The sequence below is a fragment of the Rhinolophus ferrumequinum genome, chromosome 6 (genome assembly GCF_004115265.2).
Source record: "Rhinolophus ferrumequinum isolate MPI-CBG mRhiFer1 chromosome 6, mRhiFer1_v1.p, whole genome shotgun sequence".
In the NCBI taxonomy this organism is placed as follows: domain Eukaryota; kingdom Metazoa; phylum Chordata; class Mammalia; order Chiroptera; family Rhinolophidae; genus Rhinolophus; species Rhinolophus ferrumequinum.
This window is the reverse complement of record NC_046289.1, coordinates 73,922,007-73,989,567: the sequence shown is the minus strand read 5'-3', so window position 1 is coordinate 73,989,567 and position 67,561 is coordinate 73,922,007. Positions and strand designations below refer to the sequence as shown.

The window sequence follows — 67,561 nt, the reverse complement described above, 5'->3', positions numbered from 1 at the left end:
GTGTCCGGCCTGCGCTACGCCGGGCTCTGGAAGGACGGCTTCCAGGACGGCTACGGCACCGAGACCTACTCCGACGGAGGTGCGGGGCCCGGCCCACTACTGTCTGTCTACTCGTCCGCTTGCCCCTCCCGCTCCGCCTGGCCCGCGTATGCCTTCCCCCGCCACAGGCACCCCATGCCCCGCTGTTTTCCCATCCACATGCACGCGGGCGCCCATCTTTCTGTACTCTCGTCCCACCATAGCACATGCCTTCCTCATTTGTCTGCCCCCTGCTTGCTTTTCCCTTTCCAGAATCTGCCTGCCCTCACCCCTTACCCTTTTGCCTGTCCCTCACCGCCCCGTATCTACCTGACTCTCACGCAGCCGTCTGCCTGTCCCTTACACCCCTCCTCTCTGCTGATCCCACACACCTCCCCTCCACCTGCCTGTCCCTAACACCTCTGCTCTGCCCATCCCCTCACATTTCTCCTGTCGGCATGCCCCTCCTAGTCCTGTTCGCTAGTCACAGGCTCTCCTGTACACCCGTCAGCCTGTCCCTCACACCCTCTGGACTGTCTGTCCTCCACACACCCCCGCCTGCCTGTCCCTCTCTCTTTCCCTTGTCTACCTGCACTGCCAAATCCACGGGTCTCCTGCTACTTGTCTGTCTTCACTCTTCCACACCTTCCGATCCAAGCTGGCCTGTCCCCAGCTCCTAGTGCCCTTCCCCAATTTCCACACCAAGGCTTCCAGGGGCGCTTGGGGCCTGTGGTGCAAGGAGAGGCAGGTCCTGACTCTTTTTCCCCCTCCCCCCCCCCACAGGCACCTACCAGGGTCAGTGGCAGGCGGGTAAGCGCCACGGCTACGGGGTGCGCCAGAGCGTGCCCTACCATCAGGCGGCACTGCTGCGCTCGCCCCGCCGCACCTCTCTGGACTCTGGACACAGCGACCCCCCGACGCCGCCCCCGCCCTTGCCGCTGCCAGGCGACGAGGGAGGCAGCCCGGCCTCGGGCTCACGGGGCGGATTCGTGCTGGCCGGGCCCGGGGACGCTGACGGCGCGTCCTCCCGCAAGCGCACCCCGGCGGCCAGCGGCTTCTTCCGCCGCTCGCTGCTGCTCAGCGGGCTCCGGGCTGGCGGGCGCCGCAGCTCCTTGGGCAGCAAGCGGGGCTCCCTGCGCAGCGAGGTGAGCAGCGAGGTGGGCAGCACAGGACCCCTGGGCTCGGAGGCCAGCGGGCCCCCGGCCCCAGCGCCGCCCGCCCTCATCGAGGGCTCGGCCACTGAGGTGTATGCGGGCGAATGGCGCGCCGACCGGCGCAGCGGCTACGGCGTGAGCCAGCGCTCAAACGGGCTGCGCTACGAGGGCGAGTGGCTGGGCAACCGACGGCACGGCTACGGGCGCACCACCCGCCCCGACGGCTCCCGCGAGGAGGGCAAGTACAAGCGCAACAGGCTGGTGCACGGAGGGCGCGTGCGCAGCCTCCTGCCTCTGGCCCTTCGGCGGGGCAAAGTCAAGGAGAAAGTGGACAGGGCTGTCGAGGGCGCCCGTCGAGCAGTGAGTGCTGCCCGCCAGCGCCAGGAGATCGCTGCTGCCAGGTGGGCATCAGGTGCAGAGGCTAAAGCTGGGCTAATAGGAAAAGGTACCCTAGGAATAGGGAAGGGGGTTGGTGCCTAAAGAAGGACCAAGACCCAAGGCCTAGGGCCTGGTGGGGAAGAGCAGACCTAGGGCCAGGCAGTTGTAGCCCTGAGTATTTGGGGTGTTTATATCTGAGGCTACAGGTGGATGTAGGTGTAACTGTGGGTGGCTGGGTATTTGAGGGAAGCCGTGTTAGGCTGTAAGTGTCTTTTGTGGGGACATGTGTCATTGCGTGTGGGAGTAGCAATGAGTGCTGCCTTATACAGGCCCAGAAGCCTCTTAGAACTCAGACATGTCTCTAGTTTTCATCTTCTTGCAGCAGATTCAGCCTCAGGCCAGGAGCAACAGCACTGGGCAGGGAGACAGGGAGTATGCATTCCTAACCATATCCCCGCCTGCCGATAGTCTGATATCATTTCATCCTGGTGCCTTGAGGAGGTCTAGTTTGTGCAGCTGACCTATCCTCCTAAAAAGATAGTCCCTCTCAGCTTCGCCTCCCTTTATCCACCGATAAAGATTTGAGGGGAGGAGGCTTGCCTGTAAATGAAATATTTTTTCTGTAAATCAGATTACATTTCTATGCATCAGGAATCTTACCTAAAGCAGCGCTCTCCAGTAGGAATAAAATGTAAACTAAATACGTAATTTTAAAATTTTCTAGTAGCCATATGAAAAAAATAAAAAACAGATGAATGAATTTAAATATTTTATTTAAACCAATATATCCAAAATATTATCATTTCAATCTCTACTCAATATAAAATTGTAAATGAGATATTTTATATTCCTTTCTTTTAACTAAGTCTTTGAAATCTAGTATTTTACTCTTACAACACATCATTTCAATTCAGACTAGCCACATTTTAAGTGCTGAATAGCTACATATGGCTTGTGACTATTGGGATAGCCCAGATCTAAAGAAAACCAAAAATCCATTTGTAATGAGTTTCACAGGCCCCCGAATTTTTGCCACTCACACATATGAATTTTTACATGTTGGATTTTCTTTAAAAGGGAGGACACAGTTGAAGGATTTTGTTTAATTTGGGAACTGTTTCAGAAGATCAGAGGTCAAATATGTTCAAATATGCATCAGTGAGCGCGCGGGCACGCACACGCGTGCGTGTGTGTATGAACATGTCATATCCAGAATAGATGCCTGAGCCATAGAATGTCTGTCTATAGTCATATCTGAGCATCTGGATGGTTAGAGTCCAGGGCCTTAAGCCAGGGAAGGGGGAGGGCAGAGCACCAAGGAGCACTTTAGGCTAGATGGGGAGTGGACATGTGCAGGAAAAACTTCATCTCAGTAGCTGGATGATCAGGCAGTGGGAAGAGGCTGGTTGGCTCCCCAGCAACAGGCCTGGCAAACCTGATTGGCTGCCAGCTGCCATGGAAACAAGCAGAGCCTCAGCAGCAGGTGTCTCTGCCAGGTGGCCTGAGCCTGGCCTGATGCCTTTCCACAGAGTGGGTCTACTGCCTAGGATTTGATCATCCATACCCTCCCAACTCAAAACCATAGGCCCTTAGCAGTGTTGCAGTTTCTTGGCCACCAATAGAACTCTGTGTAATGCAAGACTGCGATCCTCATCCCCTGCCTTAAACCCTAAGACCAGCTCAGTTTCAGGACAGGGCTAGTCATACAGAGTCTGAAAGCCCTAAAATGGAAGAATAGCATTATCTGAGGCTCTCCCCAAGCAGGCTGTAAATGTCCTTGACCCACCAGGTTTGAGGCGAGAAGGCTGACCATATCTTCCAAGGTGCACATAGAGAAGATGGACCTAAGTCTGCAGTGGACATCACCACTCCTCTCCCCACCCCCATACTCACTGCCTTCCTAGGCCAGATTAAATAGGTCTAGTAGGTCCAGAAGGTGTTATGGGTCTTGATCCATTCAAGCCCATGGCAAGTATATCAGTCACGATTACAGATCTAATTTAATGATTACAAGGCATCTACCATTAGCAGCAGAGGGTGAAAGGGAAGGGAAAATTGAGAAAGTGTGACATCAGAGGGAGAACTGGAAAACAACAGTAGGGAAAGGATTGATGATGCTTCGAGGTTACCTGTACCTAAGGAGCAGGGCAGGATGGGAGGGGGGTTGTGGAAGGGAGACTAAGAGCTTACCCAGAAGATAAGCTCCCTCTCACAGTGTTGAGAAAGCATTCATGTTGCCGGGGAGATGGAATAGATAATAGCAGAAAGGGGGACCAACCTTTACTCCAGTTCCAGAGCTCAGAAAGGATGAGGTAGAGCGGGGAGCAGTGGCAGTCAGGAAAAGGGGAGAACAATGTGATAACCAAAAAGGCTAAGGAAAAGCAAGATGTGAAATTCTCATGTCAGGAAATCTGCAGGGAAAGGCAGGATTCCATAATAAGGGTCAGCAGCAGTGAGGGGAAGGGAGAAGATGGCTCCGAGCAAGGAGGTGGGGGTGGAGTGAAGGAGGGCAGAATTGAGGTTACAGGCAACCACCGTGGATCCCACAGAGAGCTATGTGACCCCAGAAGTATGAGAGGAGATGGTAATAACATGAAGGGCCGGCAGCAAAGAGGGAAGGCACAGCTTATAAGCACCAAGCAGGTGCGACTGCAGAGGGATGTGCTAAGAGAGTGAGGTCTCAGTTATCACTGGAAAGGGAGCAGGACAGGAAGGAAATAGCAGAGCTGAGGGCAGGGAGGAAAGGCTTGGCCCTGCAGCTTGAAGAAGGGACATGTTACTACAGGACCTAATGGTGGAAGGGTGTGAGAGGAGCAGGAGGGTGTGATGACAGCACGCACAGCCCAGGTCTAAGAAGGGAAACCAAAGGCCAGCTGCCCTGCCTGACAGGGGGAGGGAGAACTGGCGGAGGGTGAGGCTCAGCAAAGGCTGGGCTCAGATCCAGAGGACGTGATGTAGTGGGGACATGGGCCAGGGGCTGGAGCATCTGAGCGGGTCTGGTAAATCCTTGTCCCCCGCTACCCAACAGGGCAGCAGACGCCCTTTTAAAGGCAGTGGCAGCCAGCAGCGTTGCTGAGAAAGCTGTGGAGGCTGCTCGAATGGCCAAACTGATAGCCCAGGACCTGCAACCCATGTTAGAGGCCCCAGGTGAGGCATGGGCAGCCGGGGTGACGGGTGGGCCCCCTGGGAGCTGGAGGGGAAAGGGGAAGGGAATTCCCACAGGGGACTGGGGATGGGAAAGCCAGGGTGTCAGGGTCCAAGGGATGGAGGGTGGGAGCATAGGGAGTAGAACTGGGAATTGATAAATAGAACAAAAGGTTAAGGTCTTGCAATGAGAGGCTGTAAACCTGGGGATACCAGTTCCGGGAGCCACCCAATCAGGAGGATAAAGCTGCAGCTTTTGCAGCACAAGGCCAGTTAGGCCCCTCTGATTCTTAGCTATACCTGTCCCAGGCCGCAGACCCAGGCAGGACTCCGAAGGTTCCGACACAGAGCCCTTGGATGAGGATAGCCCTGGGGTGTACGAGAATGGACTGACTCCCTCAGAGGGCTCCCCTGAACTGCCCAGCAGTCCTGCCTCTTCCCGCCGACCCTGGCGACCCCCTACCTGCCGGAGCCCACTGCCTCCTGGAGGGGACCAGGGTCCCTTCTCCAGCCCCAAAGCTTGGCCTGAGGAATGGGGGGGCCCAGGTGAGCAGGCAGAGGAACTAGCTGGCTATGAGGCGGAGGATGAGGCTGGGATGCAGGGCCCAGGGCCCAGAGATGGTTCCCCACTCCTTGGAGGCTGCAGTGACAGTTCTGGAAGTCTTCGAGAGGAGGAGGGGGAAGATGAAGAGCCCTTGCCCCGGCTGAGGACCCCAGCAGCCTTGGAGCCTGAGCCCATGGCCACACCAGTCCTGAGGGGCCTGTCCTCAAGGGGTCCTGAAGCCGGGTGCCTGATGGAAGAGCTTGATGAGCCAGCTGCAACTGAGAGGCCTGCCCAGCCGGTGAGACAGACATACTCCATCTCGCTTTGCGCCCTCTAAGTATCAGCTTCTTTCTGGCCCCTCTTCTCCTCGAAGCCTTGCTTCTCATCCTTTCCAGACCTCTCTCTGATCCCCTGAAGGACTTGTTTTGGATTCAGCTTTCTCTCTGTCTGCCCAGTCTTAGACTATAACCCACCTCAAAAATTTTTTAAAACTTGAGAGCTGGAAGAAACCTTAGAGACCTTCGTGTCCAACTCCCTCATTTGACAGAAGGGGTAACTGAGGCCCAGAGCACTTAAAGTAACTTTCCCAAGGTTACACACAAATAATTAACGGTAGAGCCAGAACATCTTTCCCTGTTCTCCTTCCATCTCATTTCCAGCTCCGATTTCCTTCTCCACCCCTACCCCCACCTCCACACTTTCTCTCTTTGGTGCTCAGAAATAAAAAAGGAAAAGCTTGTTGCCTCCCTACCCTGACTCTCCCTCCCTCTCCTGGGAAGAAGGGAAATAGGAAAGAAAGCAGAAAACCAGGAAGGGTGGAGTTTCCCCAGAACTCTCTACTCTGATTGGACGCCAGGCCTTGCCCTGTTTCCTAGCAACCACATCCTCACCCCTTCATCCCTCTCTGCTGTACTGCAGTACCGGCTGCTGCTGCCAATGTATGCTAAGGCCAGGCATCTGCTGGGCCATGTGACATGGTGGTAGGAAGGGAGTAGAGGGAGGAGGGGGGAAGGGCTGTTTCTGACTTGAGGGAGCCAGAGGGAAGGTGGGGCCCTGACTGGGAGAAGAGGTGTTTTGCAATCCAAAGCAAAGGTTGGAGATGCCCCTGCTCTGGCCTCTGAGGAGAGGTGCCTGGGACCCTTCAGCTTTGCCACCTCAGCCAGGGCAGAAAGGTGGTCCTCGGCCTGGTCGTCGGGGACTGAGACTGCATTTTCCCCTGTCTCTCTAGGGAGCTGCCAATCCCTTGGTGGTGGGAGCCGTGGCCCTCCTGGACCTCAGCCTGGCGTTCCTGTTCTCCCAGCTCCTCACCTGAGGCTCCTGCCTGACCTAGTTCTGGCTTCGGGTGCTGCCTCTTCACTCCTTTTACCCGCCTTTTTCTCTTTTTCTCCTCCCGATTGTTTTTTTCTCCAATCTTTCTCTTCTCCCTTTCTTTTCTGTCTCCCTTTGTTTTTGTCTGTTGCTTTTTCTTTCCCGCTCTTCCTTTCAGATTCTCTCATTTATTCTGGATCTGTCTCTGTCTTCCTTTCCCCACCCCACCCCTTCTCCTTCTCTAGATTGTTTACATATGAAGGGCTTTTCTTGCTCAGAGTTGCTCTCTTCTCTGAGACACACAAATCTAAGTCAGACCATTGCCCCATGCCCTCCCCACCTTTTCTTTACACCTAAACTTGGATGAGGGTGGAGGGTTGGTATCCTGAGGAGTCTCCTGGAAGCTGAGTGGAAAGGAGGAAGAAAATGGAGAAGGAATGACTATATACTAGGCAAGGCACTGGCCGAGCTTCTGTGGCTCCCTAATCCAGGGACCTGGTGTCTCTGAGGCCAAGTGAAAAAGCTGGAGGAGGTACAACCACCATCTCTGACCTTGAAGGATCCTATGTCACCTCCAAGCACTGCGCTAGGTTCTTGCCTAACCCCAACTTTTGCTGAAGGAGACGTGAAGGGAAATGAAAAGTAGAAGGACTCCCTAGCATCTCCCACTTTCTTTCCTCAACAGTCAGCCCCTCGTCCAACCCATGCCGTGTATAAAGGAAAGAGCCCAATGCAGTCAAGTCTACCCACTAACCTCTCCCACCCTCTTTCTTTCCTCTAAAAATTTGGTTGGTCTGGACTCACTTGTGGCCTTTGATTAAATTTCTAAGGGCCTGAAGAAGACATTCATTCGTACTGCAGAGGATTAGAGGCACTTGAGCAAGGACCCCACGCCCCCAACTCTGGCAGTTGTATAGGTGGAGGCAATTCTGGGGAACAGAACCAGACCAGGTGACAGGAACTCACAGAGCAGCACAAGCTGTGACACGCTTAGTAGTCTCCAAGTGGGTTATACCTCTTCCCACGTCACTTCAGAATCTTGTGAAATGGGAAAGCAACAGAAGGAGGGGATCACAGGAAGCCAATCTATCACACACTTTCCAGGCAGGGCAGAGGTGGGAGTCAAACCGGGGTGAGAGGCGGGTGGAGAAGCCCTGTTTGTTTGAGGCTGTGGCTGCTCTCTGGTACTAGCTTTTCCCCTGAGGGCAGGAAACCCTAAGAAGAGGGGACTGTAAGGTCCCCAGGGGATCTTTCCTCCCTCCCCTGCATGAGGCAGAGGCAAGCTGCCTGCCAAACCCCTCTCCCTCCTCAAGGAATGGCCTTGCCTGGGAATGCCCACCACACACACCCTCTTCTTTTTTTCTAGTCAAACTGTTTACTCCTTGGCCTGCCTCCCTCCTTCCTCCCCTCTCAACCTTTACTTCTGATTTCTATTTCATGGAATTTGGGATTGAAGTTAAACTACAACAGTGCCGCCAACACCAAGTCTTGCAGGAAAAAAAAAATACAAAGAAATTTAACAAAAAAAATATATTAATAAAAAGTTCAAAAAAGGGGGGGGATTGTCATCTCCTTTGGGGTGCGATGGCTTCAAACCCAAGCTCTCTCTGAGGCTCCCTGGGTGGTGAGAATGCACCAGGAGCTCTCTTGGGGACCCCAGACCTGTTACACAGTCTCACGGCCCCTACGTAGGAGTCCTTCCCCTAAACTCCAAAGCCTGAGGCAGAGGTCAGAGGACTCAAGACGGCTCAGCAGGGCGGCCCACGAGGGGCGGGGGTCCCGCGATGGGGGCGGGGAGAGGGAAGGACCAGATCAAGCTCCAACCCCGGCCGGGCCCTGTACCAGGAAACGCCGGGGGGACAGGAACGGAGTCGAAACAAGCCAGGTGAGGCTGACGCCCTGGTGTGCGGAAGCTGGGGCCGCCTGAGATGTCAGTGTGGGGAGGAATCCCGCGAAAGAACTAGTGCAGGGCCTTGGAGGAAAGGAATGGCTGAGCTAGGGATGGGGAACCAGGTGGGGGCGGAGGGGGGCAAATAGGCGGGGCTCCGGCGCATGCTCAATAGGAAAGGGCGTGGGGTGGGGTGGGAACGCATGCGTAGTGGGACCTTCTGGGGAGGGGAGGAAGGGGCGGAATTTGGAGACCCACGTGGGGAAAGGTGAATGTGGTCTCAGTTTTTGGGGTAACTGTGGCACCCGGGCCTTCAGGGTCTTGGCACAGGGCACGCCTGGACAGAAAAGGCCAGGCACTCTGAGCAAGAGAGGGTTAAAGCCCTCTCCATTCCCGGGCTCTGCCCCTTAGGATGGTGATCCCTTCGCTGAAGCTTCAAGATCTAATCGAGGAGATTCGTGGGGCCAAGACGCAGGCCCAGGAGAGGGAAGTGATCCAGAAGGAGTGTGCCCACATCCGTGCCTCCTCCGCGATGGGACCCTCTGCATAGGCACCGCCAGCTGTGCCAAACTGCTCTATGTCCACATGTTGGGCTACCCGGCCCACTTTGGACAGGTACTGGGGCAGGGACGCCTCCCTTCGGAGTTTGACGAGAAAGCCTAGTGCAGCAGGGTCTTGGACCTGCTCACCTATTTGTGCCCCGATTTTTTAATTCTACGAAGTTCGGAGCCCTCACAACATGCACCACAGACCTCCTTCCCATTCATTACCACCCTATTGGTCATCATCTGGACTGAACCCTTTGTTCTCTAGCCGGGCCCATTCAGGGCACCCGCTCTCCTCTCTCCCATCCTCCTCAACTCCTGTTTCCTTGAAACTACCCGCTGACTCAGAATCAGAAGTCTCTCCTGTGGTTGAAGGGAGGGCGATGGGAGTTGAGGGCCGCCCCCACAGGTTAATCTGGTGTTAAGGGGGAAGATAGAAAGCGATGCCAATTCCTCTAGTTTCACCACTGCCCCTTCCCGGTCTGCCCTCTCCCCTGCAGATGGAGTGCCTGAAACTCATCGCCTCCCCCAGGTTCACAGACAAGAGGGTGGGCTACCTGGGGGCCATGCTTCTGCTGGATGAGAGGCAGGATGCTCACCTGCTCATTACCAACAGCATCAAGAAGTGAGAGGGTTCTGGAAAGCACTTGGAATCAGGGAGATGGGAGAGTGGGGAGCTGGGAAATCCCGGGGGGCTGCCTACTGTAGGTACCCGGACGGACTGGATTTCTCAGAGGCGTGACTGACCGTCCTCCCAAAACTCTGCAGTGACCTGAGCCAGGGGATGCAGGCAGTACAAGGCCTGGCCCTGTGCACGCTGAGCACCATGGGCTCTGCTGAGATGTGCCGGGACCTGGCCACTGAGGTAGAGAAACTGCTCCTGCAGCCTAGCCCCTACGTCCGCAAGAAGGTGAGATGGCAGGACTCTAGGCGCTTGGCCTTACAGAAACTGACCCCAGGTGGCAATAGGTGAGGGCTGGTCCATCCTGGAAGACCCCTGCCCTCTCTGAGCCCCCTGACCCCTGGCAGGCTGTTCTGACTGCAGTGCACATGATCCGGAAAGTCCCTGAGCTCTCCGATATCTTCCTCCCACCCTGTGCCAAACTGCTTCATGAACGCCACCACGGTAAGGTTCCCCCATCCCTGCCTCAGCTCTGGCTATGGCCAGAGATGGCACATGGGACGGGAGCCCCAGCTCACTGGAGAAAGGTAGTGTGTGCTCATACACAGTAGACTCTCCTGTGCCCCGGCCCAGCATTCACTTCCCCTGCCCTGACCCCAGGCATCCTGCTGGGTACCATCACGCTGATCATGGAACTCTGCGAACGAAGCCCTGCAGCCCTCAAGCACTTTCGAAAGGTGGGCTGGTGAAGTGGCAGGCCGTGGGCCAGGAAAAGAGGGGCAGTGGGGTTGGAATGGGGCTGCAGGTTGAGAAGATCAGGAAGAAAGCCCAGATAAGGCTGTGCCCTCCCTCCAGGTGGTACCCCAGCTGGTGAAGATCCTCCGGACCCTGGTGACGACGGGATACTCCGCAGAACATAGCATATCTGGAGTCAGCGACCCCTTCCTACAGGTGGGCTGACCCTTCCCTGCCATATCCCTAGAACAAAGAGCTTGGCAGTAAGCCCATGGCCAGTGGTCACTTCCCAGAGAACACTTAGGCTCAGTCGGTGTCTTGGGCACGGTGGCAAGGACAGGACTACCCAGGTCATCCCAGGACCAGTGCGGGGAAGGGATGCCTGAAGGTCAGAAAATCCAGTTTGGTAACAGTAAAAAAACACCTGTCCCCAAGTCCCCTAGCCTCACATACCTCTGATCCCCTCCCAGGGCCTAAGGGGCCTGTAGAGAGGAGACAGAGAGGTAAGGAGGCTCTAGGGCACCAGCCAGACCTCTTCCAATGCTCTCCTCAATGTCAGATTTTTCTCCTCAACCTGACTCCTTACCCTAAGAACCCCTCTATTTCTCAACCTTTAATCCAACCTCAGGTCCAGATACTTCGTCTGCTTCGGATTCTGGCCGGAACCACGAGGAGAGCAGTGACAGCATGAATGACTTGCTGGCCCAGGTAGGGGGTAGGGAGGGGTACTGGTTAGGTGTGTTGCTCTGATCTCACGAGCCCTCGGCATCCCCTCATGTGAGCCCTCACCATGGCGTGGCTGTAAAATTGTCTCTTTCTTCATTTCCTTCCAGACTGGGGTCTCCATGAGGACAGGGACACAGTCTATCTCAGGGTGGTGTCCCTGGCGTCTAGTGGGGGCTTAGGGAACATTGTTAGACGGTAGAGGATTAAATGGCATGGTGGAGACCTTCCAGAGACATGAGGACAGAGCCCCTTATACATGCATCTTCTCTCCCATCCACTCAGGTGGCCACTAACACAGACACCAGCCGCAACGCGGGCAGTGCGGTCCTGTTTGAGACGGTGCTCACCATCATGGACATCCGCTCTACAGCTGGCCTGCGGTATCATCCCATATGCTCTCCCCCTATGGCTCCACCCACCACCCCCAGCCAGAAAACAGGTCTGTGGCAGGCAGTCCCCACTCCCCGAATGAGCAGATTGCTCCTTCCCTGACTGTCCCCCACTTCTGCCTCCCATAGGTTCTAGCTGTCAACATTCTTGGCCGCTTCCTGCTCAACAGTGACAAGAATATTAGGTAAATTCCCAGGTGTCAGGCTGGGTTGTGCCACGGAGCCCCTTGCCCTCTGCCCTCTTCCCAGTTTCCCAATTCACTCTTATCCTTGTACCCAGAGCAGAATGGTGCAGAAAGGGGGCTGATGGCCATGGTGTGATAGGTCCTCTCCCAATCTGTCCAGGTACGTAGCCCTGACGTCACTTGCTGCGGCTGGTACAGTCTGATCACAGTGCTGTGCAGCGGCACCGGCCTACCGTGGTGGAATGTCTGCGGGAACCTGACGCTTCCCTCAGCCGGTGAGCGGGACAGAAGGCCCAGCACCTGGTGGCCAAGACCTGAACCAGCTCAGGGCAGCTGGAGTAAGGGGACTAGGAGACAGGTGCCCAGGGAAGGGGAGGGCCTGGACCACCTCGTATAGAGACATTTTTTTCTCCTGCCAGGCGGGCCCTGGAACTGAGCCTGGCTCTAGTGAACAGCTCCAACGTGCGAGCCATGACGCAAGAGCTTCAAGGTTTTCTGGAGTACTGCCCCCGTGACCTACGGGCTGACTGTGCCTCAGGAATCCTGCTGGCAGCAGAGAGGTGAGGTGACAGGTGCCCAGGAGGCAGAACGGGTAGAATCAGGGGAAGGTCAGTGCCAGGACTGAAGAGCCATATGTTCCCTAGGTTTGCCCCAACCAAGCGGTGGCACATAGATACCATCCTGCGTGTGCTGACAGCGGTGAGGCAGGGACTGGTCTGAGAGCTGGGCGGGAGTGGGCAGGGCTCACCGCACTGACTTGGCCACATTCACTACTGCAGGCGGGCTCCTATGTGAGGGATGACGCCGTGGCAAACCTGACCCAGCTGATTGGTGGAGCCCAGGAGCTACATGCTTACTCTGTGCGCCGCCTCTACAGCGCCCTGGCACAGGACATCTCCCAGGTAGTTTCCCACCACCCAAGCTCAGGGCTGTCCACCCTCCCAGCCCTTCCTGGGCCACCTGCTCCTTAGACCTGGTTCCCATCTGTTTTTCCCTTGTGATTATAGCTAGCTACTTGGTGGAGGAGACACGCAAGGACAGAGCCCTATTTTAGTGAGAACACCTGAACTTCTGTCCTGGCTCTGGTACCTACTGGCAGTGTAAACACAGATGACTAATTTAACTTTCTTTATGCCCAGCTCACTCAACTTTCTACACTGCCCACCTCCTGCAGCTGTTGTGAGGATCAAATGAGATTGATAAAAGCTTTCTGCATATATTAGGTTTTATTATTACCTGGATGCTGAGTGAATTAACTGATGCCAACCAGCACCGATAGCCCCCTTTTCATATTACTTAAGCTGGGTGGGCAGAAACCATCTACTCCTTCTCAAGGGAGGAACCCCCGCCTCTGTCCTCACTGCATCCCTTGTGGTTAGGTCATGTAGTTCTGATGCTTGGCCACCAGAGGGCAGAGGAAGCCCGGGATCCTGGACAGAGCCAGGGGAACAAACTCACATAATTTGCTCCCTGTGCCAAGGCCCTTCCCTTTCCCCAACCCTCCAAACCCAGCATCTGCACTGCCTAAAGGGATGTCACAGGGTGTAGAAGTGAGGAGGGGACCCATACACTGGCCCAGCATGTTTCTCATCCCACACAGCAACCGCTGGTACAAGTGGCAGCCTGGTGCATCGGGGAATATGGGGACCTTCTGCTAGAGGGGAGCTGTGAGGAAACTGAGCCCCTTCAGGTGAGACCTGCATGGAGGGTACACTGAGGAGGGACTTGTCAGGAGAGGCAGAGCTGACCCCAGGACCCTTATCCTGTTCTCCTGTCCCCCCAAAGGTGGAGGAAGAAGAGGTGCTGGCACTATTGGAAAGGGTGCTGCAGTCCCATATGTCCCTGCCGGCCACCCGAGGATATGCCCTCACAGCCCTCATGAAGCTCAGCACCCGGCTCCGTGGGGACAACAAGTAAAAAGTGGTCCCAGCCCCTCCCAGAGACCTTCTTCTTGGTGCCTTTAGTGAGAGATGTCCCTTCATCGTGCCCACCAGTGTCTGAGTCTCTCCAGGCACACACCCCACTCCCTCCCAATCCTTAGGTTCTTCCTTTTGAGTCCAGTGTCCTATCTCCCTGCTCTGTGGGACCTCTCCCTTCCCTGCCACAACCTGGAGTTGAAGGGCAGGGCAGATTGCCCTCTCCACTCACACCCCACCCACCCTGTGGCCCAGCCGCATCCGCCAGGTGGTGTCCATCTACGGGAGCTGCCTGGACGTGGAGCTGCAGCAGCGGGCTGTGGAGTACAACACACTCTTCCGGAAGTACGACCACATGAGGTGTGATTAGCATTGTGCCACAGCATAGACCCAAACTCCTGCTCTCTGCCCCGATGTCTTCTCCCAATGTCCCTTCCTGGGTGCAAGGGTCTCAGCCCCACTTGTGTCCTCCCCATCTATAGTCAGAGCCTTCCACCCACAGTTCTTTGAAGCTAACATGGCTTCCAACCCTCCTTCCTCATCTGAACACCAGCAACAGTGCGCCATTTTAGGAAATCAGAGGAGCACTTCCAACCCATTATAAGCCTAGGGCTCTCTGGGTTCTTACCCCTCCTCCCATATGCCTCTTGTAAAAAGCCCCAGGTCCATCCAGAGGGACACACCTGTATTCCATCCTCTCAGGGCTGCCGTCCTGGAAAAGATGCCTCTTGTGGAGCGAAGTAGCTCTCAGGTTGATGAGGAAGCAAAGGAAAGCAAAGAAGTAGTCCAGCTTTTGGAAGCAGACCCTGTCCCCACAGAGCCCCAGGTGAGGAGGCCGGAAGCCCCAGGGGGAAGAGGACTTGATCAGGCTTCTATACCCACCCTTGCCTTTCTACCTTCTCTCCCAGGCCTCAAAGCTCTTGGATCTGTTAGATCTCCTGGGTGGCACTTCTGGGGATGTCCAGCAGCGTCCCCCTCTGGATCCCTCCCCAGAAGGCACTTTAGTACACCTGCTTGACCTCCCCTGTGCTCCCCCAGCCCCAGGTAAGCCTCAGCATAGGGGAGATGTCTTAGAGAAGGGAGGGTGGACCTGTGTTCCTTCTCCTTCTTAGCCAAGGACTGAGGTCCAGGTACCCTCTTCTCTGCTGTGTGCCCCCAATCACATCCCCATATTAGTAGGTAAGAGGGTTCATTAGATCATGAATTCTCCATCCGGATACCCTTCAATGTTTCCTTTGTTCCAGATGTCTTACCCTGGCCTGCGGGCCCTGCTTCCTCCCTAGCCCATCTCATATACTTTCCTACTACCTACTCCACTGGCCCCCTCAGCTCCTCAGACGCACAACTCAAGCCCTTGGCAAAAATCATGGTCTTTTTACATGAAATATTCTTTCCCCAGCACATCAAATGACTGGCTTATTCTCACTCTTCAGGCCTTAGCTAAAATGTCAGATGCTCCCCCTTCCACTCCTATTGTAGTTAGTTCCTCCCCGTTATCCTGGCTTAGTTTATTTCCTTCTAGCACCAATTACAGTCTGGGATTATCTTGCTTTTCCTGTTTATTGATTCATTCCCCCCACTAGACTGACTGTAAGCTCCAACAGAGACCTCATCTTCTTGTCCACTTTGTCACTAGCGTCTCAAGCAGTGCTCTGCACCTAATGGGTACTCACTTAATTTTTGTTGAATGAATGAATGAATGAATGAATGAACTCATTATCTTCTGCCCATACAACGAGCTGCTTCTCTCCCTACCCTAGCTCCCATCCCAAATCTCAAAGTGTTTGAGCGTGAAGGACTACAGCTGATTCTGTCTTTTGTTCGACCCCCTGGAACCCCTGCTTTGCTCTTAATCACTGTCACTGCTACCAACATCTCAGAGGGTGATGTCACCCACTTCATCTGCCAGGCTGCTGTGCCTAAGGTTTGTAGAAGACCAGGATTCAGAGATGGCCTAGGCACTCCGGGAGAAAAGGCCACTAAGTAGAGAAGGTTGGTGGGAGAGAGAATGAGATGAGAAGGGAGGGACGTGCAGAGAAAAGCACTTGGGGAATTAGGGGGAAGTGCGTTTGAAACTATTGGGTGTGCAGGGGTTGCCTGAACCTAGCTAGTTGCCTTACATACTGTGTTCGGCCCAACTGCGTATGTATGTTCAGAGTTTCCAGCTGCAGCTACAGGCCCCCAGTGGGGACACAGTTCCAGCTCAGGGTGGCCTTCCAGTGACCCAACTCCTCAGAATCCTCAATCCTAACAAGGTGAGCTCCAGGAGCCCCCTGTGGGTAACACCTAGGGAAGGGAGCAGTCATCGGTGCTAACCCTGGTCTCCACTCTCCTATTCCTAGGCCCCCTTGCGGCTAAAGCTGCGCCTCACCTACAATCACTTTGGCCACTCGGTGCAGGAGATCTTTGAGGTGAACAACTTGCCTGAGGAGACATGGCAGTAACTCAGCCTCCACTCATAGCTGTACAGTGTCCCAAACTCCTGGGGCCCCAGCTACTTGGAGCTCACATCTGAGGACTACCAGCAGGTGGCGCTCTGGTCCTGTGGTTGCCACTACAAAAAAAAGGGGGGCCTGTCCCCCTCCCCCACAAATAATGAAAGTCCAATAAAGCCTGAGGGGGGAAAGCCATTTTTGTGTATATTTGAGGTAGAAAGCATATATGAATAACAGTAAGGGAAAAGTCTTCACAGGAAGTATGTATCTTCCCCCTGAGGTTTCGGAACCTGTTTCAACAAAGGAGGGTTCTCTTTCTACCCCTCTCTAGGCTGGGGAGCAGATTTGCCCCCCAACTTCCACAGGAGGTATTCCACCCTCTGGGCCAGAGCAGGGCACCATGGCAAAATCAAACCAGAATTTCTAGATTTCCCACAGGGACCCCCCCCATTTCCCCAACCTGCCACTATTCCCCGCACCCCAAGGCAGGGAAATCCCTGCTGCCTCGCCTCATCTCTAACTCAGCTGTAAGGCAGTTTAGGAGCTGCTGGCAGAATCAATGGCATCGACCAAGGGAGGGGGGGTGGCAAGGGATTTTCCTGTGCTTAACTACTGATCACGGCTAAGTGGAAATCCTATAAACACGAGCGGAAATCAATGGAGACTGCTTAGCGGCCAGGGGAGAGGGGCGGCCCACAGATTGCATCTGACTGATGAGGGAGAGGAGGCAGCCTGGGAGGGCTCGACGAAGGATAGCTGAGGGTAGGGTGAAGGAAGAGGCAATGCTGGTGAGAGAGGAGTCACTGTGGGCAGGGAAGCCAGGGGACGAGGCACAGTGAGCGAAGGAATGAACCCCGTTAGTCCCAGAGCTCTCTTCCCGGTTATCGAGGAAGTACCCTAGCCCAGGCTACTGTCAGCATCTTTAGTCCCCTGTGGCTTCTCTCTGGAGCTGTGCACTTCTAGTAGGCGCTGATAGTACTGAGGCCGAAAGCGCTGTAGATACACAATCAGCTTGGCAGGTACCTTCTCCTGTGCCGGCACACCTATAAGCAAAAGGAGAGAGAGGAGAGAACCAGACAGCTGTAAATGCTTCGACTCTACTCCCTGCCCACGCAGCTGGACCCCTAAAGTTGTTTCCAAGGCAGCACTGGGATTCTGAACACCATTCAATGAGCTTGTGTAACCCACCAGCCCACTTCCTGATTGGCTTGTGGAAGTGGGGCCTAAAAGGGCCACTTCAGGCAGGAGAGGGGCTGGGAAGCAAAGCATGAGCCTCTCCTCCAACAAGGAGAAATGGTGAAGAGGCACTCAGGCACCATGAAGACAGAGGGTGCCTAAATATCAACTCATTTCAGTTATTACTCCTGTCCCCCAATCAAGATTAAAGCCCATCTAGGCAGGCCAAAGCTCATTAGCTTGGTAATGAAGCACATGCAGGGATGCACAGAGGGAAACAGAGGGATGTAGAAAGAAGAGAGATGCAGCTACAGCCATGGGGTGGGATTCACATAGAATCCTAGCCCCTGTGTGGTATGGAGCCACGATAAGCCAGTGTCTTATTGTTAGTGCCTGGCAGCATGCTGGGCATATAGCAGGGAACCCAGTGTATATTTGCTGAGGAGGCGAGAACAGCATTCCAGGGCTGTAAGGCCTCAGGGCATGTACAACCCCATTCTTGCATGGATGAACTGTCTACAAGGGAGCTAAGCCTGGAAACAGGAAGAAAAAAAAAAAAACCTACCAATGCTTCTTGCCCCACTGTCTGTACCATAAATAAGACATTCTTGCCTTTTACTCAAAGCTAACAGGACAAATTAAATGAGGATTTAGGTAGTTGTAAAAACGAGGGGATAGGAGTTGGGGGAAGGATGAATTGAAGGACTGAAGCAAAGAATTGACATGGAACTGAAGGACACTTGGAGGAGTGTCTAGAGGTATGAGAACTAAATGAGACAATGGCGGATAGGTTAGGACACCTACAAGGATTAAATCCAGGTTAGAGAGCTATGACAAAAGAGGAAACAGGATTTGATAGAGCCCTAAGCAAACTGGGTCCTCTAGAAAATTGCTAAAGCAATTCTCATTACAGAAGAAACCCCATGGCCCTTCCCGCTAAGTGGCCCAGTGGGTACATCCAGAAGAGAAATGGGGGAAGCACAGAAGGGCCTGTCTCCCTCACCAAGCATGCTGCTGAGCTTGTTGATCTTCTCTAGGGCAGCTGGGACTTCAGCCTCTTCGTGCACCATGGCCTCTACCTCACCAACAGCGTAGCCAAAGTCAGCTGTATCCAGGTCCACTCTGAGCAGTGGCTCTTCTTCATTAGCTCTGGATAGCACCAGTTTCCAGGCTCTACGCTTAGTCACAAAACTAGCCACTTCCTGCAGCTTCAGTGGGCCCAACACAGCTGCCACACCTCCAGCCCCCAGGACCCCAGCCCCCAGCACCTCACAGAGCTGGGCCACAATTGCAGGCTCAGCTGTGAGTTCCACGTACTTAGTGTGGGGTCCTGAGACACCTGCTGCTCCAGGACATTTGAGCTCCCATCCACTATTCTGCCGCTGTCGCAGCCAGTGGTCAGCCCGCATGAGGCTCAGCTCAGGGGTGTCATAGTAGATGTCTTGGAAGGTGACATGATGCTCCAGGATACCCCCCAACTCTTGCAGCCGCTCCTCTGTGCCAGGCCCAGGAATGAACTTTCGCTCTACCTCAATCAAGCCCTGGGCCATACTACCTGTAATCAATCAACGAACGTTTGATGAGCTCCCAAGGATGCTCAGCTTTGCAGGGTGACAGCTAAGCAAAAAACACCCACCAGAACTTATGAGGCACACGCACTCTGTAGAGCTCTCTGTTGCTGCTACAGCCCTTTCTCCCTGCGTCTGTGATGGATGGCCCCGTCTGTCTCTGACGTTTCAAGGAATCTGCAACAATGACAGGTCTCCAGTTAGATCTCTTCCACTGCTGATGACGTCCTCAATCCAAAGGGCTCGTTCTAAAGCAGGCCAAGTGGCGGGTGTCCTTTCAACACTCCCTTTTACACCTTGCTACCCCGGAGGCCGGTGGCTCACTGCTGGGGATAACCCCACTCAACCCAGCCCTTCCCGGCCACAGCACCGGCCTGCGGAGCCTCAGGTCTCACCTCAAAGCCCAAGGGTCTCCCTCTCGCGGGATCTGGAGATGGGGAAAGGGAGCCCACGCCACGCCCGCAAGGAATGCCGGGAACGGTCCCTAGCCTAGTACCTCGGCACCGCTCTCCGCTCACCCCGCGGGTCCCAGCGCGAGCGGCCATGTTAGGCCCGATGTGGCGGTGCCACGGGCAGGCCAGGGCCCGAAAGGCCCGCTAGGTTTTAGGGGCCGCGAAAAACCACAGCGGGCCGGGAGCGAGGTCATCCCCTTGTGTTCGGCTCATCCCCAACCTTTCCCGGCTCCCGGGGGTCAGCCCGGGTCTCAGGCCTCAGGCTGAGCCTGGCACCCTGGGACCCGGGTGCATGATGGGAGATGTAGTTCCAAAAGGAGACTTTGCTTGCATCATATCACACCCCCAACCCCGCTCCCCGCGTCGCTATGGTGACAGGAAAGCTGCGATTAGTGCCAGGGAGAGTATAGCTAAAGTTGAGCTGGGGCGGTGGGGCGAATAGGGTGGAAGGATCTGAGGCTCCAACCCCGTCTCAAAATCCCTCACTCTATAAGGAGATGGGCCACTCATTGAGATACTGTCCAGTAGATATTTTATTGACTATTTATTATGGCAGCCCACTAAATGCAGGCCACCGGCAATGGGCTGAAAAAAAGCATAACTAAGACAAGTTTAGCTACTTTAGAGTATTAGAGGGGTTTTAATACATCCTGGCATGAATGTTCAGGGTAAGGGTGGGTGGGAAACTTTCTGTTGGAAAAGGAAGTGATATTTTGGATGGGAACTAAAGATGGGATTTCAACAGTTGGAGACTCAATTGGAGACAGGAACAGCATAAGCAAAGATCCAGAAGCTGAAGAGCACCTGAGCAGTGTGGAAGGAGGAGATGATGATGCTAGAAATACAGTTGAGGAGCAGGTTGGACAAGGCCTTGAGTGCCAAACTGAGGAATTTGTCACTGAGTTTCTAATGGCCCCTGAGCAGGCTTTGTCAGAAGTAGGAGAAATACTCATGGTCATTTAAAATACAGGAAGACAATGGGGTGGCCCTTTGACTGCTTTAGGAGACAAAATAGAGAAGTCTCCTCCTTCTCCTTACTCCCTCTGAGGACTATAGTTACTTGGAGGGGTCAACTGTATGTATGACCCTCTGGGTGTGGTAGCTTGCTGAGGAATAGTCGCTCTTCCCAAGTCCTGTGCTCCCTTCTATGATTGGTGAGAAGTGCCAGGTTCTCAACACTTGTCCTCTCCCCAGTATGTTTCTGAAAACACATGACCCATAGTAAGTACTATGGGGAGGACCCTTGTTTACAGACATGGCATCTTGAACTTGGGATTTCTTGGATGCATCCTATGCTCCATGCCATGACAAGCACCAATAAGCAGGAAGGAGAGGGACCCCCCCAGCCGTAACTTCTCTCACTGGACTGCTTTCATGTCATGCACTTTTCAGTTTTCTTGTCCAGAGGAAGAAGATATAATCTCTTCCCTGAATTATAAAATCCAATCCCAGTGGGGCAGAGGGAGCAGCTGAACAGAAAGGAAAGACCAGACTTCAGAGCCAGACAGATCTGGGATTGACTCCCACCTTCATTTTCTGGGTGTTTGGCTTTGGGCAGGCTACTCCTTCTCCCTAAACCTGTTTTCTGATTGGCAAAATATGGACTGCCTCACAGTTATGTGTGAGGACTCAATGACAAACTGTCACATAATAGATTCAGAGTGTTAGTTTCTCCTTCCTTTTTTCCTGTGAACCCCAGGGTTTTTTGTTTTTTCCTTTTTCTTTTTTTAAAAGAAGTAGGCTATAGTAGCTAACGTGGGCTCTGGAGCAGGCCCATCGAGGGTTGAACCCTGACTTTGTCACTGATTGGCCATGTGACCTTGGGCCAGTTAACTTGTTTATGCCCTGATTTCCTCAACTGTAAAATGGGACTAGTTGTATAAGTTAATACATGTAGAAGTGCTTGGAACTGTTCCTGTGCATTCCATAAATCTTAGCAATTGTTATTAGAATTTAGGAGAACTTATGAGCTGATAAATTGAGGATGCGCCCAAGGAGCCCGAACCTCTCCTCCCCCCATCCAACTCTGGGGACTCTGTGATCATGCAGGGGAGCAAGAGCTCTCAGACTTCAAGGTAATTGCTGTGGAATAGGAAGTTTCCAGTGCCAGTTGGAAGGGAGGGTGAATTAATAAGTCAGTAAGAAGGGAATGGGAAAAGAAAGGCCTCAGGTGGCTCTGGGAGGCTGGTAGAAGCCAGGGCTTGCTCTAGAGCTAATTTAAAACAAACCAACAAGACAAATATATGGTTTCTGCAGGCTGAAGGAAGAGAAGACAAGAAAGAGTTTAAAGTAGCCTGTCCTCTTTATAGGCACCGGCTTGAACCTGGCGCTAGAGCCAAGCAGGTGGCCCGGCCCACCGGCTGGCCTTGCCCTCGGGCCTGGGGTCGCCGCCACCGACCAGGGAGGCGGGCGGATTCCGTTCTGGTGGGCAGGCGAGAGGGGGCTGCGGTGGACGGACTACAACTCCCGGCATTCGCTGCGGCGGTCGGGCCGCTGCACCTGCTCAGTGGGGCCGCCCCGGGCGCCTGGGTATTGATTATTCCATTGTGTGGGACGCCTCGGCTCCAGCCAGTGAATGAGGCGGAGGAGTGAGGGTGAGGAGGAGGAGGAGGAGGAGGAGGGCGAGGAGGAGGAGGAGGAGGAGGAGGAGGCAGGGAGCGAGCGAGTGCCCTGGGTGAATCAATGGAAACCCCCTCACGAAGCCGGGAAAACACTTCAGCCGCAGCCAAATAGCATTGATTATTTTCCTTCACTTCCCTCACCGCCGTGAATTTATTTATTTATTTTTTCCATCTCCGTCCCCGACGCCCCGGAGTGAGCGCTGGAGGGAGGGAGGAGGAGGGGAAAAAAAAGGAATCAACACATCGGAGAAGTCTTTTCCAAGAGCCGCCCCCTCCCCTCCCCGCCTCGCGCTGCTCGGCGGCCGCGGTTCGACTCCCGTCCCTGCTTCCAGCTGAGGTGTAAGTGCATCGATTTCCGATGCTGCTGGGTTGGGTTTTTTTTTTCTCCTCTCCCTCTCTCTCTTCTTCCCTTCCGTGCTCTTTGGAAGCTTGAGACGGAGGGGAGAGGAGGCGCTCGGAGACTGCCGCTGGAGGGCACGGAGAGGGACGGGAAGGGGCTGGGGGAGGGGACACGGATGGACGGACAGACAGACCGAGAACCTGAAGAGAAGGAGGAGCAGGAGTGTGGGAGGGAGAGGGCGTGCGAGCGGGGATGGGGGAAGAGAGAGATGCAGGGGTGGAGGAGAAACGGGGAAGGGAAAGGCATCGAAGCTGGACCGGGAGCCAGCCGGGCAAACGGAGGGTAACGAAAGCCTAGACGGACCGCGCCGAGCTGTGCGGGGAACGGGGGTCCCGGGGGGAAGGGGAGGCCGGGTGAGTGCGAAGGCTCGGAGCTGTCAGTCCGGAGGGGCCTGGGTCCGCAGGGTAGGGGAGAAACCGCGGCAGGCAGGCGGGCTGATGGATGGGCTAGCGCGCTGGTGGTGAGGGTGGGTGAGAGGGGACGTGGATACCCTTAATCTTCCATCTCCGGTTTTTGCCTGAAGTTGAGTTTTTTGTTTGTTTGTGTTTTGGAAAAGTGCGAGGTGAGGGGAGGCCACTGCTCCATTCAAGGTGAAGCGTGTCTTTCCCGGTCCCCCAAGTCCCCATCCACTCTGTCTGCCCCTCTGAGTAGCCCTGTCGTTTTCTGAGCACTTGTCCGCTCTCGTCTAGCTGTGTCTGTAGCCCCACTGATCTCTGTCCATGTGTCCCTGCCTCTTGATTTCACCATTCTTCACCTCATGCGATCTCCCCACCCATCCATCCCTGGGTCTCTATGTCACTGTCTCCGTATGTGATTCTTCCCATCCAAGTGATCCTCTCTCTGTCACTATGTGTCATGCCTTGGCTGCCTGACTGTTCTGCCCGTCTAGGACTCCATGCCCTCTCCTTATGGATTTCTCTGGCCTTTTCAGGCTACTTTGGAGTTTGCTTATCAGTCATGATAGTGGTAGTCACGGGTCAGGGGCCTGGAAGAATCGAGGGATGGAGCAGACGTGTCCCCAAGGACTCCTGTGCCCTTTCAGCATGGCCAGGATAGCCTCCACTTCCACCATCGTCCAGGAAGCTTTGGAACTTCCTAGCATTGTTGACTGTCCCCTTTGCCATGTGCCTGTCTCCCTCCTCCCCAGAGGACCTCACCTCTGGTCTCCTCTGAGTCATCTGCCTTTCCAGGAGCTTCCCACCACAAACCTCTTCCTTGCTGACTTGATTTTCCTCCCTACCCTCACTACCATTGTGTATTTTTTCTGTTTCCCCATTTTGTTTCATCCCTTTCTCTCCATCCCCATCTCCCTTGCCTATTTTCCACCTTTGTTCCCATAATCTGCCATCTTCCTACTCTTTCTCCTTGGTCATCCTAAATTCCTTTTATCCCTTATCCTCTCACCCAGCATTTTAACCCCAGCCGCAGAAGGTACCAGAGAGCAAAGGGCTGAGAAAGGTTGGGAGTACGGTTTGTGAAGGCACATAAATAGGCCAAGAAATCAATGTAATGGGCTTCCAGAGGCATATAACCCCTTCATCAGTCAGGGCCATCATGTCCATGAACTGTCAACTATGATTTTGGAAGGGGACATTCTCTAGGACTGTGAGCTTGGTTGCGCCTCATCCTTCAGTTCATTCTAGTGGCTTCTTCTTCACTTTCCAGTTTATCTTCATCCTGTGCTCCGGCTAGTATCATATTTGGATTCAGCATGATTTATTTCTGAGGCAGTTTTCATTAGTATGACAGAGCTATCTTATGCAAGGGGCCAGATTCATTCAGCCTAAAGAATGAGAAAGGTGGATAAAGAGTCTGGAGAGTTTACCTTGTTTTAAGCCCATCATTGTTTTTCCAGACCTCAGGAGCTTGGAAGGGTAAAAAGAGGAAGTAGATATGGACAGAAGATGGAAGATTTCAGCAGTGAACAGAGTTATAGAAAGGAAGGAGGGGGAGAGGCTGGATGCAATAAATGCGTGGGGTAGAAAAAATGCATGCTGTGAGAAATGTGCAAAGGAAGGGAAGAAAACGCATGCGGAAGGAAGGGCAGGGGAGGAACCAAGGGTGATTAATGAAAAACAATCTAATAGTGATGCAGAAGGAAAGAGGGAGAGAAATGATAGAATATTCCTAAAGAGGAGGTCAACAGAAAAAGCAATATGAAATGAATACAATGGTAAAGTGGGTGAAGGGAGGAATTGAAGACGATGATGTGGAAAAGAGTGTGGTACAAAGAAGGTAAATGGAAGGCAGACAGAGGAGTGCTGGAGCAGATCAGAGCTGCACAGAGCTTGGTAGGGGGAAGAGGAGAGGGTGAGGTATCAAAGGAAACAAATGCCTCTGGTGTGAGAAGGACACAGCATGACGGATGCAAAGAGCACTGCAGGAGGGGTGATTTGGAAAAAAGGCAGAGCAGAAAATACCTTTGGGCGAAGCCCCAAAAGAGAGATGCCAAAGGAGAGGGGGAGAGCACATCGAGCTGTCTGGTGAAGAGAAAGGGAGAGCCTTACATTCATTCCTTTGGCCAAATCACTCATTACCCCTCCAAAGGCCTTTGCATTTCATTCCCAAGCCAGGGGAACACAAGCAGAGAAATGAAAAAGTAGAATTTCAATTTACTTTAGCTGATGAACTTGAATCTTTCTAGCCTCCTGAGAACCAAAGACCTCGAGCCTCTGATGTCATAAATTGCTGGTGTTGCCTTGGCAACCTGACAGGGTTCCTCCCTCCATGATGTCAGAGCATCTGGTGTTACCTTGAGACCCATAGAGGAACAACTTTCTGCTTGGCTGGGGAGCTGTACACTTCCAGGGCTCAGGCCTGAGTCAAATCTGTAGGATTCCTGGGTCTTGACCTTACTTCCCTGGAGCTGTTCCTAGCTCTGAATGAGGTTTGCTAGTGCCTGCAGGAGCAAGAGGCAGGGACCTGGGGAGATGGGGCATGGAGAATGGATTGGTAGGACTGAAAGGCAAGCAAAGAAGGAAGAGAACTGGAAATGGCAGTTACAGAATGTGAAAGGAGAAGGGCTTTGGAGCAGGGAGGAGACAGCAAAAATGTAAAATGAACTCGCTGGGTTTAGGAATGGAAACTGAAGCTGGAAATGCAGAAGAGCGGGGATCAGAGCTGTGTGAGAGTGTAAACTGCACAGGGATAGAGAAAGGGGAAGGGTGCTGAATGACGGCGCTGTAGAATTTGACTGTAGAGAAAGGGGAAAAAAAGGGACTCTGAGTCGGATAGACGAAGCTGTCGGGTGAGAGGTTCCCTGGTTAGTCCTGATGGCTATTTGAGCAGGGGCCGCATCTGTCTCGTTTCTTACTGGTTTTCAGCACCTAGCACAATCTGTTACACAGAAGATGCTTAGTAAATGTATGTTGATCAAATGTTGAGTTAATAGGGAGAGGCTAAGGGAAAGAGTTGTTTACCTTCCTCTCACCCCACTCCTCAGGCCTAAGTCACATAAATGGGCAAGTTGGGAAATCAGAAACTGGAGGAAAAAGCTAAGGAGAGTTAACCGAGCAACAACGAGATCTGAGAGGGCAGACTGGGTTGGGGCACGTGGAGGCAACCAGGGTGGACTCCAGGGGCTTGTCTGGGGAGTCTTTACAGAGATAATGGAAGGAAAACATGAATGAACAGTCTTAGAAGCCCAAGAGGAAGATGCGGAGGAGGGTGAAGAAAGGAGGTGGTTTCCAGAAAAGGTTGAGTATTTCCAAAGACAGTCGGCAGATTTGAATGGGGAGTAACATTCCCTACTCCACCCCATAGCCAATCATGAAACTACAGTTGAATTGGTCATACCCATATTTATACACTGGTCACAAATCAATCAATCAATAACAGACCCATCCTGAACACCCTGTCCTAACCCAGGCAATTACAAGGAAGTCAGCGTCAGCCAAGTGGCAGGAGGCAGCAGACGTGGATGTAAGGACCCTGTGAGACATCGCCTTGACGCTGAGGCCCATTGTTGAGTCTAGGGCATCTAGGAGAAGAGGGGGAGGAAAGAGATGCAGAACGCACGACAACTCAGCGAAATCTCCAGGGAGAGGCGTCGAAATACACAGAAGCCATCGAGGAGAGAGATGCACCCAGTCAGGGAGGAGAACCTGTCCTGTTCCTCTGGTGACAGGCTCTGAATGGGGTGAGGACTCTAGGACGAGCGGGAAGGGAATGAGCGAGCTGGGAGCCCTAGGGGAGAGCCTGGCTATAATAAGAAAGGCCAGGGCAGCTGGAGAAGGGGCTGGTAGGCGGGGGCCTGAAGGGAGGACTGTGGAGGCTGGATGCACTGTCAGCCGCCACCATGGACTTGGGCAGCTCATATTTTGCAGCAGGCGACAGGCTGTCGACACGGCGGTCCTTTACCTCACCGTTAGAAACTCATTTCATTGATTTTTCCATCTTTCTTCTCTGGCTTCTCAGTCATCCCACCACGCACGTTCCCATAGCCCCCTTACCTCTCTGGTGAGAGCCCCAGGGGACTGCCTGCCCACCCCTCCTCCACCCCAGGCTGATGAGACAGGGGTGAAAGATTTAGAGGTAATCCCATTGGCTCTCAGTGTCCCCCCTCATGTAGGAACTAGTCCAGAGACCAGGGCCTCCGTCTATGGTTGTTAAGGGTGCCCAGTGAAAGGGCGACAGCTGAGATCCACCTGTTCTCTTGTCACCAAGCTGTACCAGTGGCATGCAGGGTGCATACCCCTGGAAAAAGACATCTTTTTCTAATTCCTCCCAAGACAGCTCAGCACCCCTCAGAATATATTTTTCAAAGTCAAAAGCGAAACTAGGAGCTCGCCTGTGTTTGGGCAGGAATATGGGATTGCACTGAAGCGAAGGTTCCAGCACAGGACTCACTGCAGGGCCACCCACTGGAATTGTGCTTGCACTGGGGTCTGTGCAATTAGCAGAACATTAGTAGCAAGAGCTCTCTAAGGAGAGAAGAGGGTGTAGGTATGTAATGTCGGGTTCTGTGTAACGTGTTGACATGCAGTTGGTGAGGCCGGGTGGGTGTGGGGCAGAAATTGTTACTTCACGTGTGGACATTTCCCTCGTGCCTCTTCCAGTCACAACGACCAACTACCCTCAGCTTCACCCTTTGGGGCTGGGATTGGGCTAAAGGTCAAGAGTCAATTGCCCGTCATTTGGCTTCTCAGTGAAGGAGTGCAGAGGGTGCGACAAGAGTGTTCGATTGTTTCCCTGAGGAACTGAAATGCCATTTCCAGCCTCCAATTTTTCATTCCTTGTTTTGTTGGTGACCACCCCCCACCCTAGTCTCAAGCCCATTGCCCTCTAGCTCTGTCCTCCTTTGCCTCTGGTGTTGGGGAAGCTGTTTCTCTGGAGCCCACTGTGTCTCAGGTTTTGGCTATCTGAGCCTGGATTCTGCTGCTTCCCCTGACACCCCGTCTTCCCTTCTATCCAGCCACTTCAATGTTCTTTATCACTGGACTGCTCGGGCCACAAATGCCTTCCTCCCATCTCCAGCTTTTTTAGGCTATGTGGTTTCCAAAACTTAGAGGTAAATCCTGGTGCTTCAGGGAAAAGAGTGCACTTGAGGTTAGGACAAGAGAAGGCCAGGGAAGGCCAAGAAGGAGGTTCAGCATGGATGGGGCAGGGAGGAGTGGGAAAGCCCAGGCAGGCCGAGGATGGCAAGAGGGAGTCAAAGGTGAAAACCATGTACTTCCAGTCGGAAGAGAGCAGGAGAGAAGGCCATGATTTAAGTGAAAAAGGAGGAGGGCAGGAGGCTGTGAGGATTGAGAACAAACTGGAAGACAGAAACCCGGAGCCTGAGCCCTGCAGTGAAATGAAGGTCGGGAGGAGGAGGAAGACCTGTGTTTATAGGAGAGGCCTAAGGGGGCAAAGGCAGGCGGCCAAAGGCAGGCCGCTGTCTCAGCCTCCCTGTCAGTCCTGAGTTCAAGCCGTGCTGGCTTTGACCCTTGTGGGAGGAACTGAAGTGGCAAATTAATGACGATAATGAAGTCACTGCTCCTTGTTTGTCTTTGCTGGTTTCCCCTTGAGATTTGTCCTTTGGCCAGACGGGGCAACGTGGGGGAGGGGAGGGACAGCCGCAGAGAAAGGCGGGGGAGGGGCACGGAGCAGAGGATAGGGAAATGGAGAGGGGGAGGACAAACAGACCCGAGGTAGGACAAGGGGGTTGCTGAGCAAAGGGAAGAGGGACCAGGGAGACGCAGAAAGAGGAGGGAAGGGAAAAGAACAATGGGGAGCAGGAAAGGGAAGTCTGGAAGGAGGAGCAGAACGGGGGTCGGGGTGGGGAGAAGAGGTGGACGGGGAAATGGCGAGCCAGAGGGACCGAACGTGGCCAGGGCTGAAAGAGCTGCAGCTGGCGGGGGCCCGGGGGCGGGGCCTCATCTCCTTCACTAATGGCTGTGAAATGAGGTTAGCTCCATTAGAGGCGGTGAGAGTGTAACGAGATCACACTCATTAGGGCTGGGCCATCCCAGTAATTACCACCACCCCAAACATGCCCGTGCCAGCCAGCCACCTAGCACAAACAGGCACGCAGCAGCACACCCGCACAGGACACCCTGGCGGCTGAACTGAAGCCCAGGGCCCACACGGGTATAACGGAGGACTGCGGGGGCCCAGCCAGGAAGCCTGAAAGCCAGCACCTTCCTAAACCCAAAGAGGTGCTGGGACAGGGCTACACCCAGGCCCTCAGCCATACACACAATCAAAAAGCAATAAACATACACGTATAAGCCAACTCGGGAAATAAGGCATATAGTTGAATAATTATCGTTTTTATTTATCGATCATATACAAAGTGCCAATCTCAATAATGACCATCTCAATGGACAGTTCCATGAGGAACTATTCCGCATTCTAGATATGAAGAAACAGGCTTCCAGCAACCCACCCAAGCTCATTTACATAATAAGGAATAGAACTAGAGTTTGATTCCAGGTCTTCTGGCCCTAAAGGCTGTATTTTTAAATAATACCATAGCACTTGTCTGATGAAGTTCGTATGCTGTTATGGATACATATGTGTAGACTTTCAGCGTTAAGAGACATTCTCACAAATGAGTACACATAGCATCAGTTAAATAACTCCACCTTTGACGTCTATCTCCACTCACACTCACCCCCAAATTCCAAACACACAAAATGGCTGGGGCCCCTTCATAGACTGCAGTGTGGATGGCGCCCCCTGGAGTTGCACAAAGCAGTGGTCCTGTTCTGGCCCCCATCTTACACTAACAAACTGGGAAATAACCATCTAACACCTTCAATCTCAAAGATGATCATGGCAGCATACATACTCAAGGCGGCACGCGTAAGGGCAGAGTAACAAATTCAAAGGCTTCATTCAAAATGCATGCCAGCCAGAGTTCAGAAGCTTACAAATTAACCCAAGAGCAGAGTGCTAAAGCAGGCTACCCAAGTCCAATCTTGACTCTACTTCTTTTCAAGGGTGAGACCTTAAAAATTCCTTAACCCATCTAAGTCTGTTTCCATGTTTGTCATATGGGAATGAATAGCTGTATTTCATCAGATTGTGGTGGAGAATTAGGTGATGTGATGCCGGCAGAAGGCTCAGCACAGTGCGTGTAAGCATTTAAAGATGTTATTACTGTTATTAGTATTGTAATAGTATTTAAGTGGAGTCATTACCATCACAAGGGGTCATGCAGAATTAAAGAACCAGACGGATTTATTTATATACACAGTCACTTACAATGGTACCCTTCCAAATAATTCTAGAAGAATGCATGTATTTCCTGTGAAGCTCAGGGAGATCCAAGGTCTTCTACAGAGGTCCCCCAGCCAGGATCAGATAGGATCCTGATTCTGAATTCAAGGGTACAACTTTCTGTCCCTCACTCCTGAGTGCTCATGTGGAAGGTTCAGAGCTGGCTGCACGTGGTTATGGAAGCCTGAGCTCTTCAGTGCTCCACACTGCTGTCCTGACATTTGTGGCATCATTAAAGGAGAGGCATGGGCAAGAGGCTCCACTGCTCCCTGCAGCACATCTCAGCAAAGCCATGCAAATGTGGATGGATGCTCGACCCCGCTGATTGTGGCCTCAGTCCACACCGGTAGCTTCCCTTTTATCTGTCTGCTCCCCTGTCTGCTCCCTGCCCACCTCCATCTTCTTTCTCTTGGCCTCTCCTTTCTCCTCACACCTCACTCACCCAGTTCCCTCCTACCTACCTTAAGCATCTTGCAATATGTAAGACACAACCCCCTTGCTCCATCCCTCTCACTGAGGACAGACCACTTGCCCAGTCTGATGCCAAAGCTGGGCCGCTTCCATGAGATTCAATATTTACATATGCAGATCAGGATGCAGCACCCCCACTTCCCTACCTCTCCCTCTCCCTCCCTTCTTCAGCCACTTCTCTGCCTAGCTGTCTCTTTCTTTACCCTCTATGACACTCCTTTTCCTGCCTGTCTTATCTCATTTCCTACCATTCTCATTTTCTCTCTTTTGGACAAAATTTATCTTGCACAAAGTAAGCACTCCCTGAATATTTGAGGGGGGAGAAGTCTAAGAGAGATAGGTAGAATTAAAATGGAGGAATAGGAGTAACTTCCTTTGTGTTTTTTTTTAATTTTTGTTTTAAGATTTTATTGGGGAAGGGGACAGGACTTTATTGGGGAACAGTGTGTACTTCCAGGACTTTTTCCAAGTCAAGTTGTTGAACTTTCATTCTTAGTTGTGGAGGGCGCAGCTCAGCTCCAGGTCCAATTGCCGTTGCTAGTTGCAGGGGGCGCAGCCCACCATCCCTTGTGGGAGTCGAACCAGCAACCTTTGTGGTTGAGAGGATGTGCTCCAACCAACTGAGCCATCCGGGAGCTCACTGGCCCATGTGGGAATCGAACCGGCAGCCTTCGGAGTTAGGAGCATGGAGCTCTAACCACCTGAGCCACCGGGCCGGCCCCCTTTGTTTTCTTTTTAAATATAGAAAGTAAGATTTGGAGACAGAGAAATTGATAGTTTTAAATGCAGGTAGAGGCCATAATAGTTTTGATCCAGGTATTAGCTGCTTCTGCACCCAGGCCAAGTGTGATCCTGGGCAGAGCTTCCAATCTCTGCTCTGGGATAAGGGGCTGTCTGCAGGCCTAGCAATCAGGACGGCCAAATGAGAAATGAACTCTGCTGCTGGGCAGACTAAATTTAAATCCTGTCCACCAAAGAATTTGCCCTCAATGGAAAAGGACAGAGATTAGAGGATGAATCCTGGTCAAGAAAGGGTGAGGCAGAAGGAAAGTTGTCAGCCTACTTGCAAACACCTTGTTCTGCTCTCTGGGAGGAGAGAGCCAAAGAGAAGGAAAAGAACTAACCTGACTGAACACCCAGTACTTGCACCTTTCACAGGTTACCTACCGTAGTCTTCACCACAGCCAGGTAAGGAGAGTATCATTTCCATTTTCTCAGATAAGGAAACTGAGACCTGGGAAGTTACACAGCTGGTGAGTAGGGGGCCCAGGACCGACCCCGGGGCCTGTATGAATCCACAAAGCATAGGTTCTTTTGCTGCCTTAAAAAAAAAATACAGCAAATCTAGTTAGAGTTTGTTTGCTGTTTACACCTCATGCCGGGTGCACATACTCCATCTTTCCTGTTCCTCTTCCCCTCTCTTCTCCATGGCTGCCTCCTCTTAGAAGCAACAGGTTGAGTCGGAAAGGGGAAAAAGGCAAGGGCAAAGTGAGAATGGAAAAGAGCAGTGCCTGAGGCAAGCATTTCAGAGAGAGGAAAGAGACAAGATCCTCAAAATTGGCTTTCGGGGAAGGGAAAGAGGATGGATTGAACAATTGAAGTGAAAGGCAAAAATGTTTGGAAGGCTCTGATGTGGAAATCATTGTATGCAAATTTTAAGCAAACGTGTTGGTGCCCTCTGGCAGACTTTGCCAGGAAAGCCTTTGCTTCGTCGGGTTTGGAGAAAAAAAAGTGAGAGGATATTTCGTTTTTTGTTTTAAGGAGGGGAGCCCAGAGGAGAAAAAGTCAATCTGTCCCCGTCAGGCCTGTCCTCTCCTGGGTGTTCCCTCGGTGACCACTAGGGAGCAGTAGTGGTTCTTTTCCTCCCCCTCGTGGGCCAGAGGAGGAAGCGGGCTCTGCCCAAGGGGAGGCCTTGTCTTGTTAGGGGTTCCAGAAAGAGCGCTCCTCCCCAGTTTTGCCTCCCCGTCTACTGGCCAACCTGAAGCCACACCCTGGCTCCTGGGTGAGGGGCAGTCTCTCCTTCCTCAGACCTCATGTTTTTGGTCCTTGCTTTGCCCTTGCCCCTTGGGCTCCCGTAATTCTCTGGTTCTGAAGTCTCGCTGGACTCTCCCTGGCTTGCATGGTCTCAGAGCCTGCCTATTCAGCTTTCCACAGCTTCATCTTTCTGCCCATCGCATAACATCTTTCTCAGTAGCTTTCTGGGTCCTACTGTCCATCTTGGAGCCGTCGGGCTCCCTGGCTTCTTTCTGTTCTAAGTGCTGTGTATCTGCCCTCTGAACCGTAGGAATTCTTCACCAGCTATTTACGGGGTGCCTTTCTGCTCAGCTCCCACGGGAGAATATTTGCAGTTCAGTTGTTGATTAGGCAACAACTCCCTAGCTGAGCTTTGAAGAGTAGTCCTTCCATCCTTCCCTTCCCATCCTGAGGAATAACCAGAGACCCGGGTCTGGAAGGAGGAAGAGAGCCATACCAAAAACAAAAACATCTACTTCTCCACAGCTTTCTCCTCTCCTCACCCCGTGAGGGTGGGAAGCATTAGGGAAGGAGATGGAATGAAAGGGCAGCACTGGCGCTCTGGAGACAGGGAGGGCCTTTTAGGAGCTGGAAGATTCATCTCAGGGGATGACTACACCCTCGGAAGTCCCCCCCCCCGCCCCCCAGGCTGCAGGCCTGCCTCCTCCCATCCCCCTCGGTGGCAGCAGCCTTGTAATTTAAAGCTCTCTCTGTCGCCTCTAATGTGATCCTCTCGTTTTATTGACTCTCTCTGCCGTCTGTGGCGCCCCTTCACATCAATCTCCGTTCTAATCACAGCGCCGCCACTGCCTGCTCTGTCTCCCCTAAGCCTCGCCTCGTTGGGCCCCCAGTCCTTGCCTCCCCGCTGCTCTTTCCTTTTGACTGTCCCCCCACCCCTTCCACCTATCTGCCCTCTTCCTCCTTCCCTCCTCCAGACGCAGGCATGCCAGCCAGAGCTTCTGCGGGGTCGCCTTCTCCCTTTCCCCACTGCTAAGATGTGCCCTGAGGGAGACGAGAGGCCCTGAGGAAAGCCCAAAACTGAGGGAGAACAGGATTCGAGGTGGGGGGTGACTTCTAGGCCCGTCATCTGGTCCTGCATTATCTCTAGAGAGATGAAAACTGAGTTCAAGGTAGGAAGGGCAAAGAAAGGGACACAGAGATTCAGAGAGGGAAGAAGAACAGACTGAGGAGGAGGGGAATGGAGGGAAAAAAGTGAAAAAATAATGGCTGCAGTTAAGGGTTTGTAATAAATAGTGGGTGATGGGAAAAGCAGTGAGAAAAAGGAGGGGGGAAGGGGAGTTGGGGGTGCACTGAGGCAGAGATAAATTTGCAATTGAAATTCTTTCCTGAGGAGGAGGAGGGGTGGGTGGGGAGGTGGGGAAAAGATTTGCAATTTTAAACAGCTGCCGACCTACCCTCAGCCGTCTGCATCTCTGCCACAGGCTGGCCCAAAGCTAAGCTCCTTTGGTTTCTAGCTATGAATCAGCTGTGGGTTTTTTTTTTCCAATCCTGGGAAGTAACAGCTTTGGAGAGAGGATTTGGGGCTTAGGTCTTCCTAGTCCTCCTCTGAACTCCTCTGAAGTTTGATCCAGAGTCGTGAGGAGCCAGGGAGAAGGAGCTGGTCGGTGTGATGTCGGAGGGTGAGCCCTTGGGGAGACAGCACCTACCCAGTTCAGCCCTCAGCCACAGGGCCCGGAGAGGCCCCTCTTGCCTGGTCCATTCAAGGTGGGCCCCACTGTGGGGGTGACAGTGGAAGGTCAGAGCCTCACAAACCAGCATACTTAATTATCCCCACCCCCCATCACCACCAAGGATTCTGGAGAAATCCTTTCTCCCACAACTTCAGGGCTGCTGCTTTCTGCTCATCTAGGATAGACTCCCCTCCATCTAATTCCTTTACTTCCCTTTTAGTTCTCCACCCCCCTACCCCACCAATCCCCTCCACCCCTGGCCCAGGTGCTGATTTGCATGTTCATTAGCATGCTGATCCAGCCCCATTCCGAGCTCCGCAATGGTTTGGCTTCACGCCTGGCTAGCCCCCCAGGAGGAGGAGGGAATGGGAAGGGGGCGTGCTGGCTGGATGGGGCCAGACCAAGGACCCAGTCCCAATCAAGGCATCTGGAGGTGCAGGTTAGAAGTAGCCGAAAGAAGGAGAGGCCATACCCCTCATCCTTTCCCTGAAGCACTCTGGCCCGAGCGCTGAAAGTTTAATTATTCGAGATCTGCTGGTATCTCTAATAATTGGAGAGGTTATAGGCGACTTGGGACATTGGGAGAAGTATGGGATGGTGAGGCACGGGGAATTGGGGAGTTTGAAGGAGGGCGGTCAAGATAAAAATGTTGGGAGCAGTGTGGAAGGCTTGGTTCTTCTAGTAAGCTAGAGGGTGCCAGGAATTCTGATTTGTCGACCTGTGGAGGCCCATTTTGCCTGTACTGTGTCTAAAGCACAGTCTGACCGGATGGAGGAGCCCAGGCCACAATTTAGGGTATAGCTCTGCCCCACCAACCCTTTTCTAATTTCACCACCTTGGAGCTGTGTGACCATCAGCAGCTCACTCAACCTCTCTGATTCTTGACTGCCTAATCTATAAAATAAGGTTGTTGTAAGACTAAATGAGAAAATTAATGTAAAGCATTTATCACAGTGCCAGGACCAACCATGGTATATATACCTTAATAGCTATTAGTAATATTATTACTATTATTTACCTTTTTTCTCTCTGGGGAGGAGGCTAATCACATGAAAGCTGTTGTCTTTCAATTGGCCAGGGAAGCTCCCACCAATTCCACATGCTTGTGACCAGAGATGGGTCTGGAAAGCATCTGTGAGCAACATGGTGCCTACAGGCCAGTGGCAATTTCACAGTCACCTCTCTGTCAAGAGGACCTTGACTTAGGGAAATTTCCTCTTCAGGGCTTTGAAAATCTGCAGGTCTTTCCCAGAGCTCCTTCATTCAACAGACATTCCTGACGCTGTAGCAGGCATCGCTGTCAGTGCTGATGACAGAGCAATAAACAAAGCAGAGAGTTCCTGCTCTCATGGAACTTACCTTCTACGTTAGGAGGGAGAAATGAGTAAACCAGGAAACATCAGGCAGGATTAAATCTCTGCAAAAGTCACCTGTGGGGCTGTTTAGCTTCTGTGGAGAGGGAAAGCCTGTGGAAAGAGGCGGGAGATCTGAATGAGGAGCCACAGGCAGGAGTCTGGGGGGAAAGCATTCCAGGCAGTGACCAGCCGGGGCAAGGCTGTAAGGTAGGAATGGTCTTGGTGTGTTTGAGGAACGGAAAGAAGGCCAGTGCGCTGCAGCCAGCCAGGCGGGCGGAGGGCCGGTCACATAGGCCCTTTTGCGGATGGGGAAAGGAGTTTGGATTTTATTCACAGCGCAGTGAGAAATCACTGATGGGTTTAAAGCAGAACACAGTACGACTTACATTTTAAAAGACAATTCTTTATGAGGCCTGAAATTTGCTTTAAAACAATACAGGAAAAGGGGGCAGTGGGTGAGGATACAGATGAGACAAGATTGGCCGTGAGCTGGTGACTGTTGAGGGTTGTGCCTTATATTAATAGGGCTACTTTGACATGTTTGCCAGTTTTCATAATCGAGAGTTAAAGAGATGACAATGGCTTGGGCCCGGATGGTGCTGGTGGAGATGAAGATAAATGAAGGGATACGACACACGTTTGAGAGGTTGCTGTTGAATTGCACATGGGTGGGTGCAAGAGAAAACTTTTAGGTTTTCAGCCTAAGCAACCAGATAAATAGTGGTACCAAATTCTGAGATAGGAAAGAGGGGGAAGAATAAATTCAGGGGGGAAATAAAGAGTTCTGATTTTGGACGTGTTAAGTTTGAAGCCTGTTAGACACCAAGTGAAGCTTCAAGTTAGCAAATGGATACCTGAGTCTGGTGCTCAGGGTGGAGGCTGGAGCTGGAGGATCAGGAGAGTCAACTGCCTGGCTGACGTCTGCCCGACGCTGCGGCCTGACAGTGCCACTCTCTCTGTGTTTCCCCTGCAGTGTACTGGCTGTCACGCTGAAATGAACCCCCAGCATTCCTTCGTCTGCCATGGCCACCCTTAATTCATCCTCTACCGCTGGCACCACCTCCTCCCCTGGGCACAATGCCCCGTCCCCGCCACCGGACACCTCCTCCCCTGGCACCCCCTCTGATCCTGTCACCAAAGATCCCCCTGCTGCCCCCTCCACCTCTGAGAGCATGAGGCCCTCAGAACCAGGGGGGCAGTCCCTGGAGTCGGGCTGTGGCCTCGTCCCACCAAAGGAGATTGGGGAGCCCCAAGGAGAGGCCGGCTGTGGTGGCTTCCCACCAAAGGACCTGGGGGTGGAAGAGGACCAGGAGCAGGAGGAGGAAGGAGGAGAGCTCCCTCCTGTGGACCTAAGCAACCACTTATTCACAGCTGGCAGTGAGGCCTGCCTAGTAGCCAAGCTGCCAGGTGGCAGTGAACTCCTGTTACCAAAGGGCTTCCCCTGGGGCAAGGTGGGCATCAAGGAAGAGCCCAGCCTACCCCACCCGCCCCCCGCACACCTCACTGCCCTTCACATCCAACATGGCTTTGACCCAATCCAAGGCTTTAGCTCTTCTGACCAAATTCTGTCCCATGATACCTCAGCGCCATCTCCGGCCGCCTGTGAGGAAAGGGATGGAGCCTTCTGGAGCTACCAGCTGGCTCCAAACCCACCCGGAGATCCCAAAGATGGCCCCACGGGGAGTAGGGGGGGCGACCACAGGGCACTGTTCTGGCTCTGCCTCCTGTGCCGCCTGGGTTTCAGCCGGCCCCAGGCCTTTATGGGTCACACAGAGTTTCATGGGGTGAAGCTAACCCCTGTTCAACACCAGGGCCTGCTGGGCAACCCAGCCGTGATCCAGGAGGGGGACGAGGGCTGCATGGCCCTCCTAAGCTTCCTGGAACCAAAACAGCCTGCTCACCCCCCTTTAGAAATCCCCGTTGACAGCAGCACAGTGAACCTTGAGGCGAATGTAGCCCTGACTGAGGACGGCCCCCCTGAGGCAGAAGCCCAGGCCCTTGTCCTGCCCACAGAAGAAATCATGGCCCTCAGTCCTCCCTCCCCACCCACAACCCCAGCCACCTGGGACCCGAGCCCAACCCAAGCCAAAGAATTGCCAACGGCAGCAGGCGAGGCAGGGCCAGATTGGTTCCCTGAGGGGCAAGAAGAGGATGGAGGGCTCTGCCCCCCACTCAACCAAAGCTCACCCACCTCCAAGGAGGGGGGCACTCTCTCCGCCCCAGTGGGCTCCCCCGAAGACCCCAGTGACCCACCTCAGCCCTACCGCCTAGCCGACGACTACACCCCAGCCCCTGCAGCCTTCCAGGGCCTCAGCCTGTCCAGTCACATGTCTCTGCTCCACTCGCGCAACTCCTGCAAGACGCTCAAATGTCCCAAGTGCAACTGGCACTACAAGTACCAGCAGACCCTGGATGTGCACATGCGGGAGAAGCATCCCGAGAGCAACAGTCACTGCAGCTACTGCAGCGCCGGGGGGGCTCACCCCCGCCTCGCCCGTGGAGAGAGCTACAACTGTGGCTACAAGCCCTACCGCTGCGATGTCTGCAACTACTCCACCACCACCAAGGGCAATCTCAGCATCCATATGCAGTCTGACAAACACCTGGCCAACCTTCAGGGCTTCCAGGCGGGGCCCAGTGGGCAGGGAAGCTCCCCAGAGGCGTCGCTCCCACCCCCCGCAGGGGACAAGGAGCCCAAGACCAAATCCTCCTGGCAGTGCAAGGTGTGCAGCTATGAGACCAACATCTCGCGCAACCTGCGCATCCACATGACCTCTGAGAAGCACATGCAGAATGTCCTCATGCTCCACCAGGGGCTGCCGCTGGGCCTGCCACCTGGGCTGGTGGGGCCAGGCCCCCCGCCCCCAGCAGGGGCTGCCCCCGCCACCCCCCCTGAACTCTTCCAGTACTTTGGGCCCCAGGCCCTAGGGCAGCCCCAGGCTCCCTTGCCTGGCCCCGGGCTGAGGTCAGACAAGCCCCTGGAAGCCCAGCTGCTTCTCAATGGCTTCCACCACCTTGGAGCACCTGCCCGCAAGTTCCCCGCACCTGGTAAGCTCCCTCTGCCTCCTCTCAGGGCCAACGTCTCTTCCCTGCTCACTCCCCAGGCCCAGCCGCCCACTTAGGTAATCCCAGCGCCCTCAGCACTATCCTCATTTACCTGCCACCTACATTCCTACAGACCGGACAGACCCTGCTCCACTCTTTCCTCAGGCCTCTAATCTGTCTTTGTCCCCTAGCCCCTGGCAGCCTCTCCCCGGACGCCCACCTGCCTCAAAGTCAGCTCCTGAGCTCCTTGTCCGATGGCCTGCCCACCTCGCCACCCCCAGAAGACAGCCCATCCCTGAAGGTTTTCCGTTGCCTCGTGTGCCAGGCCTTCAGCACAGACAACCTGGAGCTGCTGCTGTACCACTGCAGCGTGGGCCGCAGCCTCCCCGAGGCCGAGTGGAAGGAGGTAGCCGGTGACACCCACCGCTGCAAGCTCTGCTGCTATGGCACCCAGCTCAAGGCCAACTTCCAACTCCACCTCAAGACTGACAAACATGCTCAGAAATACCAGCTGGCAGCCCACCTGAGGGAGGGGGGTGGGGCCACAGGCACCCTCTCCCCTGTGCCCCTGGGAGATGGGACTCCTTATGGGTCTGTCCCCACCCTGCACCTGCGCTGCAATATCTGTGACTTTGAGTCCAACAGCAAGGAGAAGATGCAGCTGCATGCCCGGGGCGCGGCCCATGAAGAAAACAGCCAGGTCTATAAGGTGAGAGGGGCAGGAGGGCCGCGCAGAGAGCCTCTGCATAGAGGGAAGTGGAGACAGGACGGAGATGCAGAGTGGGACAGCGATGGGGAACCCAGGGTGGCAGAACTGGAGAAAAAGGCCCACATGGCCCAGGGTCATAAATAGTTTAGAGACAGACGTGGAGAAAGAGACCAAAGGATGGTGGACTCTGAAAAAGTGAATCCAAGACTTTATTCAGCTTTTCTGGTGTTTGCAGCTGGAGGGAGCAGCCTCTGCTCAGTCCATCTTGTCACCAGAAGTTTGACAATGGAACCAGATTTCATTCAAAAACTAGGAGGGAGTCTAGGATTATTAGGAGGAAGAGGAGATGGGGCAGGAAAAGCAGCAATACTCAGATGGCCTTAGGGAAGGGAAGAGGCTGGAGGGTGGAAGGGCTGGGTGGGGCGGGAACCTGCTGCTGGTCAGGTGCCTATGGGGGAGAAGCAAAAGACCCCCGAGATCTGCAGATGTCCGTTCCTTCCGGGCCTGAGCCGCCTTTTTCCTTCTTTCCAGTTTCTGCTGGAGATGGAGGGGGCAACGGCAGGGGCAGAGCTAGGGCTGTTCCGCTGCCTGCTGTGTGCCTGGGAGACGCCCTCCCGCCTGGCTGTGCTGCAGCACCTGCGAGCACCGGCCCACCGAGATGCCCAGGCCCAGAGGCGCCTGCAGCTGCTACACAGTGGCCCGGCGGCCGAGGAAGGGCTCTCAGCTCTTCACAGCATCCTGAGCTTCAGTCATGGGCAGCTCCGGACTCCTGGTGAGGGAGGAGACTGGAGGGAAGGGGCGGGGCAGGGAGGGCAGCTGGCTGGGGAGCCGGGGGGCTGATGAGAAAGTGCTGCAAGGAAGGAGGAATGATCTGTGGGCACTCACCAGCAAGTGGGGAGGAGCTGTAAGGGGTGACAGAACTGGATCTCTGGAACAGCGGGGGCTGCGCAGTGAAGAGGTTTGGAGGGAGGAGGGACAGAGAAGGGCAGGGACTTTGCTGGTGGAGAACAGAACAGGAAGAGGTGAAGAGGAATCACCCAGTGATTCCGAATAGTGACAGTGTCCTAGTAATGTCAAGTGGGTGGGGGACAGGAGTTAGTCAGGAAGGAGAGGCAGCAAGATAGACGAGAACAGGCCAGGAATGTCAGACGCTGATGGGAGCTCTGGGCAGGGCCTGAGGCAGAAGGGAAGTGAAGCCCCTGGCAGCTCCCCGGCCCCTTCCTGTCTCCTAGGAGGGCTTCATGAGGGTCCTCCTTAGGCAGCTCAGGTTGTACCAGCAGAAACTGGGAAGAACCCACCAGGTGCCATTGATCCAGAGGGTGCAGAGGTCCCTGAAAGGGCTGCGAGGGGTGGGCAGGGGCGTCCGGGCTACACAGAGGCCAGTGGTGGGTGAGGGTGGGCACGGGCAGCAGGAGCCAGGAACAAGCAGCACTGACTGGCGCTAATTGAATTGCCAATATGCTGGCTGGAGTTAAGTGCCGGAGGGGCCCAGATCAATAGCTAACGATCCTGGCGCAGGGCTGAATGGAGTTAAGGAACTTTAACACTTTAATTAGGCCGCCACCGAAAATAAATTCCTACACATCTGTCAATTCTTACTTGAGCGGTAATCTCCTCTCCCACTTAGACCTGCCGCGTCCTGCTCACCGAAGCTGCTTTCATCCAACCTCACCTTCCTTCTTCAGCACCCCTCCCTCTACATCTCTGGGCCCCTCGCTTCCAGGATCAGTCAAGACAGGGAGCCGAGTTTGGTCCTATATCTGTCACCTACTGTTGGATTTATTTGCTCGTCTTTAAGTAACAGGGGCTGGCCTCACAGGGATGATTTCTAAGGCCCGACATCCTCTGTATTTCCTTTTGTCCTCCCTTGCCTGTTGATTCATCCATCCATTTTTCTCCTTCATTGTGTGGCTGCTTGTCCTGCTTTCCATGGCCTTTGTCTTCCCTTTCCCGACACTTCATCTTTGTAAGCTGACTCACCCCTCGTTCTACACAGGAAAGGCTCCTGTCACCCCTTTAGCTGAGCATCCCACCTCTGAGAAAGATGCCCAGACCAAGACGGAACTGGGTGAGTTGTTCATCGGGTCCGTTTCCCTCCATCCCTTGCCCTCCCCACTCGCCAGTCCTCGTATGTTCTGAGAGGCTAATGAGACGTTGCATTGATCCAGACGCCCAGCAAGGCCTCCTGTGATAGAGGAGCCAAAGTGCTTCAAAGAAAGGGCTCATCAGAGGGAAAGGAGGCAAGAGCCACAGAAGGCTAGGAGCTTCTGTTCTGAGAACCCAGCCTTGGCCATCCCGCTAACCTGGGGTCAGCTCTGCCAAGCCTTCCCTCGCTGTTCTCAGTATTGCTCTGTACTTTCCCGAGATTTCTCCCTTTCCCCAGAGCTCAGCCCTGGGGAAGCTCGGCTACAAATCAGGTCATCTTAAGGGCTGGCCGTCTGTGAAAGGAAGAAGGAGGGCTGTCAGCGTCTCTTAATCTCCTCTCCTTTCATCTTCAGCTTCTGAAGAGGCAGAGAGCAAGACTGGGCCTCCCAGAGACAGTGCGAACCAGACCACGGTCAGAACTGGGGTAACTGGGAAGAGCTGAGGGGGGGTCTAATTTTACTGAGATCTGTTCATATGCTAAAGGCTGACATTCTAATCAGCAGAGCTTTACAGACAGATTTCAGACCAAAGGTAGACCTAATTTTGTCACGCTTGCGACTTATTTCGCTCAGAACACATTTAAGAAATTCCACCTAGGTCCACTTACATATTTCAGCACCAACACGGGGCAGAGCTGGCCCACAGGGGCAGAATATAGAGGGAGATGACAGGCATTTGAGGGAAAGGTGATGAGAGAAACTGTACTGAGGACAGGAAAGATTTGGAGGTAGGCAGAGGGAAGAGGGGAGGAAAGATAAAAAAAAAAAAAAAGTAGAGAAAGGCAAAAACAACAAACTAGCGGCCGCCCAGGTCTTTATTCCTGTTAGGAGCAGAAAGACAGCTAGACATGGATGTTCGTCTCCTACAGAAAGCCCTGAGCCTGGATGGAACCGTCCTGGCACCTCCTTCCTGGGGGCAGAGGCACCAACCCAGATGATTCACACCGATGGCCAGCCCTGAAAATCTCCGTCTCCAGGACTCAGGCCTCTGCCTGACCTAGGCAGGCCCCAGGAGTAGTTCAGCTCTGTGGCCTGAACCTGTTGATTCTGAGAGGACTCCCAGCCTTTGGTACCATCCTGCGCCTCACAGCTCTCCAAACTGACTGCGATATGCAGTATTTATTACGATTGCCTTCCTGCAAACTGCTGCAGTGATGGCTTGTGTCCTCAGCTTCCTTTCTTCCTAACTCCTGTCCCAAAAGACCTACTGCAGATGTCTGCTCCTAGGCCCAGGTGCATTCAGACGAGCGTCTGGATACCTTTCCTTTACGGCCATCCCCTCCCTGGCATGTGGGCCTGGACCCCTGGCGAAGGGAGCAGGAGAGGAAGTGAGCCAGGGAGACAAATGCAGGCTGGAGGTCAGGCAGTCAGGTGACTAAGGTGGAAACAGGGGCCTCCTCGACCCCACCCCGGGCTCCACAGCCCCACCCTCCAGAGGTGTGGGCGGGAATGCACCAACAGAGCCAGGCCAGAATTTTCCAGAGCCACTGGGGGAGCTATGGCATTTGTTTATATTAAGAAAAGAGAAAAAAAAAAAAAAAGGAAGGAAAAGAAAAGTGGGAGTTGCTGAGCCTCTGAGGGAGAATGAACTGGCTTCTGGGCAAACAGGTAGGGAGGGCCCCTACTTGAGACACTTAGTTCAGGGATCTTGGGGAGGCAGAGTGGGCAGGGACGAGGGGGCCTCGGGGTCCAGGAAATGTGAGAGGGCAGGGGAGCCGTTTCAGGGAGAAGATACAGCCAGTGTGGGGGTGGGTAAGAAAAGAAAACTAAATCCAGGGGAGGTAGGTACAGGGCCACGCTGTCAGCTGGAGAACTGAGTAGGGTAGCAGAGACCAGGAAAGACAGACCAAGGGAAGCAAGGCGAGCCAGGATGGCGGGACAGGGATGAAAAAGGCAGGACAGCAGCCTGGCGTGGGCCTTTGTTCCAGCCCCTGGGGACGAGGAAGGAGCCAACTTTCAGGACTGTGGCTGGGTGCATGGGGACACCTCGCTACTGGGCTCCCTCTTCCTAAGTGGGGTGTGGGGCACTGTGCTGTGCCCAGGAGCCCAAAGGCTGAGGGACGGTGGGTCCCACCCTTCCCTGATACCCCCTCCACCACCCATGTGCCCGTAGGTATACTGCTGTCCATACTGCAGCTTCCTGAGCCCCGAGTCTGACCAGGTTAGGGCTCACGCACTCTCCCAGCATGCAGTGCAGCCCAAGTACAGGTGCCCGCTGTGCCAGGAGCAGCTGGTGGGCCGGCCTGCCCTGCACTTCCACCTGAGTCACCTTCACAACGTGGTGCCCGAGTGTGTGGAGAAGCTGCTGCTTGTGGTGAGTCCGGGCTGTGGGAGGACCCATCCCGAAGGCCCTGGCAGGGCCGGGCAGGAGGGGAGCCAGAGGCAGGGCTATTGCAAGTGTGTGCACTGGGGAAGGAAACAGCATTTCACAGATGTAAAGGTGGATTTTAGAGTTGGAGGGAACCTCAGAGTGGAGCTTATCTTGCTGCCTTGCTTGCCTGCGAGGAAGCTAAGCATTTCTTTAACTTCTATTAGATCCTGAGAAGAGCTGTTCAACAGCTGGTCCGGGCTGCGAGACAGGAGAGCTGCAGCCCAGGCGCTCTGCTCCGTGGGCAAAACAGACATTAGGTGGGAGGTCTGTCCAGAGACGGGGTGAGAGCCATGGAAAGGGGCCGGGCACAGGCAGAGGAGTAACCAGAGGACAGGGGAGGGTGGGTGGGTTGGGGGGAAGTCACTGGGATTTCTTCCATTACAGGCCACAACTGTAGAGATGCCACTGACGACCAAAGTGCTGCCCGGGCCCACTCTGAGCCCTCTGGGGGATGGCCCAGAGCCCCTGGCTCCCGGGCCGGAGCCTGTACCCAGCAGAGACCAGGCAGCAGGTATGGAAGGGGATGGCAAACCTCCCAAGGTGGCAGGAAAGGGGACCTGGGCTCCACAGACCAAGACGGTCTGAAGGCACCCGAGGCAAGGACCACTTGCCCTAGATAACGAGTGGGTGGTGTCGACCTAAACAACGTTCCCTTCTCATTGCAAACCCTTCTCTCCCCTAGAAGGCCCTCACCTGACCCCAGAAGCCAGTCCCGATCCTCTTCCTGAGCCTCCCCCGCCCTCAGCTGAGGCCCCAGACAAGCCCACAGGAAGCCCTGACCAACCCCCCTCTCCAGCCCCATCTCCAGCCCCTCGGCCTGATGCCCAAGCTGAAGAAATGGCTCCTCCACCCCCCATGGCTGAGGAGGAAGAGGGGCCTGTTGGGGAGCCCCGCCCTGCAGAGCCAGCTCCGGCTGACTCTCGCCACCCTCTGACCTATCGGAAGACCACCAACTTTGCCCTGGACAAGTTTCTGGACCCTGCCCGGCCCTATAAGTGCACTGTGTGCAAGGAGTCCTTCACGCAGAAGAATATCCTCCTGGTCCATTATAACTCCGTCTCCCACCTGCACAAGATGAAGAAGGCTGCCATTGACCCCTCGGGCCCTGCCCGGGGAGAGGCTGGCACGGCGCCTGCCAGCGCTGCTGCCACAGACAAGCCCTTTAAGTGCACCGTCTGCCGAGTCTCCTACAACCAGAGCTCCACCCTGGAGATCCACATGCGCTCGGTTCTACACCAGACTCGCTCTCGGGGGGCCAAGACTGACTCCAAGGCTGAGGGACCAGAGCGCAGCCAAGAAGAGCCCAAAGAAGGCGAGACGGAGGGGGAGGTGGGCACTGAGAAGAAGGGTCCCGACCCCAGTGGCTTCATATCTGGATTGCCCTTCCTGACCCCTCCTCCCCCTCCTTTGGACCTGCACCGATTTCCAGCCCCTCTCTTCACCCCACCCGTCCTGCCCCCCTTCCCTCTGGTGCCCGAATCCCTGCTTAAGCTCCAGCAGCAGCAGCTGCTCCTGCCCTTCTACCTCCATGACCTCAAGGTGGGGCCCAAACTGGCACTGGCTGGGCCTGCGCCCTTGCTGTCCCTGCCAGCGGCCACCCCTCCGCCCCCGCCCCCGCCCCCAAAGGCTGAGCTGGCTGAGCGGGAGTGGGAGCAGCCGGCCATGGCTGAAGAAGGAACAGAGGCAGGGCCAGCCTCACCCCCGCAACCAACGCCCAACGAGGCAGCCCGTACTGCAGCCAAAGCCCTTCTAGAAAACTTCGGCTTTGAGCTGGTGATCCAATACAATGAAGGGAAGCAGGCTGTGCCCCCTCCTCTGACCCCACCCCCACCGGAGGCCCTGGGGGGTGGGGACAAGTTGGCCTGCGGGGCCTGCGGGAAACTCTTCTCCAATATGCTCATCCTCAAGACACACGAGGAGCACGTCCACCGCCGCTTCCTGCCCTTTGAGGCCCTAAGTCGTTATGCTGCTCAGTTTCGAAAGAGCTATGATAGCCTTTACCCAGGCCCCGCAGAGCCCCCCAAACCTCCTGAGGAGTCTCTGGATTCACCTGCTCCCCAACTGGGTCCACCCTTCCTGCTGCCAGAGCCTGAGGCAGGGGGAGCCTGTCCCCCCGAGGAGCGAGGCCGGGCAGGAGGACGCTGGCCGCCTGAGGAGGAAGAGAGCTCCAGAGGGAATCTTCCTCCCCTAGTGCCTGCGGGCCGCCGCTTCTCCAGAACCAAGTTCACAGAGTTCCAGACCCAAGCCCTGCAGTCTTTCTTTGAAACGAGTGCCTACCCCAAGGATGGAGAGGTGGAGCGGCTCGCGAGTCTCTTGGGCCTGGCTAGCCGTGTGGTGGTGGTGTGGTTCCAGAATGCCCGCCAGAAAGCGCGCAAAAATGCCAGCGAGGGGGGGTCTGTGCCAACCACAGGAGGCACTGGGGGAGTGTCCAGCTGCAGGCGCTGCCATGCCACCTTCTCCTGTGTTTTTGAGTTGGTGCGACACCTCAAGAAATGCTATGACGACCAGACCCCTGAGGAGGAGGAAGAGGCAGAGCGAGGGGAAGAGGAAGAAGAGGCAGAGGAAGAAGATGCAGAGGAGGAGCAGGGCCTGGAAGCCCCAGCAGGGCCTGAGGGCCCACCACCAGAACCTGCAGACAGGGGAGAACTGGACCCGGCAGAGGCATCCAAGGCCGGAGGCAAAGAGCCTGAAGGGAGGGCTCCTGTGTCGCCTTCTCCGGCCCACGCCTGTGACCAGTGCGCCACGTCTTTCCCCAGCCAGGACCTGCTGACCAGTCACCGCCGACTACATTTCCTGCCATCTGTGCAGCCCAGCGCTGCCCCCCACCTGCTAGATCTGCCCTTGCTGATGTATGGGGAGCGGAACCCCCTGGTGGCAGGTACGCCGCCAGGGCCAGGGCCACCGCTCAAACGGAAGCATGAGGACGGCAGCCTGTCCCCCACAGGCAGTGAAGCAGGGGGTGGAGGGGAGGGCGAGCCCCCCAGGGACAAGCGCCTGCGCACCACCATCCTGCCCGAGCAGCTGGAGATCCTGTACCGCTGGTACATGCAGGACTCCAACCCCACGCGCAAGATGCTTGACTGTATCTCCGAGGAGGTGGGGCTCAAAAAGCGCGTGGTGCAGGTCTGGTTCCAGAACACCAGAGCCCGGGAGAGGAAAGGCCAGTTTCGAAGCACCCCTGGGGGAGTGCCCACTCCTGCAGTCAAGCCCCCTGTCACACCCACCCCTGCACCCTTTCCCAAGTTCAACCTGTTGCTGGGCAAGGTGGATGATGGGACTGGGAGGGAGGCCCCAAAGAGAGAAGCACCTGCTTTTCCTTACCCGACAGTCACCCCTGCTGCTGGGACCCTGCCTTTCCTGCCATCTGGGAAAGAGGCTATCACCCCAACACCAGAGCCGCCTCTCCCTCTCCCCCCTCCCCCTCCCCCCAGTGAGGACGAGGGCCCAGAGGAACCCGCGAAAGCTTCTCCAGAGAGTGAGGCTTGCAGTCCATCTGCAGGGGATCTAAGTGATTCATCTGCTTCCAGCTTGGCGGAACCAGAGTCCCCTGGAGCTGGAGGGACTAGTGGGGGACCAGGAGGTGGGGCGGGGGTTCCCGATGGAATGGGGCAGCGCCGCTACAGGACCCAGATGAGCAGCCTGCAGCTGAAGATCATGAAAGCCTGCTACGAAGCCTACCGCACCCCCACCATGCAGGAGTGCGAGGTGCTGGGGGAGGAGATTGGGCTGCCCAAGAGAGTCATCCAGGTCTGGTTCCAGAATGCTCGCGCCAAGGAAAAGAAGGCCAGACTGCAGGGCGCAGCAGCTGGCGGGGCTGGGGGCAGCAGTGAGGGCCCCTTGGGAGCCCAGCGCACAGATTGCCCCTACTGTGATGTCAAGTATGATTTCTATGTCTCCTGCCGAGGCCATCTCTTCTCCCGCCAGCACCTCGCCAAGCTGAAGGAGGCCGTCCGGGCCCAGCTGAAGAGTGAAAGCAAGTGCTATGACTTGGCCCCTGCGCCAGAGGCACCCCAGACTCCCAAGGCCCCACCTGCCACCACACCTGCCTCTATGCCCCTTGGGGCTGCCCCAGCCCTGCCTCGCCTGGCCCCAGTGCTTCTGTCCGGCCCAGCTCTGACCCAGCCCCCGCTGAGCAGCTTAGCTCCTTTCACTTCAGGTGAGTGGGAGGTTGGGAGGAGTGGACTTCACAGAGCATTTCCCTCTGACGTGCCCTTTTCCTTCTTGCCTCTTTCCATCTTCAGTCTCCCCCTGTGGCCTTCCTTTGTCTGAGGCTCTTGGGGGAAAGCCGGAGGAGGAAAGGGAGTACGGAGGCTATGTGGCGGGAGTGGGTGAGTGTGAGGCCGGATGAGGGCCAGGAGGGGCTAATCCGTCACCCTTCGTTTTCCCAGGCCCTGCAGCCTCCGCCGGCCTCCGTGGCCTCACCACTTCGGTCCTGCCTGCTACCACTGTGGTCCAGACTGTTGGCCCAGGCTGTCCCTTACCTCAGAGACCTGTGCGCGACCAAACCAACACCTCCACAGCAGGCACCACTGACCCCGCCCCGGGCCCACCTGCTGAGCCCTCTGGGGACAAGGTCTCTGGGGAGAGAAAACCAATTGCAGCTCCCACCAACTCCTCCACGGACGCCCTCAAGAACCTCAAAGCATTGAAGGCCACTGTCCCAGCCCTGTTGGGGGGCCAGTTGCTGCCCTTCCCATTACCCCCTGCCGGGGGGGCCACCCCGCCAGCTGTCTTTGGCCCCCAGTTACAGGGGGCCTACTTTCAACAGCTTTACGGCATGAAGAAGGGGCTATTTCCCATGAACCCCATGATACCTCAGACCCTCATTGGACTGCTCCCCAATGCCCTCCTCCAGCCCCTGCCCCAGCCCCCTGAGCCCACAGCCACGGCGCCGCCGAAGCCTCCAGAACTGCCTGCTCCCGGGGAGGGGGAGGCCGGGGAGGCCGACGAGCTGCCGACCGGCGGTACCGGCATCTCCACCGTGGATGTGACCCACCGCTACCTGTGCCGCCAGTGCAAGATGGCGTTTGACGGGGAGGCCCCGGCCACTGCTCATCAGAGATCCTTCTGCTTCTTTGGGCGGGGCTCCGGGGGTTCTGTGCCCCCGCCACTGCGGGTGCCCATCTGCACCTACCACTGCCTGGCATGTGAGGTGCTGCTGAGCGGGCGTGAAGCCCTGGCCTCCCACCTGCGCTCCTCGGCCCACAGGCGCAAGGCGGCCCCGCCCCCAGGGGGCCCACCCATTACTGTCACCAAGGCCGCCACTGCCACCACGGCAGGTGCCGTGGCTTTTGCCAAAGAGGAAGCAAGATTACCTCACACGGACTCCAACCCTAAAACTACTACTACCTCTACACTTCTAGCTTTATAAACAGATAACCCAAGATCCGGGAGAGGGGAGGGCCTCAGGGCTCCCTCTCTTACTCCAAGGGGTGTTTGGTGGGAGCTCAAATCCCTCCACCCCAGCCCTAGGCTCTGCCCACCTCATGGGAATCTTTCAATTCCCACCCTCAGTGGGCTTCACACACCCCACCTCCAGCAGAGTCCTGCCTCCTCCCCACCCCCTTCCCCAGACACAATGTCCTTTGCGAGTCCTTGCCACGTCTTCACAGACACACGCCCCTCCTTGGTCCTCCTGATTACTCATTCATGTCCGCCCTGCCCACCGCACACAGACTCTGTCCTCGGTTCATCTTCCTACAACCTGTTCCCCAGTGAATTCCCAGTCACCCCTAACTCTTATAAACACACACGCAAATACATGTTCTCCCATGCTGTTCCACTGACTGAGAAAACACCAAAAAAAAAAAAAAAAGAAGAAGAAGAAAGGAAAAAGAAAACCCAGACAAAGAAACAGGAAGGAAAATAAACTGCCACTCCCCCATCTCCTTCCTGCCCCCTTGTCTAGAGCGCCATACCGCTCACAGACTTTCCAAATACCGAGTTGGCTCCCAAGCCCATAAAACTAACCAAACTTTCGGTTGGGTGGGGGGAGTGCTCCCAGCTCATTCTCAGACCCCTCCCTCCCTGCCTGACAGGGGACCCCCTGTGGCCTGGACTCTGGGGATGCTGCCGCCAGGAACCCCTCTGCCAACCCCCACCCTGCACCCCGGGAACTGCAGTAACTTATTCTCAAAGGCTTTAAACACAGAGATCCTCTCAGCAGCCGTGGGCCTGGCCCTTGTCCCAGCCCTGCCATGAGGGGGTCCAGCCTCCGGGACCGGCGCTGCCCACCAACGGCAAATCCAAAGTTCTTTAAAAAAAAAAACAAACTGAGACACACACAACCAAATAAAAAGAGCACGCGCACACATGTGCACAGGAGAGAGATGGAGAGACCAGAGGAATGAACTAAAGAGAAACATAAACTTGGAAAATACAGGAAAAAAAAAATCCTGAAAACTCTCCCATCAAACAAGTGGTTTTTTTCCTGTTTGTGTCACCCCTCTGCCCCTGTCCCATTTTAGAGGTTTCTTTAAACCACCTCATCTTTGGAAGATCAAATGGCTTTAAGTCCTTGCCAGGGGAACAGTGATCATGGAGACAAAGCCCTGCAGCCTTGCCCTGGCTGTGACCAGCCTGGGTGGGAGCTGGTAATGGGGAGAAGAGCCTGGAGACTGGGGAGACACATCCTTGCCCCCTGAATTGAGTATCAGGACAGGTAACCCCCTTATTCCCAGCTGTGAGTTAAGTGTCACCAAAAGTGTCTTGATAGTGCCAGGAGGAAGGGGAGATGGGGCAGTTTGGTTTCTGACTCTTGGGTATGCTTCCCTTTCTCATAGCCAACCCCCATTTCTTCTCACATCTTTTGCAAACCCCCAATCCTATTTCCTTTCTTGGCAGTCCCTTCACATTTTTGGTCACTTCTTAAAGTCTTTGGGGACCCTTGTTCCTCATCTGTGTTCTTCCCCCTTGTTCTCCGCCTGGCCTCTGCTCCCCCAGCCCAAAACCTCCAGTAAGCAGCAGCTGCTGGGGGCACCCCCAAATTAGTCAGGACCTGTCATGAGGCACACGGGGGCCTGGGACTGACTGATGATTGTTGGGGGGTGGGTGGGCAAAGGTGATCACGGAAACACAAGGTGCCTCTTGGATAGGGTGATATCACCAAGGGAACCAACAGAAGAGGAATGATCTGGGAGAGGGTTCCCCACCTCTATCCTAATAGTCTTTGTAAGCATCAGGTGGGAAGTGTGGCAACCCCAAAGCCCAGCTAAAGGGGCACAGGGTGGAAAAGCAGGTGTTTTATTTTAGCAAAGAAAAGCCTGCAAAACTTTCCCAGTCCTGCAGACAGTGTCTCCCACTGCCCTTGCCCCTAAGACCCCCGTTACAAGGAAGTCGGCTTCCAGACTTGCTCCCTTCAGGCATCTTCCACTCGCATTCTACAATTTCATATGCACACACAAATTCAGCCAACCCTGGATTTAGATTTCCCGGTCTCTCCATCACTCTACTCTGTGAACATGTTAATACAGAAGCAGTGGCTTATGTGCAGAAAAGATTGGAGGGGAGAGGGAAAGTGGCTGTCCCTAGTCCCCACACGTTCTGTGAATCTCACTTCTGTTCGCGTTCATCTCTAAAATTAAAAGCTCCAACTCTAGCAAACTGGGGTGGGGTAATTCTGATGATGCCAAAAATGCCAGTTACAAATGCAGGCAGGAGGAGAGAAACTGCCCTACTGTGGTCTTGCTCTTGCTGTCATCTTCCGCCAGCTCTCAGCATCACTCTTGGACCCCTCCCTTCCTATCCTCTTCTCTCTCCTGTTGAAATTCTGTGTATAAAACTATTTTCTTAGCAGCATGTGTATGAAGAAAGAAGCTTTTTCATTCTGTGCTTTCTGGGAATGTGACTTATGTATAAAATTGAAAAAAAATCGAAAAAGAGGAAACGTTTTAAAGAAAACCTTGACGAACATCTGACGTGGGATGATTAGAGGTGTGGTGTCATGCAGTTCAGGGATTTACAGCCAGGATAGGTTGGCTTTCTTTTGAACCATGAATATTTTCACCAGGAGTTACCACAGCCAACAATCCCTCCTCCTCTGGCCCTCCAACACATTCTCTTCCACTGGGATAAGACACCCTAGCCCAGAGATGCCAAGGACATTCACAGCAGTAGGCAGGAACAACTGACCTTACCAGGAACCCTGTGAATTTGGGATGAAACCCCAAGCTGACTCTGCTGACAGGTCAACCAACATGCTTCTGGAGGGTGTGCCATTCTCTGTTCTCCATGGCTGGCAACGCCCCCTACCCCAACCCCTTCCTCAGACTGTCCTCAGCAGCGGCACTCCCGCTATAGAGACGCACAGTGGGCCGTCCCGGCTGGCAGAAGGCCGTGTCAGCACAGCCCTGTGCAGAATGCTGGAGGTGAACGCGCAGCCGCCCAGGCTGCTTCTGTGGAGGACTAACCCCAACTCAAGTGCTGACACAGCAACCTCTACCTTACAGAGCACGCCACAGCCTTCAAGTGAGCCTGAGGCGGTGGCTCCTAAGATTGGTCTTCCCCGGCTTGGGGCAAAGGCCTAGGGTTTTTGACATTCGTGGGCCCTAAAACATCCACATTCTGGTCCACCCTACTGGCCGTCGAAGGCAGGAGATGGAAATAATCTTGGCTATCTTTGCTCTAAATCAGAGTCTGGGTGGGGATGGCTTAAGATACCCAATTCTCAAGTAGGAAAAAAATCAAAGTCTGTAAAATATGAGAAAATCTGAAGCCTTAGTGGCCACCCGGGGCCGAGTCTGCCATAGGGCCAGAAAATGAAACCTGTTCTCCTGAACCTCTAGCCCCTGGAGTGTACTTACAGAAACATATGCAAAAGAACCAAAAAGGCTAATTATTCCAGGTACGGTAGCACCTACCTGCTTAATTCCTTCTATTTGTTCCTTAACCACTTGTAGGGCTTATAGAACAGTTCACTGATTCCCCGAAGCTTTACCACCCTGATCTATTTTAGGACACATTCACTGGTGCACTCATTCACCCCTGTGGAGACATTCACACCTGAAGTATAGAGCTCCGTACATAACTGCGCCAATGAAACGCAAGAAGACGGCAGCAGAACCATGCATAGAGAGCGGCAGGGATACACACAAATCCCAACAGGGATAGGCCCCATGGGCAGACCGAACAAGGAACACGCCCCAGACCCATCGCCTACACTCCCCTCAGCAGAAACACCCTCCAATACATACCAATTTTCTTCTTACAACAGTAGGTAGGGAAAGCTTATAAACAAGGAAGTGTAACCAAGTATCAGGAAAGGTGGCCAAATGTTGGACATTAATCCATGGGGAAAGGACCTTAAATTCCTCTGGAGTGTGACACTAGGGAGGTAGAAGAGAAATCAGGAGGAAACTTATATGCAACACAGGGGTAAGGCCAGGTACTGGGGAGCATTTCCCTTTAGGCTGCGGTGAGAAGCTCAAACCACCAGTGGGGAGCAACAGTGAGACACTTGTCAGCCAAGAGGAGACATTTCTAGAGGAGTGAGTAAGGAACAAAGGCCCCAATACCAAGAAAGCTCTTGCTACAAGAAAAGGTGTAGACCCAGCCTTATGGTCTACAGGATTAGAGCTTGGATACATTGTGGAAAGGTCAGATGAAAGAAAAGGGAGGGAGAGGACGTGTAGAAGACCTAGGCCATCGTTCGAGTTTGAGAAAAGATGGCCAGTGATTCCCAGGGAACATCCCCCAGGGATAGACTACACTTTATGGGAAGAACATGATTGGGTGACAACCCATCCCGTCATTCTCCATCATACAGAGGACTGGGACAGCTGTCCCCACAAAGGATCGGCAAGGGGTAAGTGGCATTATTCCCTGTCAGGAGTCTGAGCCTGGGTTTCTTGCCGCTCCCCAGCCATGAAGAGGTATCTGACTAGAAGGTAGTAGGGAAGCAGGCTGATTATCAGTGCACCAGAAAGAAGGTGAGTGGGAAAGGTGACCCAGGATCTGACTCACACATAATCTGACCCAACCATACACACACTTACACAAACGATGGCTAAAGCACTGAAATGAGTAACCAGCAGGAGCTCAGCACTGCCTCACATCTAGTCGCTCCGATACCCAGGCCTGCATCACGTCTTCTCCACTGAAGGACCTGCGCTGGGCTCACTACTGCGTAGCCCACCAGTGCTTACGGGCCAGCATCATCAGCGACCTGCTCGGCCCTGCACTCTGCTCGCCCCGCTTCCACTACTGGGACCCTGACCTGCCTCCAGAGAGAAGTGTCACTAGCACCCATTCTGTATCGAGCCACAGAATCCACACCAATCTGGACCACAGAGCGACTTCCTGACAGTGCTCGTAACCCGGTGGTTCTCAGTGGTGAGGTTTCAAACACTGTGCAGCCAACCCTCAGAATCTGGGGTGAAAGGAAGAATGAATTTTGAAAGTGTTCCCTAAGGGCGTCTTCTGTGATAATTATTGTCAATGGAAAGCATAGTTCTCACATGTTAAATGTGCCTGATTTGACTCCACGATCGCCCCGTTTTCCTCCTGCCCCCACCTAAAACACACATACATGTCCCTCAACACTGTGCTACAAGGTGATTGCCATCTCTCAGAACAGCGTTTCTCAAGTTTTGTCTACCTGCGTCAGGGTCACCGAGTGCTTGTTTAAAGTGCACATTCCTGGGCCACACCGCAGACTCTCTGACTCAGGGACTCCTGAGGTGAATCTGTGCTCCGAAGCACTCTTTAGGTTCCTCAGCCCCATCCGCATCTGTGACCTGCGCCCACCCCTCCAGCGTCCAGGGCCCCGCCCTGCTGCCCCCGCGCCCCCACCGTGGCCTGGCATCGCCTCAGAGGGTCTGCGCCATTTCCCTCACATCACCCCCACCTCCCACATTTTGGAAATCTGACTGTCTTCCGTTTATGTTGGTTGTTCGTGAACAGGAGAAAAGTTATAAACATTGTCCACTCACCCCCTGGGCTGATGGCCTCACTGCTTTCCCCACTGCTGTGGAAACCACCTCGCTTCTTCGGAAACTTCATTCCACTTTGAGACGCTGAAATCAGAACGCCCCCACTCCAAGCAGTTCCGCCCGGGACGGGCAGTAGCTTTGCTCACCTCTGGGCAGGTCCTATCCCGCATCAGAGCCACCCAGCCTCCTTCGGCCTCACTCAGAGCCAATTCTTCTGCCCAAAGATCTTCCCAGTCGCTGCCCCTCAGTCTCTGGCTACCCAGGAAGCAAGGAGAGGCCCAACCTGCTGGAAGTTCTCCAGATGGAAGCCCAAGGTCCAGTTCCGTGGGACGACCGATGGCACTGCCCCGGCACAGGGCTGGGGTCACCGCAGACCTGGGCATGCTGCTCCTGGGGCCCTTCCTCTCTCCCGGGGCTCGCTGCTGATCTGGGGTCTCCCTTCCAAGGGTGGATTTCAAAGACACGGAAATGTATCCAACTCTAAGTGGGGTGCCATTGAGAAATCCCCAAACACAAAATCTCCTTCAACAGTCTTTCTGGAAAGACAAGCCCGGGTGCTTTTGTCTTCCTAACACCTGCCTACCTCTAGACCTAGAGCACCGCTCCATCTTTCTAGGACTGTTGTTGAATACGGGCCTTTTAACAGGGGAGAAAGAACTGGTTCATCTCAACCACAGCTCAGCCAATCACAAGGCACAAGGCAGAATGAAATACATACAGGCACAAACCACCCCACAACCCAACGGCAAGGCCTGAGGGTCTCTCTTTCTTCCTACTTCTTCCCTTCCAATCTCTTCTGGCACCACCTCTGTGACAACACAGCTGGCTGGCCTCTCTCCAGGATCTCATGTCACCCGCCTAGAATTTTTTCTATCCTTGCTGACCAGAGGTGTATAGTCCACTGGCCTGGAGCTTTGGCTGCGGCTCTCGCCTGAGCCCTGTCCCCTATGCGCCAGCTTCTCTTGGAATAGCTGCTCAAACACTGAATGTGGCACCATCTAAATCTCTTTCTTGGGGGCTGTGAGGGTAGGCGAGTGGCCATCTAGTTGGGAGGAAGGAGGAGCTGGGGCGGGTTGGAGAGTCCTGACTCAGCTCCACTGAGGGGACACCCTCTCATGCTACGCCCTCCCCAGCGCAGAGCTCTGCCTGATGCCTGGATGCCAATGTGTGCCGCCCCCTCTCTCACAGCCGCCAAGTGGCGGTCGTGAGCATGTTTGGCGGCGTTGGGTTTGCCGCAGTGCCAGGATCTGAGACAATGTTCACGTGCCAGTGCAGCATTGCCAAGTGTGGCGGCATCTAGTTGGTTGGGTGCCAAGCAGTAGGACCCAGGTGGTGACAGAGAGATGAAAGAGGGGTGGAGTGGAGGGAAGGGAAGGAGAGGGAGGCCCCAGGGAGAAAATCAGACACCTCACTTGTTAGAGTGGAGTCCAAATGGGATCGCAGAAAGTGCCCTTCCCATTCTAGATCCCAGCTCAGCAAGCAAGCCTCTCCCTCCCCTACTATGCCCGCATAGTAGCATATACAGACCAGGCAAGAGGAGTTGGCCATCTTCAGCAGGAAACTGGCTGGGGGCCAGGCAGGACTGCCAGCCTCTCTATCCTTCTTCCTTGGGTTCTTGGCAATGGCGTACTTTCTCCTTTGTGTCCTCATGCCTCTCTCGGTCTGGTGCGCCACTTCTCATGCCTAAGAGGAAACGGTAAGGAGGTCCTGGCAGAAAAAAGTCTGTTCTCCTAAACAACTCACACACACACACACACACACACACACCCCTCGCCTCCTCCCTTTTCACTCCTGGCACCACCTTACCAACCAGATTGGCAAGAGCCACTGCCATCCTCCCCCATTCCTCACAATGCCAGAGCCTGTGCCAGGCTCCTTGGGCAGTGCCAGCACCCACCCGCCTCACCCGGGTCCCCTGGCCTCTCCTTCAGTGCTCTGACAAAGGGCCAGACTGCCAGCCCCAACGAGCTTTCCCTGGGGAGAAGTGGCACAATCCTCCTCCTGACTCTTCGCTGCTTTCTTGGCACTTCCCTGGCTACTCTCTCCATCACTCTACATTCTCAGACTGGAAGAGGACTAACTACCTCATAGTCCCACCGCTTCTCAGAGCTGAGCTCTAGAGGGACCACAGCACCAGCAACACATCCCCGCGCCCCCCCCCCCCCGCCTCCTGGGGCCCCTGTCTCCACTGCCCCAGCTTAGAGCACCAGCCTGATGGATGTGATGCCAATGACTGCTGGGTACCGAGCCTTCCTCCCAGAGCTCCTGCCGCTGCTCCCCTCCCCATTCACCTCCTTCCATCTCCGCGGGTACAAGGGTGGCAGCTGCAGTGCCAATGCCTGTAAGCTGGCAGCATGAAGCAGCTCATGCACCCTCTTCTGCCCTCCCAGGCCCCAAACTCTCCCCTCCTTCTTCCACTCCATCCCTGTCCTTCTGGTTGGACACTAGACTGGCAACCGCAGTGCCAACCCCCACCCATGCCCAGGAGGCTCACATACAGCAAGCGCTTATGCGTACATGTACATGCGCACACACACACACACATGCACACACATGGCCCCATGAGTGCCAGGCAGCGGTGGCAGACACACAGCAATGCATAGTGACGGGTATACCCGAGGAGGCAGCCAGATTCGGCACCTGATCCAGCACCCATTTGGGATTGGGTGGGTAGGCGGGCGGGCAGGCGGGCGGAGGGGTGATGGAGGCAAACGATGGCCCTAGGTTGGCAGCCGATGGAGCTGGGAGAATGGAGGGAACAGATGCTCTTTGCCCAGCCTCCCTCCCTCTCTCTCCGAGATCAGTGCCAAGCTGGGGGGGATGGGGAGAAGGGAGGGTGGGGGAAGGGTGGCATTTGGAAAGCTGGCAGGCAGGGGGTGGGGGGGAGCTGGGTCCGCCCAGGCTGGGCAGTGCCGGCACTGGCTGCTGCCTCTCCACTCTGCCATCTGTCTCGCTTCTCTCCCCACCCCCTTTCTCTCTCTCTCTCTCCATCCACAACAAAATGAAAAGAGGAAAACAGGGTCTTCATTCTGCCCACCCCCAACCTCTACCAGACCCCCTCTCCTCCTTCCCACAACTCACCACACCACACCACCACCAAGCCATCTGTGCTCTCTCCTCCTGCTCACCTTCTTTCATTCGCCTTCGCCCTCACACCAAAACGGGTGCAATGTTTTAAAATATATACACCTATATATTTTTAAAAGCAACTTAGAAGAAAAACTCTTTTCTTTGGGAATGTCCTGTCCTTCTGAGTCTGGGTCCTCGGTGCCAATGTTTATGGCAGGCAGAGGGAGGGGACCCTGTCCTCAGCTGGTGCCCATGAATCCCATGCCAGGGAGGAGGGGTGGCTGGGGTGGGGTGGGGGTGGGGTGGGGTATCGGGAGAGCGCTCTTCTCTCTGCGCCTGTGGTGGCTTCTTTTTTTTCTCTTCTTCCACTTCCGGAGCAGATTCAAATAGATCTAGAGCCTTCCCCACCCCCAGTTCTCTGGGCCCCTGTGCACTTCTCTCCCTGCTTTTGATTTTATTCCTCGATCACCCTTTCCTTTTTGTGTGTGTGTGTGTGTACGTGTGCGTGCGTGTGTTTGCATCTATGGCGGTGGGCACGGTGCCAGCCACCGCACAGCCATCTGCGATGCCTTCTGCAGCCTCCGCTATTTCTCCCTGCCACCTCCAGCCCCCAACTCCCCTACACCCCAGCTCCCCACCCCCAGTCCCCAATCATTAATTAGCTACTGAATTAATTAAATCGCAAATGCTAATTAACATTCCTAAAGGGCAGGCTGCCAGGCTGGGGGGCGGCAGAGCAGAGGGGAAGTGAAGAGGAGATTGGGAAGGGGGAGGAGGAAGGAGAGCCTGTCTGCTTAGGAGAACGGGGGGAGATGGAAAGAACCCAAAAGCATGAAGGAGAAAGAGAGCCAGGTGACGAGACGGGGGCATGGAAAAGGGGGCATAAAACTGAGTCCACGTGAGTGCAACCCAGCCTTTCCTGCCCAAATAAGACGCAGCCAATTCCTCATCACAAGCTCACCTTCCATCCTGGCTCAGACTGGAAAAGCACGTGTCCCTGGGGTGGGGGACTCTGGCAGCTTTCTTCCTGTCTCTTACAGAAAACCAACCCCAAACTAGAGAGTCAACAGCTACTACTTGTTAATCCAGCCGCAATGACCCTCAGACCAGCTCACAAGAGAAGGCTCTGGGCTCAGAGAAGCCCATGTTGACTTGCCCTTCCCTACCCCTTTGTCAAGGTCAAAGGGGCATTCCGTAACCATTTGCTGCAGGGAGACATGGGAGATCAATATGTGGAACCATGATGGGTATCAATTCAACAAGAATTCAATAGCAATTAGCTGGCAAGGCCTGCAAGGATGAGTTAAGAAGACCATGACAAAGGACTCTCTGTCTTTGGGATTCCAGAGGAGGAAAAGTGGACACTCCTATCCATGGGAAAGTTCAAGAATTTGGGAAAAAGTAAGGACCATCTAACTTTGAGTTGTTTTTCAAGAAAGAGAGATGCCAGTAGAATGAAACTTCTTCCTGGGGGTGCTTTAGGAAGCACAAATCTGATGAGATGCTCCGCAGAAAAATGGATCCCATGATCAAATGAGTTTGGGAAATACCGCATAGTCCCCTCTTAAGAAATTCCTCATGTGTGTTGGTGTGTTAGAGGCTTGAGAAGTCTTGCAAAAGAAGAAACCGTTGACTGTGTTTAACTCACTGATTAGGAAACTTACATTTTCTAATTTAGTTAATTCTATTCCTATAGAAGCAGTGTCCCACTATGAGGAAAGCTCCGTCACGTGACCGCGATGGTTCTGGGCTGGAAGCTGGCAGGTGGACTAGCAGGCCCCAGGTCAGCTGAATCCTAACCTTCCAGAAACAAAGGGAGAGCACTTCCGAAGGTAATGCAGGAAGGCACCAAACCAGCTCATGGTGGAGAAACCACATCACTCTTTAGAAACACAGGTCTATACTTTCAGAGACGGAAAGAGATCTTAGCAACCATGAAGCCTAATTGCTTAATTTTACAGTAGAAGCAACTGAGACTCCGAGAGGTAAAGTGATTTGTCCAAGGTCACAGAATCTCTAGATGACAGTACTGACATTAGGACCAAGATTTCCTGACCTCTCGCCTAGCTGTTTGTCTCCTTTCTGTTGTTAAAACTCCAGGACAAGGCCGGCATGGGGTTTATCAGTTACGGCATGGGGTTTATCAGTTACGTATGCTTTTAAAGCACTTCACAGAGACCCCCTTTCCCTCTGCTAAGACCTGGGCCTGGTCTTTTCCACCCCTGACCTTTGCCTCCACCCCCACCTTTGGAACCCTCAGCATCCACTTGCCTCTTGCCTCCAGAGTCTATTTTTTCTTTTTTTCTTTTTTGTAAGGAGTGCGCAGCTTCCAGTGGCCCATGCGGGGATCAAACCGGCAACCTTGGTGTTACTAGCACCGCGCTCTAACCAACTGAGCTAACTGGCCACCCCCAGGGCAGTCTATTCTGCATTCCTGTGGGAATGGGGGTGGGGAGGCAGGGGTTTGTATTTTATGAAATCTCCCCAAGTGTTCTTGATATCCTGGATTCGGAACTTTAGTTCTAAGCGATCTCTGCCTGCTCTTCTAGGAGGACCCTGCCTCCACTATCTATCACGGCTATGGACCCAAAGCTTCTACTCCCATCACAACCTCAACCCCATTCTATTCAGGAAACCCCAAATGTCTCCTGGGACTGTATTCCTAGCAACTTTCCCCTTTCCTATCCTCTCTTTGGCATCTGGAGCCCCTGAGGTCGCTTACACTTAACTGCTCCATCAGAGTCCTTAAGGGTAGGCTTGCAGGGACAAGTGACTCACTAGAGTGAGGAGACTGTGGAGCCAACCTCGGAGACCTGCCAGGGCCCACAGCCTGCCAGGGCTACTGTGCATCCATCTTCCTGCCATAGCCCGAGGCCATTTTTTCTCACATTCTTTGGGAGAATGGAGAACAATGAAGATAGGTGGAATTTAGTTCATTTCAAAGGTTGAAGAACATTATTAAATTGTTTTTGCTTTCTGAGTCACGTTGTGTGAGCCTGCCCTCCTTCACACGCACCCTCCCAGTATTCAAACCCCTCACAACTTCACAAGATAACGCACCACCTCATTTTTAAGAGAGAATAGCTTTGAAATACAATGTTGATTTGCCAAAGAGATCTACATCCAAACTTCCAGGAATGATGAGGTCCCTTGGAGCTCTAAAAGTCTATAAATGCACCAGCTCACCCCATCTCCTCCTTCCCTCCCATGTTCCTGACGGGATAGCCCTTTGGCATTGGGATGACAGAGCCACTTCAGAGTGGGACCCACTGTCCACCTGCTGACCAGTCCTCTGGCTGAGGAACCATCTGATGAAGGGGGGACAAAGTGGAGTCAACTACCCAACAGGAGAGAGCAAGAGTAAAACCCGGATGTTCTCACAGGACACATAAATAAAAGCATGTTAGGGCTGCTTTTCTCTTGGGTGGCATCTTTGTGAAACAATCCCCTCTCGGTGGTCAGTAAGAGAGGCCCAAGTCTCGCTTTCCAGGGTAATAGATTCCAACCCAGTTTACTTTCCCTTCTAGAGCCCATTTTCTGTCTCCAACACGCAGGCACCGAGCCATTGTCAGTAGCAGAGGCACTCCAGAGCTGCAATATAAATGATGATTATTCTATTATCAAATAACATTGCCAAGCCTGGCCGGCTCCCTACAATGGTGGCGGCAGAGGCAAGCTACGAAATCCAATATTGATAAACTGTATATTGTCTCCTAGAACCATCACTCTGCCTGACAGCCACTCTCTAAGCCTCCCACCATTAGCAGTAAAGAAGGGGGATAGACTGGTTAGTGATGGCCCCTGGGAGGCGGGACTAGGAAGAAGGAAAGCCAAAGGCAGCCAGGAACCCTGGGGGAAGATGAAAAGTCCTCAGTGCCCGCTACTTTCACACTCCTCACATGAACCAGCCTACCCTCCAGGCTGTGCCTTCTGGAGGTTTAATCCCTCTAGAGGGTTCTCAAAGAAAACTACCCAGAAAAATCTAACACTAGTGAGCAGGAAGGGGCCTACAGTCTGGTCCCGTCTCTGCCCCTTCGACGTGGCACTTAACGTTCCTGCATTTTTGTTAAAAAGGAGGAATGTGCCTAGGGTTCCTTTCAGCGCCACCCTTCTCTGATTCTGCAGCTTAGCACATCTCTTCTAAGGCTACTGTCACATTTCTTTCCCGTCCTGAGCACTGAAAGAAGTAGCACATTTCTAGGAAAATGGTTTAAGCCCTTAAGCCTCCAGACTGAAGGGTACACTAGATCTGCCCCCCACTACAGGGCCTTTGCACTACCTGTTCTCTGTGCAGCTGTGTACTTTCCCGGACAAGAGAGCCAGCTCCCTGCCCTCCTCCTGCTCTTTGCTTAGGAGGCCTAACCGACCACCCTATTTAATACTGACACTGCCCCCTACCCAGCCCCTTTATCCCGCTCCACTTTTTCTTTTTTTGACTGTAGTTATTACCTTTTAACATACTATGTAATTAACTTATTTATTATGTTTATTGTTTATTCCCTATTTCTCATCTCTGGCACGTAAGCTCCATGGGTAGGGATCTTGGCTTTGTTCATGAGTGCACCCCAAGACTAATAGTAGTGCCTGATACATAGAAGGTACTCAATAAACATTTGCCGACTGAATGAAGCTAAGGTTAGAATGGTGCATGTTTTGGTCAGAGCCATCTAATTCCATCATTTGGGGCTGGGCACAGGGAGAAATGGGTCATCATTTCAGTGCTCTCTACCTTCCTCCGTCTCCATCACAGCCTCAGGAGCATGCCATTCAGGAAAACCAGGTGTTTCAACGGGATGTTTTCAGCTGAAGCCCAAGCACCTTCCTGACCTGCACTCAGTGAGGTTCTCAGCCAACCTCAGTTCCCTGCTCCTGACCATCCGAGACTCAAAAACTACCCTCTAAAGCCATGGTTCTCCAACTTGAGGAAGCATGAGAATACTTGATAGCTTGTTTGCAACACTTATTCCCAGGCCACCTCCCAGAGACTCTGATTCAATAGGACCGGGGAAGGACCCAGAAATACGCATTTTAACAACTCTCTGCTCTCCTCAAGGGGCCTGTAATAACAGGTATTGTTTAGGTCACACCTTGAGGAACTGGGGTGCAGACACATAGCCAGGGGACTTACTAAGTGAGCCTTCCTGCTGTCTCTTCTCTGAATCTGCCTATCCAGTATGTGGCTCTGCCCAGGGTTAGGACCAGAAGAAATGGAGCTGTCCGGTAGGCTGGTCATTTTCTTTTCCACCAGAGGTGCAAAAAATCAAAACAGCATTTGGAGAAACATGGAAAGAAAGTGAGGAAGTAGAGCAGGGCAGGGGTGTGGAGCCAAGGTGAAGCCCGGTTCGTGAGGAAGACACCCCAGAATGTCTTGACTCTGAACCTTATATTTTTGACAGCCTCTTTACCAATTAGGTGCTAAGTTTAAATATCTCATCTCGGAAAGGAAGCAGATAAAAATGAGCTTGTCTAGAATGATGGAAGCATCTCCCTTTGTCCATCGTATACGGGGCAATCCAGCATATATCAGGGGAGTGACCTGAGCCCGAGCCCAGCTGGAGTGCTTCCAAGTGCCAGGCCCAATACAGACTCTTGTCCTGACAGACTCCAATGGACAGGACTGAAAGGGACTCAGCATTCTAATCACCTAGGGGTGGTGACTCCTTGGGGGCAACTACTAAGCAGATGTTCCCAAAAGAATGACTCAATGACCATCCACTGGACCCCAGCACAGAAACTCCTGGATTCCATAAGATAGAGGCCTAGGAGAATGGAAACGAGCCAGGAGCAAGAAGGGATATCAAGGCGTCCCAGGGTCCTAGGAGTAGCATGAAGGCTCTGGGAGCCCAGGGCTACACGCATCTAGGAAGAGGATGCAAGGGGAACACCCAGTAGGTCTTCCTTCACATTTGTTCTCTTTCTTCTTTGGCTCTTCCGCTCTTCAGAAACTTGCTAGAGGCAGCATTGTTCCTGCCTATTCCACAGGAAACAGCGAGTCATTCAGGTGTAATGACGAGGTCACACACCAGGACCAGGGACTGAAAAGGAGCCATGGGTTCTCTCTACCTCCGTTAGGTTAAGCCCATAATTATCTGTCATCTGGCGGTCTCCCAAGGCCAACGCTTATTTCCTTAAAAAAATAATAATAGTAATAGAGACCAACATTTATTCAGTACTTTCTATTTATCAGGCACTATATTAATTAATCTAACAACTGTGTAAGGTAGGGACTATTATTACACCCATTTTACAGACGGAGAAACTGAGGCAAGGAGGCATTAAGTACTGAGAGGAGCAGCTGGAGTTCCAACCAGGAAGCATAGGCTTCAGAGCCCAGTCTCTTAACTGCCTTGTTTACCCACTGATTCTGAGATGCCCCAAGTGACAGATCCAAAACCAAGTCTAAGTGTCCCGAATCCCAGAACAGTTCCGGGACTGGAGTCCCTCACCAGAAAACCAACAGCAAAAAAAGCTGTATAAAGTCAGTAGGGCTCACAGACACACTGAGGGGACTTTTTAGGCTAAGTTGGCTCCCTAGTATCCTTACTCTGGAAACTCTGAACCTGGAATACTTCTAGTCCAGTGGGTCTCACATTTGGGTATTTCACTATCATTCCACTAACGAGCACCTATTCGATGTCAGGAACTGTGCTACACCTGCAAAAGAGCAGCAGTGAGCACAAGAAACCACGAGCAGACTGTTGCTGCGCAGGACAAAGTATATGGCGAAGAGATGCAGGCGACAGAGCAGGAAGGGCCTTCTGCAGAGACCACAGTAAGAAACGTAAGTGTTACTCTGAAGGCCATCAGGAACAATTGAAGGATTTTAAGCAGGGGAATGACGGTAAGAGTCATGCTTCAGAATGCTACCGTGGAGGATGGATTCAAATGCGAACGAAACCAGAGGCAGGGATAACAGCTGCGGGTGGTTGAGGTTTGAGATGATTAGGAACTGAACAAAATCGGGTATTAGGAAAGGGAAGTAATACTAGCTTTCTTTAATGGATGGTATAGAGATGAGGGGAGAAAAAATCCGGAATGATGCTCAGCTCCTGCGCTTGGGAGATCAGGAAGATAATGGAACCACTTGCTGGTAAAGCGGATAAAAGAAGTAGGTGTGATGGGAAAGTGATGAAGCAACGGTATACTCAGGTCTGTTAGATCGTCCAGGTGAAGTCCCAGCCACCAAGCAGACGAGTATAGGAGAAGCTCAAGGGAGAAATCTGAGCTGAAGATAGAGATTTAGGAATTACTAGGAAACGGGGGAGGTGGAGCCTTGGGAATGAACGGTATCACCCAGGGAGAAGATGCCGAGTGAGAAATGAACATTAACGGGGTGGGAGAAGGTGCTTGAGCCAAAGAGACTAAGAAGGAACGGAGAGATACGAAAGACAAATGGGAGGATGTGGGTCATAGAAGCCAAGGGAGAAAAGATTCAAGAAGGAGGGAGATCAATAGGTCAAGTGCTGGGTCCACTGGGTTTGGGCAAAGCCCAGGACCTTGAGACCACCCTAATCTATTCCACTCAGGCTGCCTACGAGAACACTGCCTAGGACTGCTGTGTTTCATTATCTCCATTTTAATGTCACTGAAGAACAGAAACTATTTATTCATCTTGAAGCTCAGCAGAGAATCCTACCAGCACAAGCAGTAGTACTCCAAGGGACACCAAGGAGGGTCATCTGAAGTCTCTTGAGGGCCAAGACCCACCTCTGAGGAAGGAGCGCATGCAATAGACCCAGAATCCTGAAAAAGCTCCCGACTGAGGATGATTCCCCCTGAGCCTCAGTGTCCTCCATCTATAAAATGGTCTAAGGTTGTGAAGATTAAATGAGAGAATTTTCGTGATGAAAACATCTTATACTGTGGCTGGCACTTAGGAGTCACTCAATAAATACTAATAAATATCCATTCCCTTCCTTCTAAACCTATGATTTCACAGCATTCTTACAATCTAGACAGAAACAGGGAGAGCCAGCTTTAGAGAAGTTAAGTGCCTTACCAATTGTCACCCAGAAAATTAGCTGCAAAGCCAAGACTGCAACCCAGGGCTGCGAAGTCTTAGCCAGGCTTTGTCATCTACAGCACATACATGCCCAGAATCCTTGCATAAGTGAATAATCCCTCTTTCATTAATCATTATATCTTGCATAAACCTGCAATTTTAATCCAGTAGCCTCAGAAATAACTGGACAAACCTATCACGTTTGTTCCAGGGAGCCTGAGCACTCAGCCCCCCCAGCCTCCCCAGCCTGACAGAGCCCACGACCAAGCACAAGAGCAAAGGAACCCAAGAGTTCTGTTTCTGAGATCTCTTCTTCCAAACATTATCTACCGCTACCTTTCTCCTTGACCTACAAGCTGCACCCAGCTAAGCAGACGGCCGAGGTCCTTTTACTCGGCAGAGTGCCCTCAGCCTGAAGGCCCAAGCCCCACAATGTGCAGGGCTGGCTCCAGTCACTACCTTCATTCCTCTGCTTCTGACGTGCCAGCCTGAAATGTACCGTCAGGCCACGTGCAGTAGCCACGCCATCTCTAAGTATAAACAATACGTTAAATGGTGATAATGCTACGGAGAAAAATAAAGCGGGGAAGGGAGATAGGGGTGTATATAGAGGGAGGGGCAAGGAGTAATCTTAAGTGGGGTATTCATACAGACAGTGGCATTTGAGTCAAGATCTTCCTGAAACAAGAATAAGGTCAGCTCAACACATAATCTGCAAGTCATTTAGCCTTTCTAGACCTCAGTTACTTCACTATGTCCCTATGTTACGAGATGTGAACTGCCTATGACGTCAGTCCAGGCCACAGGGGATAGAGAAAAGTACCCTGGACGGTGACCTGGGTTCTATTCCCACTTCCGCCTCTTAGCAGCTGGGTGAATTTGGGAGGGTCAGCCATCTTTCAGTTGTCTCAGCTCATCTATAAAAAGGGAAAGATATCTACCCTACATTAATATATAAATATACGCATACATATAAAATGAGACAAGGGTTTGCCAATGGCATGGGCCACACTAGTGATGGCATTCTGCATTTATTTCACCGTCTCCCTCTAAGGACCCTAAAGCACTATATATTTATATACATTTAAGAGCTGAGGGAGTTTTCTTTTATTTCTTCAAGTGATGCAACCTCACTTCACCAAGGCCCTCAGAAACAGCTTTAAATCTTAGTCAAGAATTTATCAAGGGCTTTGCTAAGTAGATAGCTCCAAGGAAGGGCTACATAGTACCTACTGAAAAAAAAAAAAAAGATATAATTATTGGTAGCTCAATTCCTGCCATTAAGTTGTTTTTAATAGTAATTTCTAAATCGCTTATCCTTCCTCCTTTTTGGCCCTACAAGCCTTGCCCTGAACCTTGACCATGGGCTTTTGGGGTCAGGAAGGAATCTACAGGCCTGATTCCCATAACTTCCCTGCACATGGTTGGTGCTCAATAAAGTTCTTAACTAACCAGTTCTAGGAAAGAGAACTGGATGAAAGCATGTGAAAATTGTCCCTACTCCTACGTGTGACTGAACAATGCTATCAAGACTTCTACTCCAGCAAGAAAATTCCTCTTAGAGCAAGTCTGTGCTTGTTGCCGTAAAAACGCTCCTAAAGAGTACTGCTGCCACCATAGCATCAGGTTTCCATAAGGTCCTGAGTCTTCAGATGACTAAAGTGCAGCGCCCCCTCCTCCCCCCACCCCCGCCACCACCCAGGCCAGGACTGCGGCCCTGAAATCTCCCTGACATGTCCAATGATCTTACATTGGACCTTACACAAATGGTCTGCCCCAGAGCACACCCGATAGCATAATGACTATTTAAACACGCCCAAATCCCTTGCAAACCGTGCACTCCTCCGTAAGAGGC

The 67,561-nt window shown here is 53.6% G+C and overlaps 4 protein-coding genes, 1 long non-coding RNA gene and 1 other non-coding gene across 13 annotated transcripts in view; 3 read left to right on the top strand and 3 right to left on the bottom strand.

The window, feature by feature from the left end:
- The window catches only part of JPH4 (junctophilin 4), an 8,510-nt gene extending 1,635 nt beyond the window's left edge, over positions 1-6,875 (top strand). Inside the window, exons 2-6 of the mRNA XM_033107675.1 lie at positions 1-79; positions 802-1,573; positions 4,579-4,697; positions 5,004-5,536; positions 6,467-6,875. The exon at positions 1-79 is cut by the window's left edge and continues 471 nt beyond it. Of these exons, the coding sequence (XP_032963566.1) occupies positions 1-79; positions 802-1,573; positions 4,579-4,697; positions 5,004-5,536; positions 6,467-6,550 (1,587 nt within the window). The 3' untranslated portion in view covers positions 6,551-6,875. The remainder of the gene's footprint in view (positions 80-801; positions 1,574-4,578; positions 4,698-5,003; positions 5,537-6,466) is intronic.
- A 1,971-nt stretch (positions 6,876-8,846) lies between these two features.
- Positions 8,847-16,036, top strand: AP1G2 (adaptor related protein complex 1 subunit gamma 2). The gene is given in 25 exon segments (XM_033107674.1): positions 8,847-8,965; positions 8,967-8,997; positions 8,999-9,049; positions 9,480-9,604; positions 9,748-9,889; positions 10,009-10,105; positions 10,262-10,338; positions 10,457-10,552; positions 10,965-10,989; positions 10,992-11,044; positions 11,345-11,442; positions 11,580-11,636; positions 11,797-11,815; positions 11,817-11,911; positions 12,056-12,196; positions 12,281-12,335; positions 12,416-12,538; positions 13,237-13,326; positions 13,422-13,549; positions 13,808-13,912; positions 14,255-14,378; positions 14,461-14,596; positions 15,313-15,476; positions 15,709-15,807; positions 15,895-16,036. Coding segments are annotated over 25 exon segments (2,352 nt in total). The 3' UTR covers positions 15,997-16,036.
- Positions 16,037-16,166: 130 nt separating this feature from the next.
- THTPA (thiamine triphosphatase) lies at positions 16,167-19,463 on the bottom strand. 6 transcript variants are annotated; one of them, XM_033107676.1, is made up of 4 exons: positions 19,127-19,463; positions 18,800-18,908; positions 18,167-18,718; positions 16,167-17,030 (listed from the first exon to the last, which is right to left on the bottom strand). In XM_033107676.1, the coding sequence occupies exons 3-4, from the start codon at positions 18,711-18,713 to the stop codon at positions 16,885-16,887; spliced, it is 693 nt and encodes a 230-aa protein (XP_032963567.1). In that variant the 5' UTR covers positions 18,714-18,718; positions 18,800-18,908; positions 19,127-19,463; the 3' UTR covers positions 16,167-16,884. The 6 variants fall into 6 exon arrangements, with proteins under 6 accessions (XP_032963567.1, XP_032963573.1, XP_032963568.1 ...); XM_033107682.1 differs by having other exon boundaries at positions 18,823-18,908; XM_033107677.1 differs by having other exon boundaries at positions 19,228-19,463.
- A 2,258-nt stretch (positions 19,464-21,721) lies between these two features.
- Positions 21,722-49,975, top strand: ZFHX2 (zinc finger homeobox 2). Of its 3 annotated transcripts, none has more exons than XM_033108372.1 (10): positions 21,722-21,777; positions 36,412-38,486; positions 38,675-39,192; positions 39,724-39,964; positions 41,189-41,260; positions 41,691-41,749; positions 43,450-43,650; positions 44,092-44,218; positions 44,390-47,863; positions 48,096-49,975. In XM_033108372.1, exons 2-10 carry the CDS (start codon positions 36,461-36,463, stop codon positions 49,076-49,078), a joined length of 7,701 nt encoding a protein of 2,566 aa, XP_032964263.1. In that variant the 5' UTR covers positions 21,722-21,777; positions 36,412-36,460; the 3' UTR covers positions 49,079-49,975. The 3 variants fall into 3 exon arrangements, with proteins under 3 accessions (XP_032964263.1, XP_032964261.1, XP_032964262.1); XM_033108370.1 differs by having other exon boundaries at positions 21,722-22,143; XM_033108371.1 differs by lacking the exon at positions 21,722-21,777 and having other exon boundaries at positions 35,833-38,486.
- On the bottom strand, positions 34,453-57,896 carry LOC117023522 (uncharacterized). The gene is made up of 3 exons (XR_004423224.1): positions 57,764-57,896; positions 56,163-56,318; positions 34,453-35,549 (listed from the first exon to the last, which is right to left on the bottom strand). It is a non-coding gene; the product is annotated as an uncharacterized LOC117023522 (long non-coding RNA).
- Positions 57,897-60,037: 2,141 nt separating this feature from the next.
- TRNAT-AGU (transfer RNA threonine (anticodon AGU)) lies at positions 60,038-60,111 on the bottom strand. Its single transcript has one exon. It is a non-coding gene; the product is annotated as a tRNA-Thr (tRNA).
- Between the last annotated feature and the right edge of the window lie 7,450 nt (positions 60,112-67,561).

What these genes read in the sequence shown, in the direction of transcription:
- THTPA (XM_033107676.1), bottom strand. Translation starts at nt 18,713, where the DNA reads ATGGCCCAGGGCTTGATTGAGGTAGAGCGAAAGTTCATTCCTGGGCCT. An exon ending in CAAGCTCAGCAGCATGCTTG is followed by an intron (nt 17,031 to 18,166) that starts GTGAGGGAGACA and finishes TTTTGCTTATAG; the next exon opens with GTGTGCCGGCACAGGAGAAG.
- ZFHX2 (XM_033108372.1), top strand. Translation starts at nt 36,461, where the DNA reads ATGGCCACCCTTAATTCATCCTCTACCGCTGGCACCACCTCCTCCCCT. An exon ending in AAAACAGCCAGGTCTATAAG is followed by an intron (nt 39,193 to 39,723) that starts GTGAGAGGGGCA and finishes CCTTCTTTCCAG; the next exon opens with TTTCTGCTGGAGATGGAGGG. An exon ending in CTTAGCTCCTTTCACTTCAG is followed by an intron (nt 47,864 to 48,095) that starts GTGAGTGGGAGG and finishes TCGTTTTCCCAG; the next exon opens with GCCCTGCAGCCTCCGCCGGC.